At 37.0% G+C, this 72,089-nt stretch overlaps 1 protein-coding gene across 3 annotated transcripts; it reads right to left on the bottom strand.

Annotated features, from left to right (window-relative positions):
• Positions 1-28,906: 28,906 nt before the first annotated feature.
• On the bottom strand, positions 28,907-64,728 carry LOC149773580 (baculoviral IAP repeat-containing protein 7-A-like). Of its 3 annotated transcripts, XM_089946375.1 has the most exons (10): positions 64,613-64,728; positions 56,515-56,599; positions 54,827-54,958; positions 47,773-48,699; positions 47,088-47,273; positions 40,509-40,687; positions 32,744-32,813; positions 32,160-32,276; positions 31,189-31,308; positions 28,907-29,453 (listed from the first exon to the last, which is right to left on the bottom strand). In XM_089946375.1, exons 4-10 carry the CDS (start codon positions 48,290-48,292, stop codon positions 29,257-29,259), a joined length of 1,389 nt encoding a protein of 462 aa, XP_089802501.1. In that variant the 5' UTR covers positions 48,293-48,699; positions 54,827-54,958; positions 56,515-56,599; positions 64,613-64,728; the 3' UTR covers positions 28,907-29,256. The 3 variants fall into 3 exon arrangements, with proteins under 3 accessions (XP_089802501.1, XP_089802502.1, XP_089802503.1); XM_089946376.1 differs by lacking the exon at positions 64,613-64,728 and having other exon boundaries at positions 56,515-57,623; XM_089946377.1 differs by lacking the exons at positions 54,827-54,958; positions 56,515-56,599; positions 64,613-64,728 and having other exon boundaries at positions 47,773-51,659.
• Between the last annotated feature and the right edge of the window lie 7,361 nt (positions 64,729-72,089).

Here is a 72,089-nt window from a genome sequence, read left to right as displayed (position 1 = left end):
GTTCAGTTCTACCGGGGCACGAAATAACTTGCTAAAAGACTCGTTGTCGTAAACGATGGGTAATTCGTTTTTCTTGAGCATGGCCTTTCTCATGTCCATGTCTCCGCCCAACATGTCAAACAATTCAGGACAAAATAAAATGGACACGATTTTACTTCGTTCAAATTTCATCAAGAAGCGACGAGCTGTTTTGTGGTACTCCATGGTGACATTTTTGTTGGCATGCTCCAAAGCTTTCAGAAACACGACATTAAACCTGGAGGTTATGGTGCTGACCAAATGTTGACCACTAAAATAATAGCCTGAGGGAATGAACAAGTGATAGGTGGTGTACTTTTGTGTACGGGTTTTCTTGTCATATTTGACATTGCTATCCATCCACTGTTGCATTTGCTCGTCATGAACTTCCACATCAAAAAAATTTTGATTGGGAAGGACATTGAGGACTTGGGTCGGGTGAATCATTTCTACTAAAGCCACTTCCCAATGGGCTTCGTGATCTAACTGGATGGCCTGAGGTAATTTGGCCGTGTAACAGCACAACGTGTTCTTGGGAAACACCTCCATGGAACTGTCACTGGGTAAAGTTAAGTAAAATTGGTTTTGGTGACTCATAATTCCAGAGTTCTGTGGCTGTCCGAGGGGTTACTGGACGTCAGAGGCGTGTCTCCGTCTAAAATGGGGTTCTGGTTGTGATTGAAGTGGTGACTGGCACTGGCACTGGACACAAGGTTCCCGGGGTTCCCGTTCGAGGTGAATTTCAGGGAGGGATTAGGAAGCAGGTAACCGATGCAACTGCTCAATAAAATGGTCCACAATTGTTTGTCTCCTTGTTGCAAACTCAAATTGGCGATGGCTGCCCCGATGACACAATACACCACGAAGATTTGGCAGAAAAAGACGATTTGCGTTTTAGGCACACGTTCTCCACACCACACCCACAAGGGTTGTTTTTGTAAATCTTGCACAGAAGAACTAGGGGAAGGAGGAGTGGTCGACGTAGCTGCGTCTGCTGTGTGAAAAGGCATGATGGTCACTTCTTTTTATAGTCGATGACTTGCGAAGCGTCGATCCAAGAATCAAAACTGGGCGGATATCCTTTCCAACGTACTTTGACTTCTTTGACACGTCGTTTGCCCACTTTACGGGTTCTGCGTTCGAGAATGCTTTCGATGTCGTACACGTCGTCTTCTTTTTTGGTGACACGTTGTAACTCGGGCAAATAAAACGTTCCTTTGAGCACTTCTCCGTTCATGTCTTCCAATTTATAGACGGCAGGATGACGGCCATGCACTCGTCCAGTGACGCGAAACAATTCGGTCGTCCAGTTAGGTAAGTAACCTTTGTCGAAAGTGCGTTTGGTTTTGCCAATGCGCACCCAATCTCCTACGCCCAACTCTCCACTTTTCTTAGGGACAGCCCTCGTCGGGGACGTACCAAACAGGCGCTCAAACACCAACACTTCGTTCTCGGGAGTCACGTCTTGCGGGGCACGTCCGATGCTTCGATGGTAAGATTGGTTGTACGCTTGCACCAGGTGCGGTAAGATGTCGATGTACTTCAGAGTGTGGTGATGCGTAAAATATTTCCACATGCGTTCTTTCAAAGTGCGTTGAAAACGTTCCACGATGCTGGCTTTGGTTTCGAGATTCTCGGTGGTAAAAAAATGAATGTCACGTTTCTTTAATTCTTTTTGGAAAGCTTGGTTCAGAAATTCGGTACCTTTGTCCGTTTGCCATCGAAGAGGGTGACGACCGCTTTGTTTCAACACTCGTTGCAGGGCTCGCACTAACTCGCTGCTCGATTTGGAAGTCAAGGGCAAGACCCAGGCAAATTTGGAAAAGACGTTGATGACACAAAACAAATATTTGTAGCCACGATTGTAGCTGGCCAAATGAGAGACATCGGCTAAATCGGCTTGCCATTGATGATCGATGCCTTCCACTCGGGTGCGACTTCTGGCAAACTTGCGTCGAATGGGTTTGTGTAAAGTGTAGGTAGCTTGTTCTTGTAACCATCGTTGCACTTGAGGTAAACGGAGACTTTTCAGTCGACTTTTGGCAGCACGATACAATTTTTGAACTCCTGCGTAACCTGCAGGATGCGAGGGATCGTAGTAAATGCTGGCTAAGACTTTTTCCATTTTTTTTGTGTTGGTTGGTGTGTTAATAAGACACCCACTCTTGGAGGATGCTACTCTTTTTCTCTTGGGGTATTTTCTTGGATTGCAATGCTTTGCGTGTGCGGCCAGCAATAGGCGTCGAAGAGGAGAAGGATCTCTGAGCGGGGGATATCGGTTCTTGTATCACTTCTGTCTTCACTTTCTTTTTCTCTTGTGATGAAGAAGGGGTGGCCATCATCTTTTTAATCCATCCAATTCTGGAGGTAGGTGGTGTTGTTAACTTGCGTACTTTTTCTGGTGGAGTTTGAAACCCTTCCTCTTCTTCTCCTTTTTCTGTCTTGGTCACGGGTACTGGTGGTACTGGTACTGGTACTGGTGATGGTGCTGGACTTTTCATCAAGGTCTTAAAATCTTTCAGAGTGGGTAGAGCTGTTTCGTCTAAAGCTTTCTGGTGAAAGAGTTGCAGTCGTTGCAAGAGTTGACCGTACTTTTGCGATTTTTCTGTTTCGGACAAATCTTGGCGATCCATCAAGGACTGCAATTCGTGTTGTAACTGGGACATCTCGCTCAAATGGGGATTGGGAGGTAAATGCGGGGTGCGTTGTTCTTGCCACCGATGGTATTCCATCCATCGTTTGTAAGGCTAGTTTTCGTCCTTCCATGGGGTTGTCAGGGGTCGATTCTGAGATCTTGGGACTTCCGAAGGCCTTTTTATCTTGCTCCCACCAGTCCTCCCAACATGGTTCCCAAGACTCCTTTCAGTATGGGGCCTAACAAGAGAGGTAAAATACCTCCACGTTGCACTAACATCTTCTTTTTTTGACGAATGGGAATTTTCTTTCGAACCATTTGGCGAAGAACGTGACGATGTTTGCTTAAGCATTGTTTCTGGTGTTTGGACAAAGGGATCGTGCCTTTCAAAACGTTCAAACAACATTCGCACACGGTATCGATGACCTCTTTGGAGGCCGTTTGAATGAGTTTTTTCGTAGGGGTGGAGAAGCTTTGGACAGGACAGATAACATGTCCCCATGTTTGCCTAAACGTGGTGGCAGTCCTTTCCTTTTCTTTCCTTGGGGTTTTCTGGAGGGTGACATCTTTGAGTCTTCAGGAGCACCAAAAAACACTGATACCCGACTTGGTCACAGGCCTTTTTTATACTGGAACGCGTCGCCACTGATTGTCTTTACGTCGTATCAGTTTGAGGACAGGCATGACACGTCGTGCAGGGGTACGCAACGGACTAAATCGAGCCAGTTCTTGCTTGGACAAATCCAGTAAACTTTGTAACATGCCCGATCTTTCTTGAACTTTGATTTTGGGAGAAGGTACTTTGTGAGCAGCAGCCACTGCCACTAAATTGGAAGGTCCTGCCACTGGGGAAGTTCTTTTGGGGGTCATCAACGGAGAAGTTCTTGGTGTGATCAACGTCTCCAAGTACTCTTCAGTTCTGGGTGTCATTAACGGAGAAGTGGACAAACGTGAACCTGCCGGAGACGCAGTCACCGCTGTGGCAGGTCGTGGTTTGCGAGTGTAAGGTTGCGTCCTGGCCGAAGTGCCTCTCTTGCGACTAGTTTTCTGTGGACTTTTCTTTTTCTGGGGGCTTCTTTTCTTTTTCCGGGGTGGTGTCTGGTCAGAGGAGGGTCCTGCCACTGGAGAAGTTCTCCTTGGGGACCTGGTCTTTTTCTTCTTGGGGCTTCGTTGGACTTTTGTCTTGGGTATAACTTTGGGGGCATTAGGATCCCATCTTAAGAGTGAGCGAATGATGACCCCTCCTAGAGTACCGCTCCCTCCAGGTTTCAAAATGATTTGATTTTTGGTTTGAGTGTCGATGCGGGGATCGGCCAGTTGGACCAAAGCGACTTTGTTTCGATCGAAAAAGCGTTTGGTTTGATGAGGAATCTGAATGATTCCTTGGAGTAATTGACGTGCCGTCACCGTGAACCATCGTAAGACTTCTTTGAGACTAGCTTCTAAGACACGAGCTCGTGTTTGTGGATCTTTTTCTCGACTGATGCCATACAAGGCACGAATCAATTTGACGGGAAGATGCGACTGAAGGGACGTCATGTTCGCACTGAGAGTGAGACAGACGAAAAAGGGTCTGAGGTTTTTATAGATTTTTTTATGGGGAGTGAAATGAAGTCGAGGACGGAGACGTGTACAGGACAGGCCCTCCGTCTTGGCACCAGTGGTGAAACAAGTGGGTACGAAATCGCAAATCCTCGGGAGTCGTAGGTTTCAAATCGACGAGTAAATAGGCGTGTGGCGTTTGAGTGGCATCGTCGTACGCCTGAGTCAGCCAAGGCGTTCCTAACTGTTTGGCTAAGACTTGCACTTGCGATTTATCTCGAGGGCTTTTAAACAAGACCACGTAATGCGCATTGAGACTGATGGTGCGATGGGCTTTACTTTGTTGAAACAAATTTTGGGTGATGTAAACGACACTGGCATTACGGTGATGCCCTTTGCGCGTGAACCACAGTTTAATTTCTTCTTCGTCTTCTCCTAACATGTCGTCGAAAATGACCAAATGGGTTAGACGGGAGTCAGCGACGATGCCGTCGTCTTCTTTACGAATGCCTTCCACAAACACGATGGAATCGCCTTGACTTTCTCGCAAGAGGCTGTACGCCGATTGCCACTCTTTGTAACACCACACGATTCGTTGAGGGGGTCGATCGATCAAATGATGTTTATGTTCGATCAAACGTTTGACGAATTCGGTTTTGCCTGAACCGCTAGGTCCAGCAATGAGCATGTTAAAGGGATGGCGAAGATACAAAGCCTCCCAACTGGCACGATCTAAGTGTTCGTCGATGACTTTGACAGCAGAGGAAGAGGGAGCAGAGACAGCAGAGGTAGCCATGGTGTGAGAAATGTCACTTGTGACACGAAAAACAAACAAGACAAGAGTTTATATACTTTTTCAGAACACGTGTATTGAATTTTTTTTTTCAAACATGAATACGAAAGACAAAAATGCATAAAAGCCAAAGGCTTAAGTACAAGAATAAAAGGCACATGATAACCATGAACGTGGAATAAACACAAGTGTCTGTACAACATGTTTTGGGTAAAGTTCTAACCAGTTCTATAGTAGGGGTAAGGTCACACAAGTGTCCTCCCGAAAGGGTCTTTCAGGCCTGTCCACGACAGTCCTGTCCTGGGTGACGGGTTCTTCTGGCACCGTCACTAACACAGGTTGAAAAGTAACTTTTTTCCTTGAATAACTCTCGTGCATACTGGGCCACCTCTTGTGTCCAAGCCTCAAAACCCTGGTCTCGGTGATGTCCAACATTTGACTCCTAACCAATCTGGTTTCTTCTTCGTCAACGACATGGTAAGTTACTTCAATGAACAATGAACTATCGATCTTGCCTAGGGTTCCTTTTCATATACAGACCAATACCGACGTGACCGTACGGTAAGGTGAAGTGATTGGGAAGTCGCACTCGCTTCTGGTATACAATTTGATAGACTTTTTCCAAGGGTCGACTGACGATGTGGTGAGTGGGTAAACGTACAATCTTGTTCGGTTGATAGGTGGTCACTTTAAAGTTTCCATCCTCTCCCGATTGCAAGGCTTCTTTCAATACCCCAAAGTTGACCACTCGACTGGTACGATAATTCAGAGTCAGTCCTTTCACTTTGCACGTCGTGTGCACTTCTCCTTGTTTGTCACGGTATTCGTAGCCGTAATTTTTGGGACCGCCACTGACGAAACTTAGAATCTTGTCGTCGGTATGCTCGTCTGTCCAGGCTCCTAAACGGTCTCCTTCGATGTCAGGGTGATGTTGAATCGGGTGATGGATGTAAATGCAACTGTCCGTGTCAAAGTACAGGACGCGTTCTTCTAACAGTTCTAAAGCTTCGTACAATTTTAAGCGAGCATGAGCTGTCACGTAAGCCGCAATGATGACATTTCCAAATGGGTCGTCTTGTACAAAGTCCAGATCTTCTTCGTAATTGACCAAGATCAAATCCTCTCGAACGACGTCCACGTGTTTCATGTATTTGGTTTTGTCGTGAATCATCTGGAAGTAGCGGGAAGGTTCTGTCAAATATTCCGTCTTGGGTAAACACGGTCGTTGTGCCATTTTACCCCACAAGCAATTTAACATCACTTTGGCAAACGATCGCCTGCCTTCGTTTTTTTCGATGTGGTCTAAAGAGATGCCTTCTTGTGCGTAGTATTTCTCTTTGAATTGTATTTGGTCTTCGGGAGTGTGACACCAGGAAGGATAGCCGCTGGCTTCTTGTTTCAGTTTCAAAAAGGCATCCACGTAGTCGGCGAAAATGCCTTTCTGAGTAGGGTCACCCTTGTGGTACTGTTGTGTCTTGGGAAAGTGGCAAATTTCGTACACTTCTAACAGTTGGTATCCCATGTCCAGAGCTTTGAACAATTCCACGCTGACCCAGGTTCCCGTCAAGGCACGTTGTTCCTGGCTGTGATGGCAAGGTTGGTCCTGGTTGCACGTTTCGGCACAAGTACGGTACAATGGAAACATCAGTTTGCCTTGACAATGGTGAGGTAAGACGGGATGGTATAGGTTCGTGGGAGGCAAAACTTTACACTTGATCAAGCCTTCGTATTGTCGAATGTTTTTCAGGTCGATGTGTTCCGTGAACAATTGCGGGTGCCCTACAGGAAAGCGACAATATTTGCACACGTAGGGATACAGCGAACACACGTCCAAGTATTTGATTTCTTCTCCTTTCTCTTCGTCGGCTTGGTACAGCAAACAGGTGGCATTGGTCCTTCCTCCGTACAAACTATCCCTCGGGTTCAGCGGGTCCATGAACTGGTAACTTTCCACGAGGCGTTTAAACTCGGGATCGGTTTTCAAACGGTGATCGTACTCGTGTTCCCACATTTCCACCACTTGGTATCCTTGCTGTTCTAAATTTAGGCGTCGCTGACAAGTGTCCTGGTACAAGTCTTCCATGGTTCGTTGCAAAAACTGATTTTTAGTGTCACGGTTAGGGTAACAGACGGGACATCCGTGAAATAAGCAACCGTTAAACTCGTACACGATCTTGGGGTTTTCTAAGTCCCAGCCATCTACCGAATACGTTCCGATGGTCTTTTCGCCTCCTCCGTTGCGGGCATGCTGAATCCATTTGTCTTCCTTGTCGCACAAGTAATGTAACCAACGTAGGGCTTTGACCGAGTATTGACGCTTGACATAGTGGGTCGTTTGAGGACTGATGACAGCCACGGTGTTTTCAGGCATGAATCGTTGGCGGTACACTAAGGAACACGCTTTGGCAATGGTGCAAGCTTCTTTCAAAGGATCGACCCCTCCGTGTTCCATGAACAGTTCTCGAAATTTTCCACAGCAACGCCGTAAAATGTCCACGTCGGAACGACAATACTTTAACATTTCTTCCTGAAAGTCGAAAGGGTCCGAGGCGTGAGCTTGATGCCAAGCGTAGAAAGCTTCTCGTTGTTCGGTACGCATGTTGTCGGGGTCGTAATAGTGAGCCTCAGGCAAATGGGGTAGAACAGCATGTTGATTGGCTTCCGTATTGAAAAAGTGTGGAAAGTACCCTTTAGCCATTTCTGTCATTCCAAACGTTTTAGGCATTCGGCTCAAAGGCATGGCCAAGTAACTCATCGAATCTTTAAACTGTACTTGTCCCACTTGCATGAAAATGATTTTGGCTCCGTTCAAAATCACTTTAGGACGTTCGGTGCCATGTTCCGTATAGTACCTCAAAAGAAACTGTCCATCGTATCCGGAGAAATTGTGAGCCATCACCGTGGCATGACGATGACAATCTCCGTAACGTTCGATGTCCTCTTGGCTCCACGTCTTGTCGATGGGGTCTAAGACCCATCGGGCAAAATCGGCTAACGTGTTTGGTCCCCGATAGATTTTTTCACGCCCTCCAGGAATCTTGCTGCAGTGAGGGCAATGACTGAAGATAGGTTCTTGAATGCACTTCTCGCACGCTCGATGAGCCACGCAGAAATTAGGGATGTGAATGCCAGTCTCTTGATTGCATTCGAAATCGAAAAAGATGAAATTGCCTTTCTTCTTGTGACCGTCCTCTTTCTCTGGTGGGGGTTGGAATTTTTGCACGTAGCATTCGTGTTCCAAGTCCACGATATGGTGACAAATGTGACATTTTTTCTTTCCTCGACATACGTGTGCCTTGGCATTGTTGGTAAGTATGCCTTGTCCACACGTAGGGCACAATCTCAAGAGTTGACAAGCACATTTCTGCTGTAAACCTTGCGTCTTCAGATGTTGCTGGTAACAGGCAGGGCTGACAAACGTACGCAGACAAGTTGAACAAGGCACTGGTTCTTCGCTCAGACAGGGTGGAGAGGCCAAACATCCTGGGCATTTCAATCCACAATGCTTGTGTTGCTCTCGATTGTTATAACCATAATCACATTTCTCACATTAATAACCGTATCCCAGGAATCCAGTGATACTGGTAATGGTATCGAAATGGTCATCGTGATGATAGACATGAATGTATTTTCCGTCTTGGCCTCGAAACAACAGAGACCCACGCATTTCTTGAGGGTGCACTTTCAAAGTGTATCGTGGAGTTAGGGCATCTTGCAATTTTTGCATCTCAGGAATGCCACAGGGTGTGTCTTTGGACAGGCCAGCTTGTTGCAACAGGAGTTCTGCTTCGTTTCGTTGTTTGGTTCGGTTCGATTTTCGAATGTTCTCCCAGGTTCTTTTCCATTCTACCGTGTCGTTCTTGTTGGCATAGGTTCGTCCCACCACGATGGCACAGGCTAAGCACATCTGGTCTTGAGGGTTGTTAATTCGGACGAGACTCTTTTTGGTGTTGCGAAGGTCGTCCACCAATAACATCTTTTTGCGTCCAGTCCCTTGAGGAAGAGAGACGTGAGCCATTTTCAGTGTGGCTTTACCATCGGTGATGTCAAACTGGTCATTAGATTGTTGTACGTGTTGAATCTTGTCCATGACTTTGGAAGGGGTTAGTTCTGCGGGTCTGCTAAACTCGATCCAAACAGGGGATTTCAAACCGTCGTGATCTATGGATAGTGTCAAGCGATCGTCTTCTTTGGGTTGACATTGTCGCTTGAGTGAGGTGAGCAAAGAATCCCACATCTCGGTGATAAACCCTTCTGCTTTCTCCAAGGGTACGTCGGCCTTGAAATCTTTAAACTTCACCGTGTAGGTGTAAGCCGTGGTTCTAAATTTTCTAGAGGAGCGCTTTTCCGTCTCTCGAATGGAATAGTACTTTTCAGGGTTGACTAAGGGTGGTGAACTTGGTTTAGAGGGTTCGGATTCTGGTTCACTCATGTCCTCTTCAAAATCACTGGCATGAATTTGTGCCAAGATTTCAGCCCTGGTACGAGGCGATAGATCACGTTTCTGCCTCTTACTTTCTTCTTCTTCTTTCTTCTCGAATGAATGGGATCGTTTCATCTTGAGTGCAAAACGTCAAATAACTCAAGTTTAAACACCACAGACTAATTTATAGTCTTGGCAAACCAGCGTATATAAAAAGGGTGTGTGTCTTGTCCTTTCACTATTCATTTCACTCTCAAGCCGAGCACAACGATGGAAGAGACTAACCAGATGGAACGTTTCGTCAGAGCTTTGCGAGGGGTCATTAGAAAATTCTCTTCAGACCAGCCGACGGACTACTCTCCTTCCTTTCGAGATAAAAGTCAAGATACTTGCTATATCTGTCAGAAGAAAGGGCATTGGTCTTCAGAGTGTCCAGACCGTCAAAAAAGAACAAAAACAGGGACTAAAAGAGACAAAAGTCAAGATACCTGTTATTATTGTAAAGAAAAAGGACATTGGTCTCCAGATTGCCCAAAAAAGAAACAAGAGGAGTCAGAAGAAAAGAAGGATTCTTCAGAAGAAGAGAGGGATTCTTCGGAAGAAGAGAGGGATTCTTCAGAGGAAGAAGAGGAAGAAAGAAGACAATTCTATTTAAAAGAAGCAAAGAAACAGGAGAAGAAAAGAAGAAGGGAAGAAAATGAGGTAAAAACGGTGAAGAAATTAAAAAAACAGAGAGACTAAACAAGGAGAAAGAAGAAGTCAATGAACTTTTAATTAAAGTGTTCTGTGGTGAATTGTGAATTGGATTGTAAAAAAATGGATAAAAGAATACATGAATGATATAAGGTAAGTGTCTTTGAGTTTTGATTTTAAAATAAGAAGCTACACTCACGCACTCATACACAGACACGTACTATAAGGGTAAAATGGGTGGGGTTTATTTTTGAGTTATTGGCAAATTGAAATTGTATTTCTTTTCGAGAAATGTGGGTGGCCCTGAAAAGGGCCTTTTTATTTTGGTGTAGGGATGAGTTTAACCAATCAACTTTAACTGCCTTAAGCCTTTGCCACGGCCAATGCCTACTTCTGATGATTGGGTTGAAATCACTAAGGGTGGTACGACAGGCTTAGTCACAGGGTTGGCGTGTTTAGCTCGGGAAGGTCGTATTCTCTTCGGACGTGATAAAGAAGTCTGATACATTTGTTTCAGACTTCTTAACTCCGCTAAAATGTCCAACAGTACCGTAGCCGTTTGATTTTCACCCTCTTGTTTCTTTGCTGCTACTTCTTCTTGCTGTTGTTGCTGTTGTTTTTTTCTTACCTCTTCTTGTTGATGTTGCTGTTGCTGTAGGAGAAAAGCTTGTTCCGCTTCCTTTTGTCGTTGCATAAATTTCTCCAATTCTTCTTTCTGTCTCTGTCTAAAATTCTCCACTTGCGGTAATGAAGAAGGTAACGAAGGTTCTGGAACAAATTCTTGCGAGGTAAGAAAATCCACAAAATCCCAGTGTACCTCTTCTGAAAGTAAGTCCGGGTTCCCTTGGGCAGTCTCCCCTGCTGGTGCACCCCAATGGATCGTTTTCTGAGTTTCCGTCATGTTGAATCACTGTCGCATAGATTGACTGCACACAAGCGCTAACGAATCTATATAGACCACGTGACGTCACAGACTGCTCTCTTCGGATTGGATGCGAGCTGACTGAATTTTGTAACGCGTGTTCGGATTGGTGAATGAATTCAATCCGTTTCAATCCTTCCTGTACCTATAAATAAGCACAGTTCACTGCATTGATTCACCTATTCTCGTCGCTTCAAGATGTGGACCACAGTTGAGTCATCCACCCTTGTGTCTTCCATGATGTTTAGGACGGACATGCTCATGTATGTCAGGTCAAAGTGGACTGTTGTTGATAGGACAGATACTAGTCAATGGATGAGGAGAGTTTACATAGAAAGACAAGGATGTCTCAAGAGGGTACTTGTGTATGGACCGGTAGTTAGAAGGAGTTTAAGAAGAAGAAGAAGAAGATGTGACAGATGCCATCTATGTTAATATTAATATTAACATAAACCCAAAGGCCCTTTTCAGGGCCAGCCATATTTCTCGAAAAGAGATAGCCTTTCCATTGCCTACCCCTTTTCTAAATTTAAATTTAAATTTAAATTTAAAAAAAACTTTAAAAAAAAAAAAAAAAAAACCATATTCAATTCCCCTTGTCCCTAGACAAACCCAAACTCTATTCCCATGTTAATTTCCCTTGTCCCTAGACAGACCCAAACTCAATGTTAAATTCCCATTGTCCCTAAAGTGACCCACGATTTTTCTCCATGTTAAATTTCCATTGTCCCTAAAGTGTCCCAGGGGTCTTTTTAATGCTAAGTCCCATTGTCCCTAATGTATCCCACTTAACTACTCATACTTACTTTACCGGGGTGCTTTCACCACACTGTTTTCACACGCACACAAAATGCATGTCATAATAAAGAATGACCCCTTCCCAATCATTCCATGATAAAAAGTCAGTCCCTGTCATGAATATTTCATACAGAAACGCACAGCCAAACAGCACCTCTTAATTTTGATAGAACTACTTTGGCTCCACACCCAACCGGAAACATTTATTGTGGTCTGACCCCATCTAAATACTGTGAAGTTACTATGACAGGTATACATAAAATATATATCCATAACTGTAATCATTAAAAAATAATATCCTAAAAATCATCACATCATAACTTTATGTCTGGAAGTTTGAAAAAGGGCCAATCTATGAAAAAGTCATCTGCAGCCCTACTAAAATAACTAGAATTGTAAATCTATCGAGTGCTATCGTAATGTTATAAAATGGTCGTCGTGACGTAATGGTAGGCACTAATGATAAATAGATAGAGGTGTCTGTATTCATATAATAATTTGACATTAATTTTATGTATCACGACCTAAATTCCATCAGGTGCTCAGCAAATGCATAAGGTAACTTCAGTGCCTTTCCCATAATATGTCTGACACCACAGTCTCATTTAAAATCAATCCACCATTTTACGGCAACGATATATCTGGACAAGTAAAACCGAACGTATCGACGGCGAGAAATAATCCCTATTTTTGTTAACTTTAAATTTATAGTTTACTACAAAATATGATTGTCTCTTCATCGGACAAAAGGGTGTACAAATAGTTTTTATTATATCCAAATTGTCAACACATTCAACATGTTCATTTGCTTTATTCATAACATTTAGAACCTTCATGCAAAAATATTTATAAAAAAAATAATAATAATAGAACACTATATTAATATTTTTATTGACTATATTCCAAAAAACAAATTGTCACCCAAACTAATAAAAAAATATAAAACTAGTATAACCGTATTCAATTTTAAATGAGGCACTACCTAAATTAGTTGACTTATTCGTAATGTGCAAATTTGTATCTTGTGCATGGAATATAGATGTTGTGACTCGTACTTTATTACATTTTGAATGGATACCATGAAACTAATACAGTGAAATCCCTCTATATTGGACACTTTTCCCACTTTTTTGTAATGACCCCAGAACCAAAACGATGCCAACACTACGGGCTTTAGAACCATCATGTACATATACAAAGTCAATCATCAATATACAGCTTCTGGGATGCAGTATTTTGATGCGTCACTTTTGTGAATATATTACTGTGCATACTACACGTAATCCTGTAAATCATTTGTTTCATACAGACGTGTACAATTAATTAATCATGTATATCTTCATAAAAGTACTTATGGTCTCTAATTATTAATCAATATCAGAAAGAACACAAGAAGAGAAAAAGAAATAGAAATAGGAAATAGAAACAGACGAGAGCATACATATGTGTACAAAAGGAGTACATATACTTCTTTTTCATGAGGATCAAAATATGACAAAATATAGCCACGTGCTTTTATCACAAGCCGAAAGACCGTTTGAATAAGATTATTCAATAATTGTTGTTTATCAACCGTTTGCTATCAAACTTTACCCATTCATAATGTCATTACGCATTATATTTTTGAACATTGAAAATATGACAAATCACATTTCCTTGTATGATATCGATATTTATTTTAATTCGCTCACAAAATCAATAAATTACTACAACGTCAGTGTGAGTTTTTTCTTTGATTTCGAGTATTAGATTTTTCTTGAGGAAAGAGAATTTGCTGAATCACTTGCTTTTGACCCATTGCAGCATGTCCTTTAAAAATGCACGTGATAACTGACAATCCTAGAACAGATTATTTTTCACTTTGTAACGTACGCAGAAAACAAAGATCATTTGTGATAAGTTTGATTGTTTTATGTTAAATATTTGTTGCCACGGTTCTATGTAAAGTCTTAAGTTGCATCCATTTATGGCCGAGTGATCTAAAGCGCTCACCGTTCCGGATCACTGCCATCTCACCTCTGTCTGCGTGGGTTCTACTCCAAGACTAGGCTAGCGTGGGTACGTGGGTACTTGGGAAAGCATGCCAGTAGCTTCTCGTGGGTCGGTGGTTCTTCCCTGGGTTTTCCAGGGTTCTTCCTCCACCAGGTATACTGGCCGCCATGTATAGCCTATCTTGCGCTGAAAAATGGCGTTAAACCCTAGAACAACAACAACAACGACTTAGTACAGCGTCTAATCTTTAGAAGCTCTAAGAGCTTTACAATATTAGATAACACAAATATAATCAAGGAAGTAAACATCATTAAGTCTTTAAGTCTGCTCTTGCAGTCATAATATATTAGTTTTAAGGGCACTCTTGAATTGAGATCACAGTGTATTTGTGTCTATGATCTATGAGCAATTCGTTCTACGTTGCTGGTCCATGGTACGCAAAAGAACGTTGTCCGTATGACTTCGTTTTAACAGTGGAAACAATGATATTGCGAGTGTCAGAAGAGGAGCTTAAGTTTCTAGATGGGATCGACGCATGGGTCAGGTCAAATTGGTATATTGGACTTGAGCCAGTCCACGAAATGTAGCAAGGTGAACAGGTTTTGTGTTTGACTCTGGATCGAACCGGTTGTCAGTGAAGGTTACAGAAGTTGCGGGAGGTGTGCTCAGTTCTTCTATTTTAAAGATGATCCGAGTAGCCGTGTTTTGAACTTTTTGAAGATTCTTTTGTAGATACTGAGATGAGCCAGACAGAAGTGAATTACAATAGTCCAGTCTTGAAAGTACTGAAGAACGCACAAGTGTTTTAGTGGCATCAACTGAAAGAAAATTGCGAATGGAGCCGATGCGACTCAAATCTAGATATGCAGCCTTACATATGCAGTTCATTACATGTTGGTATACTGTGAACATACTGTCAAGAATGGCACATAGGTTTCGTACTGACTGTGCAAATTTAATGTTGGCATTGCCAATACTTATTGTTTGAGATGAAGGATATGAATGAGAAAGTCTTTGCGTGGTAATCAGGATGGCTTCAGTTTTATAATCATTCATCTGCAGCTTGTTACATGTCATCCATGACTTCACATCGGAAATGTAGCCTCAACTTCAGCTGGGCAGCTAGATTTGTATATTTGAGAGTCATCAATGTACAACTGGTTAGATACCGGATGTTGATCTATAATACTTGAGAGTGGCTGAGTGTAATTTGCAAACAGGTCCTGAAGGTCGACGGAAAAGGTTTCTGGAAGTGGTGTACATTTATTCCTTGACTTTAGTTTGTTTGAATCTCATTGAGCGCTATAACTTTCAGTGATCTTTGCACTGAAGTAGGCTGATTTTGCTGCATCAACTATGTTTGTAACATTCTTCTTAGCAGCTTCATAGATCTGCTTAAGAATAGTGAACCTGGTTGAAAGCCAAATCCCCTCGGCCTTACCGTGTTTTCGTTTAGCAGTGTGAAGCTGGTCCCTTACACAACTATACCATGAAGAACACTTTGAGTTGATACTCTGCACTTGATTGATGGGGTATGTTTGCCAAGCAATAAGCGCAAACACGTGATAAGTTGTACTACTGTAGGAGGCAGCAAAGTTGTTAGGTTTGCTACCATCCTAAAATATGACTGACATCACACAATTTGTTGTATGGCCGCGTCTTTCTTTCCGACTTTTATATAGTCAGCTGTCTTTTCTTCATACCAGGACACATATGTTTCCCTATTGCGAATCTTTCACCGGCAACCTGGCTGCTTTGTCTTTTGAAATATTGTATCATCTTTCTATATATGTGTAGCCATTTTCGACTGATTACGTGATCAAAATCGTGTCTCTTCCAAATCAAATAAATCATCAACATCGCCGTTTGTACATGTACTTTGGACAAAGATTTGGTATTATTTTAAAAGTTTTTCTGCATTGTTTTTGTCCCACGTTGTGGACCATTTTGAAAGCAGGTCGGGAAGTGAAGACATTGTCTATAGATTAACATTAGAAACCATGTGAAATATTTGCACGCTAGATATTTGAAGAAACTCTCGATTAGCAAATATTGCAGAATGAAAAGTTAGCCAGGGATAACAAGAGTCTAGCGATAGTGATAGACGAGTTAATTGAGATTGTAAGTGACCTGGAGCAAAAAGTGAAACGACAGAATGTAGAATAGAACACGAGGAAGCCCAGCCAAGGAGGGAGAATTTAATTATCCGTAGCCTCGAAGAATCCGATTGTGAAAGATGGCAGGACACCATAGACAAAAGCATGTGATATATTTCAGAGAAACTGAAGATTGATAATTCGGATATCTCTGTAGGAATGGCGCATATACGTCACGGCAATATATCACCTGGACCTGCGAACATTGAGTTTATCAAGTACAATGATGACTTGTGTTGAGAACGTACAAAAGAGAAATTTAATAAAAAATAGATAGGAGAATACGAATACGGAGAAACGTAAATCGAATGAAAACACAATTAGGTAATATTGCAGGAAATGATAAGTAGCATAAAGAGCAACCAAGGGTCCGTATTAATGAGAACTATCCGGCACGAGTAAAGAAAATGAAGAACCTTTTGAAATCATCAATCAGGAAGAAAAGCCTATTTGCAGTATGACAAACCATGCGTCAGTGGATGCGTCGGGACACGTCTGATCGTAGTATCTAATGATGTACAATATGTTGATGACACTACTATTGGTCATTCCACTTGCACTGAAAACGGAAACACGTATCACTCTATTATTAATGGAAATAGTTTCAAGAGAGTTCTAACATTTTATTGTATGAAATATATCGGGATTAAGATAAAAGTTTAGTAGATATGCCGACTGTCTCGATAGAGAGGATATTCATAATATCATATGTAAGTATGATGTCGTTGGGTTTGTAGAAACATGGGCTTATAGTACAACAAAATTTGTGGTAAATGATTACAAACACTTCCTTTAATTGGAGAAAGAGCAGACCAATGCAGCACAGAACTTGTGAGGTTTAATTATTTGTGCCAGAAATATGTTGTCCGATTTACTAAATGTTGAATATGTTGACACGGAGAGTAGTTCCAAAAATGTAATATGGCTAAAATTTGTCGCATCAAACACTAACCTTGTCTTTCATATAATATTTGGCCTAATATATGCCACACCTGAGAATCTTCAGTGCATTTCGCTGAAAATGGTATAGTTACAATACTTCAACGGTTAGTTTATTTTTGACAGGTACCTCAATGAATATACAAGTTCTTAGTCAAATGTCACTGAATTAGACGACCCATTTAAATTACCTTACAATTTTGACTTCATCTAGGATGTGTCGTTGCCCGATATAAGTAATTTGGATAATTGGAATGTTAATGGAAAGGAGCTAAAGTTATCGAACTTTAGCGAATTGACTGGTCTTAGAATCGCGAATGGCCGTTTTCGACAACTTTAAATGTACCACCCAAAATATGATTGACTATTTCCTGTCAGATTGTCCTTTTGTGAAATATTTATCTGAGTTTGATATATTAAATACTAAACACAGCTGAATCATTTCACGTACCACTTTCACACGAGATTAGCATCATGCATAGCACTGATCCTAATACGCACAATATAATTATGGAATTCACCCCAAAACTCTGAAAATGTCGGCTTTATCAATCTCAGAGTCGTTGAAAGAAATAATTAACTGTAGTATCACTTCCAATAAATTCCCGGAGTCATTGAAGTTAGCAAAAGTATTCGCAATTTATAAGGGAAATGCAAAAAATGACCCATCCAACTATCGACCCATATCTGTTCTATCCGTACTTTCAAAAATTATGGAAAAACATGTCAGCAAGCATATTTTCAGATATCTTGACAAGTACCAACTCCTCCATAGATCACAATCAGGTTTTCGAAAGAATCATTCATGTCAGACTACAATGACAAAACTTATAGACCAATGGCTACTAGCAGTAGAATCAGGTGAACTTACTGATGCAATCTTCATTGATTTTTTAAAAAAAGCATTCGATTTGGTTGACCATTCGGTGCTCATTAAAAAACGTTCAGCCTACAAGTTTTCTCCAAACTCAGTTGCCTGGTTCACGTCGTATCTCACAAACAGACACCAGGTTGTTTGCACGGGTAAACATATATCCGAACCAAGTCATATCTTAAGTGGTGTTCGTCAAGGATCTATATTAGGGACTGTTCTTTTTCTACTATTTATCAATGACTTAGCCTTGTATCCAGCGCACGCTAACACAGATCTTTTCGCTGACGATTCGACATTGCATTTATCTGATAAATCTCTAGACTTCATAAAAAATAAACTTTAAATCGACCTCAACAATATATCAATTTGGTGTCATCAAAACAAAATGCATATTAACATCTCTAAAACGAAATGTATGACAATTGGAACAAGGCAGCGTCCATCTGCTAACATGGATTTACTTCTAACTCAAAATGGCTTAGACGTATCTATTGTCAAAAATCAAAACTTCTTGGTATCTACATTGATCAACACCTCAGCTGGAATGCGCATATCGATCACTTATGTGCAGTGGTAGTCAAAAGAATAACTATATTAAAATTGCTTTCAAAATTTCTACCTCCACAATCACTTGAAATTTATTTTTAGGGTTATATACTACCACTGATAGATTACGGCTGTACCATATGGGGAAACACATCAAATTATAATCTGTCCAGAATTGATAGACTCCAGAAAAAAGCAGCCCGAATAATACTGAAACTTCCTGTTATGACTCCCTCAAATGTTTTGTTTTCACGTCTGAAATGGCTACCTATACAAAAACGTATTCTTTATTTTAAAGGAATAATGACATACAAGTCTTTAAACGGTCTTTCTCCAGATTATATCTCTAACATATTTGAACTAAGATCGTCGAATACTGAGCGTAATCTCCGATCGACGACTAACAACGATCTCCAGATTCCTTGGTCGAAAACCAATCATTACAAAAGCTCATTTTCTGTAATCAGCACCTACTGTATGGAATTCTTTACCAGTGAGGATACGTAATTCAACTTTCCTTGCTTCTTTTAAAATATCATTAAAGAAATTCCTTCTAGACCAGCTGGAATGACATATAAAAAGCTCTGAATATAAAACTTTAAAATCATATCCATAATTGATATATATTTGTATGTTTCCCAATATAGTCACACATAGGCATTCATGTCAAATATGTACGAATGAGTGTGCGACGATACATGGTTATGTGCATGATCTTCTATTTTTTATTTTTTTTTATTACAAAAACTGAGGACCACATGGCAGATGGGTCAGCCATGACCAAATGTGTTATCCTCGTTAAAGATGGTTTATTATTATTATTATTATTATTATACTGATAAATCAGAGCCGTTGACAAAGTTAATATTGAACCAAGGAAAGCAAACTGCATGTCAGGAACCTTTGGGTGATCATAACATTTGTTTTAAACATCTGATTTTGATAAAGATATAAAACCGTTGATCCAGGCTCTTCACAATATGGCTGAAACGTTAATAAAAGTTAGAAAACACAGCATAACACATCCACTCCAAGATATCCATGCTTTTTGATACATTGTGTAAAAATGCAAACAGAATTGCAGTTGGAGCATTACGAAAGTTTAGAATAGTTCAATCTCGAGAATACCTAAAAAAATATTACCAACAAGCGTTTATATCATATAGGAGCAACGACTGTACAAATAAGTTACACATTTAACTTTTAAACGCAATTAAAATATGTTCACAAAGATATTTTGGAATTTATTACATTGCGAAACAGGCATTATTTTGGCCCCTATAAAATTTCAAACGAGGTATGGTTTCATCATTTGTCAGATGTTTTTAATCCAGTATTACAAACATTGATATTTAAATTTGATACTTCTCAAAATCTTCAAGACGAAAAATTAAAAAATGAAATACAAGAGGATTAAGCAGGCTATTCATTGCTTAATGTCTGGGAATGCAGCAGGTATTCATGGTATAGCTTCTGAAATTTTTAAAGCAGACAATTGCTATCTTGCACCTCATTTCGCGTCCTTATGTTCTGGTGTACAACCGTAATTATACCAATTAAAAAAAACTGGACAAAGATAGCCCAAATAAGAATAGAGGGATTAGACTGATACACGTGCCATCCTAAACCGGCTTGAATTACTGTCTAGCGAGTACAGTCCTATCGTCCAGTATTAGTTTCGTGTATGGTAATCGCAAGGATGCTGAAAGAACGAACTGACCTTGACCAGATTCAGGCGAGACTTCTCCCACGATACAAAAGAAAATAATTTTAAACAGGGGCGGACGGGTCCAGGAATAAAATGAATTTTCTTTTTATATCAGACTGTGTAAGGGGGGGGGGGGAGGGGTACGACTCATTGATCAACAGCGCTGTTAACTTTATATATTAGTTCTTGTTATTTATGTCAAAAGTGTCAGTGACGCAGATGGTTAAACAGATGACATTAGAGAAAAACATTGCGGATTCGAGTCACGCTCGCGGAAAAAATAGAGAATATTTGCTAGAAACGCGTGAATAACGTATATATTTCATCGAGTGGATGAAAAACTCAGTATTTCCACGAGTGAAAATACTAGAGTTTTTCACCCACGAGTTAGCAATTTATGACACAGTGAATTAGAAGATTTCTTACGGTAATGTTAGCTGTTTACCGTACATGTTCTGCTGTGCTATGTATACCTGCGCACAAAATTAGTTCCAAATCAGATTGATAAAAATTAAATATTTCCAGAATAACAAACTGCAAGTTTCTAGGATAACAGACAAGGATTATTAATAATGACAATGACATGTACATACGGAGAAAGTAGTTCACTTACAGAAAATCAAAGGGAGGTAAGTATGTTCTGACTAAAAAAAGTAGTTCCTGTAGTGAAAAAATAGTTACTACAGTGAAATATCAATATTATTTTAATTAGAAAATCAAGTAATTCACTGCTTGGCATAAAATAAAAAATATTAATTATGGCAACAGATGAACTTGAATAGTTGTAATATAACTGAATATCAACTTTGACTTGTGTATTGATTGGCATTAACTACACCACTAGACACGCATAATTTCCTTAGGAAGTAGTGATGTTTGTTTGTTTGTTTGAAGCATCCTCTAAGCCTTCTAAAATGTCGTTTGGCACCTAGTGGTTCATTTGGGAGTGACTTCACTGAGTATAATTAGCACTGAACGGTTACATGTCGGATGGCCGTCAAAACAATATATATACATCTTAGTATTGGCATGTGTGTCTGTAAATTCAAGGTACAGCATTAATTTAGCATCTGAGCACTACTATCTCCTTTTGTAAAACCATTAAAAAATAAATAAATCACATATAAACATGAAAGCCGGTGATCTGGGTTCGCTGTTCAATGAAATAACTAAATTCGAGGACAATTACACCTTGATTCATCCACTGTTAATCGTATCCAAAATCGATAACGAATTCATCAAGATATCCCATTTAGCCAGTGGAGGATGTTACAAGTTGTCGAGAGAACTTAAACTCGTCAAGGAACTTGCAAGGGCTATGTCACAGATTAATATAGATCTGGAGGAGTTAGTCCCGCTTGCTTGTGTCGTTGGCGATATCTGAGCTAAAGTGACAGACAATGGGAATGACAAGACATAAATTGTCGACGACTAAGTCCCTGAAGAAACCTGTCATTGAAAGTAATTTGGCACGCTAGTGTAGCTAAAAACAATAAATGAAGCAAGTTTTTGTTTGCTGGGGTGTTTTATTTATTTATTTTTTTATTATTTTTTTTACATTTTAACGTTGTCAATTTCCACACAATAGGCTTTACATTCTTCGGCTCTCAGCTCATCGTCGTCAATGAATTCTGAAAACAATTTTATGATCCTGTACAGACTCCTGCAGCTGTCTTTATCGCGATGTGTCTTTGAATTTTCGTGTTCAGCTTCGGTGACAGTATTTTATACAGGCGGGAACTGCACCCGCGATTAACAATATAGAAATGATAACTACTCTGACTGAGGCACCATCTACTGTCAACGTGGTTGCTATTCAAGTCCCAACATGGCAGCATTTGTATCTGGCAAGTATTAGTTAACGCTTCTCAATTTTCCCTCACAGTTTCTTCTGGGCCTCGATGATTTTATCATGCCGATACTGCTGTGGATCGTTCATTATAAAACGTCAATGAGTTCAGTACTGTAGGAGTGGCTTGCCTCCACTAAATTTGCATCAGTTGGTATTTATCTAAAACAATGCAAGCTAACACAAGACCTATCGTGCAACTCATCATGCCCATGTTCACTATTGCAGCAGCGGGATTAATGTTTTTATATGTACCGGAATTTAAAGCTGATACTTCAACAGTAAACTCTATGTCTTTGTATAATGAAAAGCGATAGGTACCACTGGCAAATTCATACGAAAAATCCCATATCGGTAAACCTCTCTGCCTGCCCACCTACCACCCGTTCTCTTTTTTTCATGTATTACATCCAGAATAAACCAGCGAGGGAGTCGCAAAACAAAGTCCAGGTGTATCGCTCACTCAGTTGCTTTAAGTATTGTATTGCAGTATTTCGTATATCGAGAATATCTTTTTGCTACATGATCAAGATCACGAAGTCATCAATGACTCTAGAGTCTCTTTGCGCATTTCTGCGTAACTGAGTAAATGGTCGTACATGTTCATCAAATTCGGTATTACTAACAGCTGCCATGTCAATATATTTTGTGTAGCTACAACCGTTTCTCCTAATGGGTCGTGTACAGCAACTACCCTGTTGCCTCTCATATTGGGATCTCCATTCATAGACACTTTTCCCGAGATAGACTTTTTCGATACCCCAGAACCCCTGATGATACGATCCTCCACCATTTGAACAAGATTGTCAGCGACTGCATCTGGGGTGAACCTCCTGATTATATCAGTCACCAAAACTTTGCTGGTTTATAGTTTTCCAAATTTATCTTGAAATAACATAACTCATCCTTGTTGACCATGGCCGTGTTTACTAACGCCAATAAATCATTTCTTGTAAATTTGTATATGTCGACAAATGCAGTTTGTCTGACGCCCCATCCACGAATGTTTGATCGTCCATAAATATCAGTTGTCGTTATTTCAATTACGCTCTCAATTACCTGCGCAGCTGCGTTGCTATCGTGAGCACTGAAGCTCTCCGCCGTATATTTGTTTAATGTGGTCACAGGATTGGTCGAGTTTATCAAGGTAACCAGTGCCGCTATAGCTTCTGATACGCATATTGGACGGTGTTATTGTTCGTGTTGGCAACGTTGATGACCACAGTAGAGCTTTCAATCGCTGAACATACCTGATCAATTTTTGTGTGGGCGCCAGCCCGTATGATTCAAAATATATGATTGCACGTGGACTAATATAGTATGGCTGTACGACATGATATATCAGTTGCCAGTGTGATCAAATGTTTCTACAAGCAGTTCGCAAAGAACACATTTTTCACGAAGGCATCAAACGATCTTCATTAGTCAGCTAGCGGCTTCTGGCATCAGTATTTTGTCTGACAATATCATAGCGACAGATCTGTAGTCGTCAATGCATGTATCTGTCTTATCCATATGAGCGTGAATGTGCTTGTCTACGACGGATTGTCTGAATAAATCCAGAAGCTCCAACAAGAAGTAATAAACTGGGTAAAACTTTATGAAATCCTTTTGAGATATCTGGAGTCCCATGTATACATTCTGGTCGCGTCCCATAAACAACATAAGTGCGCGATATGTACGTGTAACCCGATTCTTATAAAATTCCGGCCGGATTTCTTCAGATGGTTCTTGGAGAATATTTAACCGCAGGGAAACTTCGCTGATACCAAGTCGGTCAAACCTCATGGAGTTTTTTTCTTATTGCTTGTTCAAACGATTAATATCCTGAAAAGCCAGAAATACATGTCGAGGTGGAGAAACACCCTGTTCTTGTTTGATTTGCCACGTAAAGTGTGCATACACTGCACTTTGGAGTGTATCTGTCGTCATTGTCAGCCAACTCAGTGTAGAGTGATCACTGCCCTGCATAAAACATAGTCTCTGTTCTTCAGTGAGCGACGGTGTCAGCGTGGGCATCTACGGATACAATTTTGTCAGCGTACCTTTTCATCTAGCCCTCTAGTTACGGCGTCATTTGCGCCACTGGCGTGTCAGATGGCATCACTGCGTCGTACGAGTACAACTGTATGTATCACCCAAAAGTAAGCTATCAAACCTTTCTACAAAAGCCAAAGATGTGTGGTAATAGAATTGCCCAATTGATATGACCTTGGCTGTTAATTTTGACTAGCTGAAGATCCGAAGCTGAATGTTGGATGAGCGTCCTGCAGAATAGCAAAGGCATCACTAGGTCGCGCTATCATTCTAGCTAGTTGTTGATCAGCAGTTGTTTTGTGGAGTTTGATCTTTGAGACATGGTCTATAATCTGTATAATCCGTGACGTATTGGCAAACACCATTGAGGGACCTGTACTGCAATAATAATGGTCTGAGTATCTTGCGAGTTCAAGTACTGCCGCTGCCGCGCCAACGTCCATGCATGCTTCGATCTCTTTTCCGTCAGTGATGTATCTTGTGCTGTTAAATAACGACTTCACAAAACCAGACTGTTCTCCCGATCCGTATGGATTGCGATCAGGTTTCACAAGGATTCCTTTGACCTCAATGAACGCTGCCGGGGACAGGAAATACCGGCTTGTATCCTAAACCTGTAATTGAATTCGACAACGATCATCTGACACACGAGCATCATAAAAATAATTATGATAATCACAAACAGACTCGTCCTTGAACACTGGTTCGTTCATGTCGAATGCAGGATTTAATAGGCATTTGAACATGGTGTATAAGGTACTTCGACACTTCATTACACGATAAACATTGCCCCTGTCCCGAAACCTTCGAAGTGTCCCTCCACCCCGCAACAAGGTTAGCGAATGTATTTTCGGCGAGCGAGCAGCGGGTAAATCACTTGAGACGAGTCCAGCAAGATTATCTAGTCATTGTGTAATGGCATCATTGATAATTTTTTTGTGTCTGAAGGGAGTGTTTTTGTGTTGGCATCAGCAAGCTTACCTCGCGTGGTGTGAGCGTGGCAAGCTCGCTTGCCAGTCACGGGGGAATCAAAGGTTGCCGACCTATTAGTTTGGCAATTTGTTTTGTCCCTTATTCATAAAAGCATCTGATTCCACAATGGAGGTTTTATTTATGGGTTAAAAAAAAATTGTCGGCCGCCATTTTTGGGGCATTATTTTGACCTGGTTTGGCCGTCATTTTCTCTGTTCACCTCTTCTTGCAATGTTCTTCATATTGTGACTAAAAATCAAATAAATATATTCACATTTTATAGTGCATAAAAAAAACATCACGATGTGTCATATATTCATTTTAAAATGCGTTGGTCATTCCAACAGTTCCATGTATTTTTTTTATGTAATGTTTTCACACACCCCTCTGTCTGCCATTTTCTCTGTTCACCCCTCTTGCTGCTCTTGGTGTCATGGCTGTGACATATTTTCAGTCCCCATCATGTTTCATAAATGTTAATGAATCTATTTTGATAAATGTTTTACATACGCAAAAAATGTATTGAAATTATATACCACACATGGAACTTATTTACTTCTGAATGAAGGCAGGCAACACCTTTTTCTTATAAAACATTGCATTATAGTGTTGACATGTGGTTGGTTGAACAAGATTATTTAAATTTTATTTTGTGATTTTGTATCTTTGAGGATTATTTACAAACGTGCAAATGTAGGTAGCAAAATATTGAAACCTGGAAAAGCCATAGTAAGATAAATCTTTCCCGAGTTTTTAACTAATAATTTCTAGTTTAGTTTCTCCAATGACAAAAATACAGTTTTAACGAATCCAGGTGCATGCTAGGAATGCTTGATTGAAACCATGCAATAATTTGTGTGTGTAAATTAAATAAACATCTAAGATAAAAATTAACTTTTTTGTATAATACTGTGCAAAGAGATGGACAGACACAACAAGTTTAATATCTCGGTATTGCATGTTATGATATAAGCATCATTTTCTGCTTTGGAGAATGTACAACACTCAGTCACTGGGCCTGCTTCTGTCTTACCTGAGACTGAACATTTATTTTTTTTTATGTTCATTTAAGTATGAACCAATAAGCGCTGTGCAAACTGAATGATCTGCATTTTTAATGTTGTGTAAATGAAAAACATATGACTTGGCAAAATATAAAGGTCAACAATAAAATAGTTGATATAAATGCTAAAGCAATCCGAGTTTGATGTGTTTGAAATCAGACAGATAGAAGAATGTGAGACATTACTCAAGTAATCAACATGCTGAAAAAGAAAAAACAAGTCAGAGCAGAAATTTGCCAGTAAAAAAATAACCTTGTTGAAGATGTTTTAGATAATATGGAATCAAAACAAAATATTGCATGAATACAATAAAGTATTACTTTATTCCAAGGCCAAATGGTCCTGTCCAATGGGCAAGAGTTATCTTTCCACTTCATATTAATAGCCAAATTCGCCCCCCACCCCCATCTGTACTATATGTAACCCACCCCACCCCTTCCCAGCTCATAGAACAGTACTATCCTAGTTATAGGTCCTAAAACTGGATAAATCCTCCTCCTTAACACTTTATACATGTATACCTAATGAATAGACATGGCATACCTTACATGTTAGGACTGTTCCATTTAAACACGCATGGTACCAAGGGAAGGCATTATTTTTTAAAAGTATATGCCAAGGTACTTTGATTTTAGAGTTCATATTAAAATGATAGGTAATTTTAAATTGCATCTGTCGGCAAGTATCCCACTTTAAAAGTCTTCTCTGGGTCCCGTGTATTTGGTAATGTAACAAAAGTTATGCAGCGACATGACTAATCATTTTAATGTGTAACAGGTGTACAGAAAAATACGGAGACAGTCTTATGTACACACATATCTGATTACAAATACTGATTTTAGCATGGAATCTGCTGGACAGCCTGTGTAATAAATTCTTATGCATGTACAGACACATACCTCAGACATTTGCAAATGTTACAAGAACAAAACATGATCATGTTCCCATGTGTACATCTTTATTTTATAATTAGGTACAAAAATATCAATTTTGTAATTTTAAAGGATTAAACTCCTGTTTATAACTGATTTCATCCAAGTCTATCAATGAAAAAATCGATTAAATGCCAATCTGTGAAAACAGAATATTAATCCAATGTTCTGTGTGACCTTTAATGTGTTGTCAGATCTGTGCAGACCTATTGTATGAAATTCTGTGTTAACATCAACAAATTCTTTCAATACATTAATAATTCACTAAAGCTTTGTTTCTTTAAAAAACATTGATCAAAATATTCAGTAAAATTTATGAAGTTCAGAGCAAAAATCTTTGTTGACTACATAACCATGTAGACAGTGCATTTATAGAAACTGAAACAGAAAGTTGGCAACTATCAGCCTTTAATATTACTGTATTTATAACCTACAAGGGTTATTCAAGTAATCGAGATTCCCTGATAAAATCATCTGTGCCATCTTACACCAATGAGTGGCACTGTAAAAATAATTATTTGCAAAGATGATTATGCCTGTCACTTCATATCAAACTAATTACCCAATACACCCCATACATCTACCACCCAGATGTATCAGCCTGCCTCCTTTTTTCCTGTACATGCGTTTGCTCATATGGGTGGGGGTGGGGGATCTTTCATGCAGTCGTGCAACCTTTTGTTTGTTAGCTAGAAAACTTGACCTCTTCCGTTTGCCAGACAAATACATTTAGTCTGTTGCCCCCTGCTCACCACGGGGAGGTGGAAGCAGGAATTTTGAGCAGGACAAAGTTTGTTTTGTTAAGTGATTTCATGGGAGCATTTTACTTGTGTGAAATCTTAGATCTGTCAGTTTAAATATTGATAATGCATATAAACTTATCATATAAAATATATTTTCAGTGAAGAAAGGGAGCTAGATCTGGTGCTAAGTCCTGTAAGTACCTGAAACAGATGAATCTACAGAAAGAACACAAAACATGTCCATTCGAACTTTGTTTGAAAAGGAAATTGGTACAAAATGGTGTGATCAATGTCAAGAGTTGTTTTGCTGTGTGTGTGTAGGTTAGATATAAAATGGATATAGTGGTGTATATTGAGTGAAAGGTTGATTTATTACAGCCACTTTCAGAAAAGATGGCTACAACATAATGGACTTTCCTAGATATACAATGGGTCAGTGTTTCTATTGTGTATGCTACTGTTGTGTCTATTTTTTCTTCTGCATGGGTTTTTGAACAGGGTGGATGGGTTAATTTTTTTATTATTTGCTTTTTGCTTGTTGTGATTTTACTTGGTTTTTTTTGTTGTTTCTTTTGTTATGTACATAATAATATACAAAGTCAACTGTATGCCACAACAGCATACATTATTTGTAACAAATTACAGTAAATTAGAAGATCTAATACTTAACTTATATGAAATTACACTTTGTAGAATAATTTTTTTTGTAGTAACTGACTACAAGGATTAGTATTATTAGCTTTTTGGTAGGAGGAGTGGTAACCATGGTAGAGAGGCAATTGTAAGCTAATAATGTCACGACACCTTTTCCAAATATGGCTATACAGCAGATGTATCTAATGTTTTTGTATTAGTATAAATTGTTTTACACCCTTTTTAAATTTGTAATTGACATCTGAAAAGAATAAGATGCTTTATAATCATTTTTTGAAAAATATAATTTAGTCATCTGTTTCAAGACTTTTGGAATAGCTTAAATATCTCTCTCTACCCTTTCTGACTCACACCATAATTTTGGTTTTGCTGAAATTTGTCTGAATTTTATTGGGGCATGGAGATGGGAGAAATTCTACTTGAGAAAGATTATGGGTTCATTCAGCCATTTAGTAATCTAAGCAAATGAAGATTCACAACATGAATAAATAGTAAGAAAGTGAGAGAACAGAAAGACATTGTTATCCATTTGAAAGCAACACATTTCAAGGTTGGGAAATTAACACTCGGTGCAATATGAAATACCCATATATAATAAAGAACATTACGTCAAATGTGTGGGAATACTAGAACATCAGTGTCCACTGTTTATTTACAAAAAAGAAAGCTTTACAAAAAAAGAAAGCCGGAAACTATCCATCTTTAATGTTGGTATATTTAACACCTAAAAGGTATTCCCTTCCTGCAGAACTTGGGTCTTGATTAGTAACAATAATTCTCGTCTCTGTTGAATGTCACAAAAAAAATATACTAATATTTCTCTTCTGCACCAAACCATGCTGGAAAGTGGAAAACCTTTAGTGGATCTACACCATCTTCATTGTAGCACTGAATATCCTTCTGTTTTTACCGAACGTATATCCATGTTAAAACAGAAAAAATAGCAATAACACAAGATATTCCAGATTATGACATGTACGTCCTAACTTTCTCCTTTATTTTTCTGAAGCAGCAAGTACATATCTGCAAGTCATGTGAGCATGATTCACAGACAACGTGATGAGTGCAGGGGAGGAACAAGATGTTTCGTTGTTTGGTTTTACACTCTGTACATTGTAACAACTCCTTCAAATGTTTGTTCTCAGACATCACCTGTTCAGTAGCTGCCAACAGAAGAAAAGAAGATAACAGAATGACTTAGAATAATCTTACTTTGCCTTTCTCATTTTAACGACATTTGCTGCTTAATGGATGATTTCTAAGGCACTGAAGTAAAGTGCTTAAATTTACATCTCTAGATTTTGATTAAACAAAATAAGATTGTGCATTTCTTTTCAATGCTTTCATCCAATAACATGTTTTTTCTTCCTGTCAGTGTACTACTGTTTGATCACCCTCAACTAAAGGTACAATATCATACATCAGAACAAAGCACGAGTTAGCTTGCTCTTCCATTAAAAGTCTAAAAACAAAGGATGTAAATAGGTGAATACATGAAAAAGGTCTTCAGAAAAGGGGCTGATTGTGAAAGCGCCAAAAGACAAGACTGTTCCTGGGGTAAGTTTTCTTTACAGTTAGATTGTTAAATGTATGACATGGAAATATTTAACAGGCAAGAGCTCCTGGAGGTTTCACCCCCTGGGCCCTTAAGCAGGTTATATCTGATAGACCCCTCACCTATTTGTTTAAGTTGCCCCTAAATGATAGTTCTGGATCTGTCCCTGATTAGATAGTTTAGCTTCAGTTACATGTTACAAAGACATTTCAGGAAAGAAATTAAATAATTTCTAAAATTCATAGTGGTTGGACAAAAGAATTCTGATATTATACTTTCTTTCATAACTTGTCATTTTGAGGAGACATTTTTGGCAAAGCACAAACTGATCAAATGTTCAGTAGTTCACAAGCAAGCACTTTAGAAGACTTACTACACAGGTGTCCTTGGTACATTTTACAGCATATGAATAAGGTATATTTGGCCATCCAAAGTTAAGCCATCATGATGTGCATGGGACTGTAATGCTAGCCTTAATTACCACACCAATTCACCCCACATAATGGACATGGTTACTATTATTAGACTGGGTAGTCTCTGTTTTTCCTGATTCTATGTTGTGGATAACCAGTTGAATTAGATGCCTATAACAATGATGATAACTAAGAACAAAACTTAAATATGACATTTAAAAAGGTAACAAAATGTACAGGCCAGAGTATGACCTTTAATTCAACTGGAGTTAGCTTAACAATCAGTTCTATCTATCCTGTACTTTTAACTTGTACTATTTTATAGGCAGTCAAGGTGCGTCTAAAAGACCATAATCTAAGTTAAAAGGTTTCTGCCTTTCCTCAATGTCGCAGAGAATGACAAGTTAAATTAATAAGGTACATCATAAAAAGCGAGATTGGGCCAATGGAAAGAATTGTGAAGGTCAAACAAAATATCAAAACTTTTGTACTCTGCTTGCACCCAATCTGGTGTTATTACCCCTTAATGTGAGATAAAATAAAAACATGATTATACATTATGTAACGAGTTTGAGATTGCTGTAAGGTAGACCTTCTTGCTTTTGTTACATGTTCTCATGCATCCTTATGAGAACCAATGACTGTTTTTTGTGGATCTTGGAACACAATGTTTCAATAAGGCCAAGTCATGTGTACATCATGTGACACTGAAAACTATGTGCTAACCAGGTGGCCATGGGTACTACACATGGTCGGTATATTTTATACTTGTTCATACCACCAATTGCAATCAAATGCCCTTGCAGAATTCCAGAACCATCACCAGTAAAAACACTATATGAATAATTCTGAACACAAAAGACATAAATGGGCACATTTATCTGGGGTTTCCTTCTGCACTGTCACAAATGCTGCTGTTTATGTACTTACCTGATGTGTTACCAACAGATGGTGGGCAGTTGGCAGACAGCTTGTAATTACTTAATTCGCTATGCATGTCCTTTTCCAGCATGATATCTACAATTTCCTGAACAGTAAAATCTTGTTTACCTGCATGAGAGAAAATGAAATCTTGGTCGAGTGATGATTCTTTCAGGAAGATCTCTTTGAACTCCATTGAACAGTTTTAGCAGTACTTAAGCTTTTTCACTATCATCAGCACTATTTAATAGTCACACAAAGAGGCTGCTTTTTCACATGATTGCAATGTGTGTGTGTGTGTGTGTGTGTTCAAAAGTCAAAACTCCCAAATACTTTCATAGCCTTCAATACATGTAATGTGGTCTACATGATAATGGTCATCTTGCCCAATACAAAATAAAACACAGAGTCATCAAAAATCTGTACCATAAATATACAAACTGTTATTTTTATTTAAGGAGATACTGGAGTCTTATTCTAAAACAAAATTGTTCTGCTATATTCATTTTTAGATCTGGCTAAATTCAATTATGCAGGTCAACCTCTGAAAAAAGGCTAAACAACTAGCTCTCCTATCCAGGCTTTGCCAATTGTCAATTTCACTTAAAGATTTCACCTCTGAACAGCCATTCACATATAAGGCAGAAATTATTCCATCCTGTAGTTGGCTGGTAAAGAATGCCTGCATTGTACATATCTGAAGTAATTTAAAAACATTTCCACAGGTCAAGTCATGATAAAAGAGGGCATTATGAGTAAGGTAAACAGAAAAAACTGGAACAACCAACCGACTTTACCTGATTGACATCAATCCCATGCACATGGGTCTGTTATTAAACTTAGGCTGCATTGAACCAAAGTGAGAAACTTTAAAATCATATTTTATTCATATTTTTGCATCATGTTTTATCTTATTATCAATTTGTGCTTCAATATTTGCAAATGAATGACATCCTTATAATACGTAAATTGTGTTTTACCTTTCTTGAAAATGTCATTTATCGCCATTGCAACATCTTTCTTTGAAAATCCCATTGTGATGACAGACTGTGCATCTTTACTTTCCAGGACACTTGGCTCTTTGATTTCATTTGTGACTGAAGCAAAGAATAAATATTTATTTGATTAAATGTAGCACTGAGAAAGTGGAGAAGAAAAAAAACCTGCTTACTCACATTGTGTCAAACAAAGAAACAGAGACTGAACCATTGGAAATGCATTAAGTCACAAAACTGTACACTTAAATGGTATTACCTTTCTGAAACAGTATGCACAGTAGATAGTCATTAGCAGCATTAGTAGCAGCAGTATAATAATAATAATAATAATAATAATAATAATAATAATAAAATCAATATACACATTTCTGACGGTCTGTACAAATTAAATGAATGCCAATACAAGCCAAATTTGACATCTTAACCATGTCAGACTGTGTTTCTTATCAGCCTTAATATGACTCAGTATGTATGTAGGTAAGCATGAAGATGTCTAAAAAACAGGTAGGTAATAGGTAGGTAAGTATAGTGTTTCCTATTTTGTTTTCACTCTGTTGTTCTCTTACCTGAGTCAGGATTTGTATTAGCATTTTTGACCCCTCCCCACGTTGCACCTCTATGCACAGTATAGTCATCCTGCAAAATATAAGGCAGAAAAATAATCAAACAAGTCTACAATATCAACTTTCAAAACTAGTGAATAAATAAAATCATGCTCAAAATCATTAATCTTGTATCCAGCCAAAGAAAGATATGGTCATGTTTAACGGTAAATGGTTGCCATCTCATGGACAGACAGTCAATGGATTTTTCTTGGGGGTGGGGGGGCTTTGTTTCTTTTTATAATGTTTTGTTTGTTTTCTTTTGCTTCAAGGGATGCACTTAAAAGATCGAAATCATACATCAAGTCCATGATGAAGAATTAGCCAGGTCAATTAAAGATGTATAAAGACCCTTTGCTCCATCACATAATTCTAAATATGTAGAAACACCCAAAAAAGAAGTACAAGTAGCTGCCTGTGCTTGCTCCAATCACCAGCTACCCAGCACATCACGGAAACATGACAAGGACAATAAGCACTTTCAAACAGCAAATATTTTTTAAAAAATACTATAAAAAGTGTACAGTACTGTAAACTAAATATTCTGGAAAGTAAATGTTTTAAAAGTGGAAAGTCTCCAGTTTCATGTCATGAATTGACTGGTTTTTACTCCATTATATAAGATTAACAGTTTTAAAACAACAAATACCATTACACGAACTAATTATTTACATCTCTGAAACTTTATTTCATTTTATTCTTTTGGTTTTCAGTGTGATGTAACACACACACACACACGTTATTATATGCAACACATACAACCTTTGCACTTTTCAAAATGTAATCAGGGGTTTTAAAGTCTATGCAGCAAGCATCAATGTTTATTTTACACTGTAAAAATGATGTCAGTGTATTTGCATTTAGGGACTTCCTACAATCTGTATGTATTCTTTTTCATTATAGAAAAAGACCTCTCACAGTCTGCATTGTTGTGTGGCAATGTAAGTAGTCGCTGAATAACTAATTTCAGATTTGTGAAGCGGATGCCACCATTACTAATTGTCTGGCTGATAATATCCAGCCAGCAGCTACAAAAGTTATTTTTCTGGAAATCGGCCATTAATACTGGCACACATTCATCAGGCAGCATGCAATAATCCTCAAACTCATCTTTAAGTGCTTCATGATCCAGGTGAGGAGCAACTCAAAAACGAATGTGTCGCTACTAGTATAAAAAAAATGATATGTGCAACGTATTTTTGAAAAATATATATCCCCCCATTAAGCCTTAGTTCTACAATGTAAGACCTCGACCTACTATTTATATTTTGGGTGTTGAGGTCTTATTGCCCAATGACAGCACTGTGTAGTGTGTTCGGAAGTCGATTAACTTCGGAACAATAAGTCAATATTTAGGAATATCTATTATACTTTGCATCCCATATTGGTGCTTTTCTACAAATTAAAGTTTTATTGTTTTAGTAAAACTTTACTTACACTGATGTCTTTTTCCTAATAAATTCAAATTCCCACACAAGCAAATAGACATGTTTTCAAGTTCCATTGGCTGGAATGCAATGGAAGTTGGGAATATCAAAATCGGTTAAAAGGATAATAAGAATCTTGAACAAAACAAAGCTATTTAAACAATTTCTTCAATATTAATATATTTTTATTTGTTTCATTAAAGAAGGATACTTCAACTTAACCTGATTTCTGCATTCCCAGCTTCCATTGTTTCCAAAGCATATTCAAGTTATCCCCATGTTGCTTGCACATAGCTAAAAAAAAGATTCTGGATCTTGCTTGATTTTTAAAGAAAAATGCATCCAGACTCCAGGAATAAAAAAAAGGTAAATATTAAACAAACAAAAGAAACCCACACATTTTTAAAAGAACAAAAAACGTACAAAATGATTGTACGGCCCTACACAGAAGAAAATGAAAAAATCCAAGTTGACAAGGATGAGTTCTTTATGCCCAATGCTTAGTAACGATTATTGTGACTAGTGACCAGTACCTAGTGATTGGTTACTAGTGACTAGCATCATGACCGGTGACTGGTATCTGGTGGTCTGTACCCATTGATAGTGATTGGGCAATGACTGGCCACCTGAAGTCAATGGTTATAGAGATTTGTGGAAATGAGAAACGATGCATTACCTTCTTGGGTATGAACAGTTAACTGCCTGACCATGTATAGCAAAATGTGTTAACCCTATCTGCAAGGGTAAGACTGTGTTTGCGCTTTGGATGGTGCTTCTTATGCAAAGCTTATAGCCCTTAATGTTAGATGATGTATTCTTCTTGGAAGACACTATCTTATCAGGGATGCTGCTGCTCCCTTCTCTTTTATTTGGGGGAGTGCAATAACAGAGGTTCCATTACACGGTAGATGCTGGTATTTACTGACAAAATTTGCCGTGTCGGTATTCATGTAGCAACAAATATTAAAACATGTTTTTTAAGTCCTAAATGTTAAGTGTCTCAACATCAAATTCTGTAAGAAGCTTACTTATTCTATTCATGCAGTTGTAGTCCCATATCCCTGCTGACTCTGATCAGTGATTGTCAGCAACAACAGAGCACAAAAAGGAGTCAGCTTATCACTTTAATGGGTTGCAAGGATTTGACAACTGATTCAAGATGAAGCATTCCTCTTTCTGTTTCATAATTGATCCAAGCAGTCACTTTCTGCTTCATTACATTTGTGTTGAAGAATCTTGAATATCAGGATATTTCTTTGCTATGCTGTTTATTTTTCTGTATACCATTGGTGTTTTTATTTCTCTTGTTCAAAACAAATTAATAAACACATGTTTGTTTGCTGGGGTACTGGCTTATTTGGATTTGCTGGTTTCTATTCATAGATGACTAAGTCATGTGATCTAGCCATGCTAAAGCTGAATGCTTTCACTCACAACAAGCCAATAAAAGTAAACATTTTATGCCGTGCATGGAAACACTTTAACTATTTACTTAATAACTGAGCTCAGAACTTGAGTTGTTAATTGTGTTTGGATTAAGTTGATGACTGACAGTGATGATATTGGAACAGGATTACAATATATTTTGTTCCAAAAAGCACTGCAAATTTTATCCTATCTTATCTTTAACTCAGTACATTTTCAGCTCATTGTCATTAAATGTAGCTAAAAGTACCCAATTCATTTTAAATACTTCATGTGAAATGAATTAGGCACTTTTAGCTAAATTTAATGTTGACCTGATAATTTACTGTGTTACAGATAAGATAAAATTTGTGATGCTGTGTGGAACAAACGATAGTGTTGTGGTGTTCACTTGTGATGCTGTTCATTATGAATGCAGCTCCTGTAAAAGGTCAGAAAATCAGTTTATAACATAATTTTTTTCCAGTATATGCAAGCGATAACCCAAGCATTCATGACACTTTAAATTTGGCTCATTGGAATTTACCGGTAAAATCTGGTCTTGTACTGACTTTTTCCATCCTTGCCAGTACCAGGTACCAGTAGTAGGGCAACTTTAGTGGAAACACTGAATGAATTCTCTGCAAAGTAGCTTTCACCTCTTCATGGGTGGTAACAGATGCAGTCGTTTCCAGTTATGGTAATACACTTTGATCTTAAAGACACAGAGAAAGAATAACACACTCTTTTACTCTTTGTATTATGAAAGATTATTTTTCTTATGCCCCAAATTACCCACATTCGACAATAAAATATTTGGGATGACCAAAATAACAATGAAGTTTAATAACAACAGCATCGGGTTCATTGTTATCCTTGCTGATGTATAATAATAACAGCATCAGGTTCATTGTTATCCTTACTGATGTATAACAACAGCATCAGGTTCATTGTTATCCTTACTGATGTATAAAAACAACAGCATCAGGTTCATTGTTATCCTTACTGATGTATAAAAACAACAGCATCAGGTTCATTGTTATCCTTAATGATGTATAATAACAACAGCATCAGGTTCATTGTTATCCTTAATGATGTATAATAACAACAGCATCAGGTTCATTGTTATCCTTACTGATGTATAAAAACAACAGCATCAGGTTCATTGTTATCCTTGCTGATGTATAAAAACAACAGCATCAGGTTCATTGTTATCCTTACTGATGTATAATAACAGCATCAGGTTGATTGTAATCCTTAATGATGTATAATAACAACATCAGGTTCATTGTTATCCTTACTGATGCATAATAACAATAGCATCAGCTTCATTGTTATCCTTACTGATGTATAATAACTGCATCAGGTTCATTGTTACCCTTACTGATGTATAATAGCAACAGCATCAGGTTCATTGTTATCCTTAGTGATGTATAATAACAGCATCAGTTTCATTGTTATCCTTACTGATGTATAATAACAACAGCATCAGGTTCATTGTAATCCTTACTGATGTATAACAACAACAGCACCAGCAGTGTATCCCCCAGGGGTGTAAAATTGAGGGTTAAAAAAAAATCCCTTGGTGTCAGAATTGGGGGTCAAATAAAAAATGTGGGGGTCAAAACTGTACTGACAAATTTTCATATGACTCGTACTTTGTTAGCTTGAAATAGGATATTGCAACTTGCACAACATACTCTCTCTCTTTCTATAAACATACAAATAAATCAATATGCACAATTAACAAACAAATGCATTGTCCATTCAAAGAATAATTTTATTAGTTCATTTTTCTTTAAAAGTCGTACTTTTAACAGTCTCCTCATAATCAATATGAAGCAATATTATATCCCAACACATTATATACAAACCAATACAAAAAGCCAAATAAATCTTTTAACAAAATGGCAGTCAAATTACTGCCTTTTATAAAATCTGTACTATCATCGGTTTCATTGTACTTCATCCTAGAACATAATTATCCAAATATCAAGGAAGATAATGTTTCATCTTCTTTCTAATAAGTTACACTTGAACTTTAAAATCTATCTTTTATTGCAGCAAAGTTAAAAACCAACAAAATCTGCAATGACCTGCTGTCTTTGTAATCCAAATAACGCATTTGTCTCTGCAAGTTTACTGATTTCTTTGTTGCAAAAGAATGTCTTGGGTTATAATCTGTTCTCCAGATATCTTGTGCGAACGAGGGCAGATTGTTTAAAATTCTAAAATCCTGTCAAGAAAGGATTATTCACTTTTGCTGTCTTCGCAGTCATGCGATCATAAGTCACACCGGTAATCCTAATGCATGAATACCGTATTCCAGTCAAGGGCATTATTTTCTCCATTTTTCAATAAAGTTAGATCCACAGTTACTCTTTTGTGTTCTGCTTCTTTCACTTTCTTCAAGAATGCTATTTAGTGCATTGCGTTTTAATCTGGAGATCACTTTCTAGTGCAACATGCATTGAGGTTAAACATCTAGATGACAGCTTGCTGAGCTAGATGGAAATCGCACAAGAGATCGCGAGATTAGGGGAAGCTGCTCTGTCATAACATTGCCTATGCCAGTCTGGTTCATTGTTTCGAATGTTCCCTGCATTGCACTCTGCTATACGAATAGAGGAGCGCAAGGCAAGTAACAAACAAAGCGGAGAACCAGTCAGTGCATATGCTCAAAGTATATACAATGCCATCCATTGTCCAATGCATTAGATGTTAAATAAATCCTAATCACATTATGAAAATCCTTTGCGTCAAAAAAACGCATGGCAACAAAATGTGTGTGTCAATTTTCTCCAGTGTGCGTCCCTGATGCACAAATGTGCGTAAAGGGAAACACTGGCATCAGGTTCATTGTTATCCTTACTATTTATTCGTAACTGAAAACATCTGAGTTTATTGTTATCTTTGTTTACTAAACAAACTGTAAACAGATTAACATCCTCTATAAACTATATTAATGCAACAAACACTGAAAAATGAATGGAGGAACATGTGTATTAAAGTTGCTAGGTGATTAATTAGATGTTCATAACTCATATTTCATTAAATAACAATAATGAAACTAATATATTAATCCCCATGTAAACACTAAAATTGAAAACATACAAATGGATAATTCTGACAACACATTAGAAATCTATATGTATTCCTACAATTAAATCCTAAACTCATGCCAAATAGGGAAGTATGTCGCTCATCATGTGAAAAGCACTAAAAAAAATATCACTGTACTATCAAAACAAACCTTTTGATAATTAAGGACTAAGAGATATTGTTTTATTAATAAAAAATTGTGAATATCAGGTCCAAACACAGAATAAACATCAGTGTGGTATTTTTCCTTTAAGCGATCATTTTCATTCCAAGTTGTGATTGATGATGTCATTTTCTATTCACATCTTGACTTATGATATCTGGAAAATAATGAGGATGGGCTGTTGTGCATGAGCATATGATGGCAAGTCAAACTGGGTCAATACACATTGTCTAAAAATTTCTAAAATAGGAGGATGGTACATCTGCATAGCTGCCAACCTTCCAGGCTCACAATTAGTGAAAACAGAGATAAAAAGTCATGAATTTGGACATGAATTAGTGAAAAATACCGTGACAATAACTCCATCCACTCTGACTGTCAATACTACACTATATCAAGGTCGCAATATAAAACTAAAACACTACATATATGCAGAAATAGTTATTTATCAAGACATGATACTGTGGCAGACTTGAACTTCCTCAACTGCATGATCGTAAATTTGTTTTCTAAACAGTTTAGATTTCGTGGCTACTGGTTGATCTTGGTGACTAAAATTGCTGACAAATTTTCTGCAGCTAAGGAGGCCCTAAAGTCTGTCTTATTTTTCCTCACTAGAGAAAATACTCTTTTGCTGTCACTCTTGCTGTGAGGAATGCACAGGAGCTGCAGCACTTTTGGTTCTTTCAAAGGAAAATTTGGAAGTGATTTTCGAGTCCGGGAACATTTGTTTAGCATGGTCTCCAGCTGATAAAGGTAGATTTTGTTCGACAAGAAAACTCACAAATAATGCTTCAGCATTGGTAGCTTGCAGGTCTTCCGCCGATGGCTTAAAATATTCCAGAGCTGAAATCTGCGAATTCTTCATTTTCCCGACTTCATGTTTTTTCCAACTGATGTGCTTCCTCACGTCGTCTCTGAGACCATGCCCAATACTACAATTTGTGGCAAACTGAGTGCAAAAAGCATGATGCATATCAATGTTTAATGGCAGAATGCACTGTCAGTTTTTGATATATTCCAAATTAAACTTCACTTTTTGAGCAATACATTTCTTTTTCCTTGGTGGTGAAGACATTTTCAAGATCTAACATGCGATGCTGAACAGTAACTCAAATCAGTGTTGGTGACGCATGCACGGAGCAAAATTCTGGTTAGGCCCCAATTTCTCTCAAATGCATTTGTAAAACTACTCTTATACATATAGATTAAAATAGGCTAAAATGCTTGCCAACGGGCCAACTGTACTAATCGGCTGTAGTTCTACTAATATCGTGAACAGCAGTATCAAACTGTTTCGGCAACTGTGAATATCACGACTAGCGCTTAACAGGAAATCGGTTATTTTATTAAAGATTTAAAATAATCAAGAAATGGAGAATTTGTAAACATTTGGCTTGCAGTGTGAATCCAAGAATCGCTGAAAAAGTCATGAAATTCATGCCGAATTTGTAAGGGTTGGCAGCTATGCATCTGGCATGAATGAAGTTTCCTGCTGCAAAACAGAGCCATGCTGAAAAGTAGTGACAGGTAACTAAAATATAATAAATGATTGATGGTTGCAAAACTACTCTTTATTTTGTCATTGACTGGAAGCTTTAATAATGATCCACCCAAATTAATGATGACTTACCTCCTCGTCTGATTCTTCTGTCGACATCCGCACTAAGTTGATAAATTCTTCACCCTTTACATGATGAACATATGCACATTGTGGAAACCACCGCGCATGCTCAACCCAAGGATCATCATCAGGGTCCCAGTTCTTCAAACCACCATCACAAGCAAAACACCGAACTACGTCTTGGAATCCTGAAGATTGGATGAACACAATAAATGCAAATATTTTTCAAGTACAAATACACGTGATAAAGAAAACAAATCTTCAAGTACTATATGAACTGATGCTTGTCAAACTATGGACACCAAAGACAGACTAAAAACATTCATTCTTTAATTCTATTTAGGTTGTCTGGACATTATTAAATGTTCATACAATTATGTGCAGAACTTAGCTGAAGCAAACAGCCATAAAGATTCAATACTGCAAAGGTTTCCATGACAATTGCTGAAATGCAAATATCTCATTTATTTTGTGCGGGGTTGCTTTTTTTTAAAAAAAACTCATTTCCTCTTTGTAACTGCTGAGTGTTTAAATCATCTGATGGCCATATTAAATGTGAAATCGGCCCCATTTTTGTTTAGAAACAACTAGACATCCAAAAATGTTTAATGTGAAAGCACCATATTCATATGAGAATCTATTCAGGAGAAATAGCGAGAAAAAGAATTTTAAGATCATATATTGGCCGTAATATCTGCACCATGTTCAAATAGAATGAACTAATCCACATAAGGTTTTCAGTGAAAATCCCATGTCAATACAACAAAATGTTCAAGATAAGTAGTGATAACAAGATTTTTTCAAGATGGCCACTTTGGTGGCTATACCTGAAACCAGATTGCCACCATTTCTTTGGAGGAAGGACCAACTAGACATCATAAGAAGTCATTAAGAGAAAACTTCATGTTGATATTACCATCCATTAAAGGAGTAAAAGCAACAATGAGTTTCAAAATGGCTGCCATGGCAACCATATGTCGAGACACGGGGGGGGGGGGGCACCATTTTCATTGACAACCAAGTAGATCTTGAGAATGTGCTTGCAAAGTCTAGTGGCAATCTTTCCATTATTTAGGAGAAGCTGTGATAATAAACTTGTGCTAATGAATGATGGACATAATGCCATAAGCTCTTCTGGTCCATAACCAGTACAGCTCAAATGGAATGACTTCAAGATATGTTTTAACATTGAGAGACAAAAAAAAAAGGCTTGGGTTATAACCAATGGACGTAGCAAAAACAGTAAAAATTGCCCCAATACCAGAGGCTTGAGAAAATCTTGATCCAATCAAAGCTCATAGTCACAAAGTCTGCAACATCCTTATTAACATAAAGGAAAATGCCAGGAAATTCGAACAAGAAGAAATAAAATGGTAGTTCCATTTCTCCTCGATGGGTACGAGATAATTATGGCCAAGTTTCATTTCTGTATATGGGTTTCCTTTGACTTCAGATGGGACCCAATTCTTGATTTTATACATCGTCTGGTATAGCTGTCGTAATCTGGTGCCTTAATAGGTGTAGCACTTACAGGCATTTAAACACATTTCTCACTGTTGAAGACCTGTTAAATAACAAATTAAGATTCTCCTTAAATAGTTTAGAATCATCAATGGAGTCCAGATTTCTATTAAAAGGCAGTCATCACCAACATACATGCTAACCCCCTGAGAGATGTAAGTGTAATTATTACTATTATTAAGTGGCAAAAAAGCATAATTTGGGTGTAACAAGTGTAATCTATATTACATTCTAGAATTATAGCACATATGAAAAAGATAAGTTTTACAAATAACCTAGTTCTGCAGCTGATCAAAATTCTTGCCACAAATGACAAAATTCATATGGATTAGAACCAGAATACAAACATAAAATATACTGAAAAAATATTTATATTCAGCACTCACTTCAACTAATCCACATGACCATGAACTGGAATTCTGCAACGATCATGGTCAGGTGCTCAGAGTGATGCATTACATTACTCTCAATGATCACGGTCAGGTGCTCAGAGTGATGCATTACATTACTCTCAATGATCACGGTCAGGTGCTCAGAGTGATGCATTACATTACTCTCAATGATCACGGTCAGGTGCTCAGAGTGATGCATTACATTACTCTCAATGATCACGATCAGGTGCTCAGAGTGATGCATTACATTACTCTCAATGATCACGGTCAGGTGCTCAGATTGATGCATTACATTACTCTCAATGATCACGATCAGGTGCTCAGAGTGATGCATTACATTACTCTCAATGATCACGGTCAGGTGCTCAGAGTGATGCATTACATTACTCTCAATGATCACGGTCAGGTGCTCAGAGTGATGCATTACATTACTCTCAATGATCACGGTCAGGTGCTCAGAGTGATGCATTACATTACTCTCAATGATCACGGTCAGGTGCTCAGAGTGATGCATTACATTACTCTCAATGATCACGATCAGGTGCTCAGAGTGATGCATTACATTACTCTCAATGATCACGGTCAGGTGCTCAGAGTGATGCATTACATTACTGTCAATGATCACGGTCAGGTGCTCAGAGTGATGCATTACATTACTCTCAATGATCACAGTCAGGTGCTCAGAGTGATGCATTACATTACTCTCAATGATCACGGTCAGGTTTTCAGAGTGATGCATTACATTACTCTCATATTCTTCTTTTCAAGTTGTAAAGCAGTGCTGATTTGTCACTTTTTCTTATCTGACATGTTTTGAAGTTTGAAAAGATCCATTTGCTCTAATATTTCCAACATATAACATCCACAACTCACACCATAAAGCATTTCACCTAACATATGGGGCCATTTTCCTTAAAAACATAGATGGTTCACTAACAAAATACATTATCAATAAAATTAATCTATTAGGCAAAGTTCACTTTTGAAGAAACCTGTCTCTTTTCTTCAAATTGAGTCATATACAGTTGATATAAACCGAAAATAAGAAAAATACTTTTACGCTAATCATACACAGCTGTCACTTTTTTAAGAATATTCACAAATTTATGAGTGGAATTAAAAGATGATAATAAAATGAAAAACAATCTTAACTGCTTTATTTTTTAATATAGCGAAAAAGATTAATCCAAATGCTGTCTCACAGAAAACAAAATTTGGTGAGAGAAAAAATGCATACTGATTATGCCAAATGCATAATGGTTGGCAAGTATGCATCAAACAGAATTACTGTAGATGTGCAGAGATGTTGCCAGGAATTTTCTTCAGAAGGGGAGGTCCCCCACACCTACCTTGGAGGGGGTGATCAGCAGCGAGATTGCCGAATGGGAGCTGAAGAGTGACAACATTATTATAAGATACATGCATACCTAATTTAAGAGCAGCATTGACAAAAAAAAGATACAAATTATCTGCACATCCAATTTATTTTCCTGCACTAGTAAATATTGTTCTCTGTTTCTTATCACTCTGCATCTTCTAAGCCTCTGAATATGGGAAATGGTCAATATGACCCCCCCCCCTTTTTATCTGAATACTCATCAGTTTATTCACTGACTCTGATGTTAAGACCAGTGTCAATTCTATTTTGTGAACTAAATCCTTTCTCTCAATTTGCTTTTGGCATTGGGAGAAGCACTGCAATTCAGGCCAATTTAAACAAATTAGTGATCTGGTCTTCATGATATTCGAACATATTTTTCCCTAATTTGATCATGCTGTCCCTAGGATATTTCCTGAGGCATACCCTACACCGATGCAATAAGGAGGTCCAAGACAAAGCATAATTAAAACAAGCTGTCACACATGGAAGACTCACCATCTACATGTATATGAGACACTCACCTTCAGCACTTAAATATGTAAAAAGAAGAATTTATAAAAACACAAATTTGAGCAGTCACTTTGTTTTGCAAAACCATGATAAATATGTGTCACCTCCATGCTGGAAATTTTGAAAGTAACTTTTACTCCAAACGAAGCGGAAGAAAATATGTTTATATTATAGTTCAAAGATCATAGCCACTGACCGAGAAGATCAACAAGACCACATCAATACCATACATACAAATCACTGTTGCAAAAAATGCCAACCACGACAGCTACTTTTTCAAATACTTTCTAAATGGAAAAAAAATTCCCTCATGGTACAAGCCAACATTCAGACATGATTTCAAAGAAAAGGTGCAGTTTTACTACATTAAGGTCACAGCCTGCAGATTTTATTTTGCCTTTTATGAATTTAAGACCACTTTAGAATTTCTTTTTTAAAGCCAACTATATTGATGCCAGAAAAGGAATGCGTTTAAATTGAGTGCAGGCTGATTTGGACCATGGCATATTCAGACCAGGCTTATTCATACCAAATCAGAGGCTGATTTGGACCAAAAGCCAAGCTGATTCAGACCATATTATTGACTGAATTGGACCACGTGAAATATTATTTTTTGTAAGTTTTATCTTAGACTTAAATGTGACATTCAGAATTATTTCAAATATGATATTTCCCAGGGTATGCTGAGCAGTTCAAAACTTCATTTGAAAAAACAAAACACCCAACTTAATTTCAAAAAATGCTGTAGATCTGTTTACCAATCAAATGAAATAATTTTTAAAACTATTTATCTTGCATTGCCAATTTAATAATGAAATATTTTTAAAGCAAGTCATTCACCTTTGAGCAAAAATGGAATAAGTTTACTTTATTTTATTGAAAAATAATACAATTATTATGCATTTGCCAATGCTAAATAAAATCATAAAATATGCAGTAACATTTTTTCATACATCTATATACTGCTCTGATAATGTAATGCTTTTCTTAGATTTATGCAGAATTTATTTTTATCCTGTATATTGTACTATAAAGTAATATTGCTAAACAACACATACGAAAACGTGAAACTCAGTTCCTGTCAAATTTATGATTCTGATCATTACTGTACCATATCTCAATATCATGGGTCTATATTATACTGGACTTGTGTACCTTGTATAAATTATAATAAAGAAAATGCCAACAGCAAAATTGCTGGTGTTATCTCCATTATAAGATGACTATATCTTTGTTTAAAGAGCTATATGGTAATTGTGTCCCCAGAATTTATAATTATACATTTATAAACACTGAACTGATTTATGCCACTATAATTATACATCACATTATCACTGTCTGTTTAACACTTTGATCAGTATACCATTCATTATTTTAATTGAAAACAATATGTATTAAAAGATTCATCTGCTTTTCTATTTTCAAAACCTGTTTGATTTTTTGATCTTTGATTACATGGAAATGTTATTATATTATGTATGTGTCGATAATATGAAATGTGTTCAGAAATCAAGCTTTTAGTAGATTTAATATATGCTTTAAATGAAATATTTGCATTCATTATTATTTGCTAACTTTTCAGACATTATAATGAAAATAAAATAAATTGGTTTACTGGTTCAAGATTTTACTCACAAGATAAAAAGTCAAAGATAACACTAATGAACATTTTAATGTTAGTCATCAATGACGCTACTCAAAATTTATTTGCTATATATAATGCAAAGAAAATATAATTTGCATGAGAAATTAATAAAAGATATGGGTCAATTATATACAATACTGTTTGAGTTGAACATCTTGGATCAATATATACACATTAATGTTTGATTGTGTATCAAGTCATGGGTCAATTATATACGTTACTGTTTGACTGTTAAAAGTTCACCTGATTTATGAAAGTTTCAGAATGTTTTTCAAAAATAATAATTAAAAGAACAAGTGTTTTTTATAACAAACACAGATAAATTATATTTTTGTTAAAAAAATCTAAAGAACATGGCTCATATCTATATTTGTTCTGATTTCTGTTAGAAATTTATGAAGAACAATATTTTGGTAAATATAAGTGCTGACAATCAAACTTTTAATACGTTCGTGAAAGCAGTAATAACTGGTATGGGTGCTACATTATTTTTTTAATAGTTCACTCCATCCGAATCAGTCTGTTATTTAGTTAGAATCTACCCATAATTTGGTCTAAATCAGCCACCATTCATCTAATCTGTATTGGACAATAGTGTGTGTGTGTGTGTGTGATTTGGAATTTTAATGTAGCTTTAACAATTTGTCAGTCATATCGCTATGACGTCTGCAGTGTGGCAGTTTATAGTAATGTCTAGCACTGGGGCATCATGCCACAGACACATTGCATGATATCCCACCCAGTCACATTATCCTGACACCAGGCCGACCAATCCTAACACTAACCTCTTAATGCTGAGTTCCTAGTGAGGCAGCTGTAAGTACCATTTTAATGTCTTTGGTATGACTCTGTTGGGGTTCAAACCCACGACCTCCTGCATCCAAGGCAAACACTCTAAGAACTAGGCCACAGAGCAATTGACAAGAGTGTACACGACACCTTTGTAGTACAGAGATACGTTTTAATTCTGAAACTACCATTATGGCAGGCATTACATGAATATATTCTGAATTCCCTATGAACTATTTTATTTCACAACCTATTTTATGTGCAGGTTAAGAATGGTAAGCGGAACCCATGAAGTTGCTAGCAGATTGTTAAAATATTTGGAGGTCAAACCAATTACATTTCATACACACCTGTGTAATAGAATCCTGCCATTGCTACTTCATTGGGTGTTTGTGCAATGTCCATGGGCCACCGTGAAAACGTGTCTAGGCGGACAATGAAATCAGCATACAATGGAGACCTGACATGTCCAAGAACTCTAAGTAAGTCATTGCTTCTGTTTTGTTGCTGAGAGACAGTCTGTAGTATGGTAGGTTCTGAATTAGGGACAAAATACAAGTTTTTATGCTGACCTTAATATCTACAAGTAAAATTATATGAATAAAAAAGAAATGTATTCATACAATGTGTATGGCTGATTTGTGATACTAATAACTGCAATTTTCATATCTTTTTCATTATCATTTTACGCATCAAGTTGAACACTGAGAAGAATAATGTTGTTTTAAAAGATATAATTTTTGTTAAACATTTATGCACCCATCTATTTATCTATTCAGCAATTTACAGATCTGTTAATATAACTGTTGTAATGACATCCACACTAAAGATTTACATGTGAATTAAATTTATAGTCCAAAATAGATTTCAGTAACTACTTGTACTTCAATTTTTGATTTGTACTGTTCAAATAATTTTTTCATTGTATAACACAAGGTAGAATTACAAACATATCAGATCTTCAACATTTAAAAAGAAGTTTGCAGTTAGCATCAGTACTTCATATCAATAATCATTTTTGGCCACAATATTTACCAGTAAAAGTTGTCTCCCTATGTTGTTGCTGGTATTGCTGATGCTGGGCAGAGGGATTACCCCCTAGCAGTCCTGGACGATATGGTCTCCTCTGCTGTACTTCCGCTGGTGGTGGCATCCTGGAGTCAGGGGATGAAGCTGAAGCATTGTGGGAACTTATTCCACCACACTGAAACTGTTCAGATCCATTGAAATCACTTACGCCAATACAAATTTCACTTCTCAAATCACCCACTTCTAATCCAGTGCTAGATCTGCCATCGTGACTAATGGATTGACCTTGGATTGATGTCTGTGAATATACTTCATAGTCCAGAGGGATAGAGTTGTTGCCAGAATTAATACTTGAAATATCATGCGAATGTGGTTCATCCAGAAGAGAAAGAGATTGTAAGCCATGTCTAATATCATTTTGGTCTATAATTTGATTTGGGTGTTGCACCATGCATGCTATAGACTCTTGCAAAGACATACCAGAGTCATTATGTATATTTACAGATCTCTGTGGGTTGGTGCCCATATTCCTCAAAGGTTTAAACAACTTCCAGATCAAGGGCACATAATGGACATTTTGAATTTTCTCATAAGTTGCAGTGAAGTATGTCTAATTTATAATTTAATCAAACTGCCCAATTTATATCACATGTAGCTAAAATTACAAACATATTCCAATTCATTAGATGTTTAAAAGAATCACCACTAGTAGGTTTATTAAACACACCTTTTAATGAAACTATCCAGCTGTCAAATAGACTTAAAATTACACAAAATATATTTTGCTTATTTGCATAAAGAAGATTCCCATGAAATATCTGTTTAAGTTTGTCATGAAAGGCAGTTGTTATTAAATCCTCTCCTTGAACACCATTGACAACAGACATGTAGAACTTGTACATACAAAAGACTACATTCTTCAAAGGAAAAAACCTGCAATTGGAGAACAGCATATAAAATGGCTTTCACAAATTAATTATACTTGTGTATGGAGATAGTCTGTAAATAGATGTTTATGTTTGAATGTATATATAAATGTGTTTTATTTTCACTCAGTCATTACTTAATTTCCTTCTGATGAACTGAACTTAACTTCATCTCTCTTTTTCCAAAAATGTCCCTGGCATTACAATCTCCTTAAGATCAATTATAACTTGTATAGACTGGCCATGGATAGTGAAATATATTTGAATATACACTGTATATATGATCTAACTGGATAATGCTGAATCTGTTATTAACTGTATATAATTATTTTATTTTTTTGTCTTTTCATTGGTGGATTGGGTACTGATGTAACACTGGTAAAAATACAAATTTCCATCCAACAAGCATACAAATGTGATGTGTTCATATGCTTTATTAATTACATTAATATCCTTAATAAGTAATTTAACAACAAAAAGATCATATATTATAGAAAATTAACATAGAAGCCCCTAATCATCTTTCATGATACAATATACAGAAACTAATTTAGTTGATTTTACAATCTATGACAAATATGTAACTGGTGCAGTTATATTTTTATTGTATGAATCTATTTTAAAAAGATGAACATTAGACACCTAATGGACCTTTCTTATGAAATTTGGAATGGGTATACTAAAACATAAAAAAATTAGCTTTAAACAAAAACAAACAAAAAACCTTCCTCAAGTATTGTGCTTCAGATATATAGAGATTTAGATAATAAAATGAAGCTTCACTGCACACAACTGATAGTATGATGCAGACACTGTACATTCCATAATGACTGTATGGTCAGCTAATATATACTTCAAAGCTCACTTAATTTATGTCTCTAGTACTAATATTAGTACACTGTACTTCCTTCTGCGTAGTACATGTATTACTTTGATCCTATCTCTATGAATGGGGCAGACTGGTGTCATTAATACACGGGTGTTTTCTCCAACACATCTGCATGTGTTCATCAAAATATATATGTACTATTACTGACTGAGCCTCATTAGTTTATTCCAGCTAAAATTCAAATTCACAATTTACCAAAAATTACTTTAAGTATCCTACAAACTATCGAAACATAATATCCAAAAGATTATGACACAGTTTTGAATATAGCATCTGGGTAACCATGACTCTCTGTCATAAAAAATTCCATGCCATGTAAATGCTCATGTTCTGTGAGAACAGAAGCAAACTGCTTGATAACATGGGCTGTAACTTTGTTGCTCCATTAACTACTATGGGATCATTTCGTAGTTTTGACCCATCCAATTATCAGTGGAAGATATGATCTGGTAGCTATTATGCATTTAGGAGTACTTATTGTAATTAAAAAAGACAGATGCTGCTTAATTGGTGGTTCAGGAAATTGTGTGCCTTCATCATAAATGCACTGAATAATTTGCATGCTTGTCTGAACCAAAATAAATGGATATATGCACAATAAATCTATCTTAGGTAGCTTGAAGGAATCATTCTGCGACATAGTATTCTCTTTCAATTGTGCAGCTGTCCACAATTTGTAGATACTCTGTATATTAAAGAGAAGTAAACAATAATTGATCTGGAAAGTCTGACAATAATTGGTATGTCTGATATTGCAGCTGTCAAGATGCTGTGGAGCATCTGGTGCTTGAGGTCTTGTTATTTCTATTAATGCTTTATCAAATTAATTTTTTACAGCTGTATTTTCATTGACTAATTTGAGGAACATCTTTTGCATAGGCCTAGCTATTTATTTAATAGATACGTGCTTAGATAACTCTAGACAGTTGATGGCTACATCCGGAGACAAGGATAGACCTTTACACCTTCAAAGCAACTATCTAAATGAAATGCAATAACCAACATTATTATATGATCATTTTTTTTTCTCTGTTAACTTTACGTTATCAGAATCGTTCAGTATTACCCGATACTGAACTCGCGTGCCAATATACATATAGCATTCACGTGTATAAAGGAACTACTTTCTATTGTAAACAAACAATGGACACAGACACCAGCACTTTCGATTTGTAAACAAATCATGTACACTCGCGTAAGAGGCGCTTTACGTTGTGGTTGTTTAAATTTGTTTCTGAATGAACTAAAACAGATATTTTGTGGACTGCCACACACCAGCTGCTTTGGCACATTCCGCATTTGTTGATACAATGTTTTGGATTTAGGCTAGCTACAGTATACAACAGATGCAAGAAAAGGTCCTTACAAACAACATACATGTGACAAGTCATATACTGTCTTCTTTAGCTGGTGATAAGAATGGCAAAAAAATATACTTAGTTTTACATCCTGAATTTCCTCAAAATTTACTTTCTTAGTTCTGCAAATAAGAATTACATGAGCCATGTTATAGGTTCTCAATCTTGATCACACATTTCAAAACTGTACTGTAATTTCAATGATTAGTGCAATTACATCCTCCTTACTGCACTCAAAATGAAATAAGCATTAAATTCCATAGTGTCATTTTGATAATTGCAATTGAAAGACTTATTTTTTCCACATTATGATTTCAAACTTTCAATGATAGAAACAGAAACACATCTGCTGATGTCAACATGCTTCTCCCTCGCTTCTTCAATCCCATGTATTTCAGGTGGAATTGCCACATATAAATCCAGTCCATAATCACGAAATTTTGTAGAATCGACAAAAATACAAAAATCAATTCATTCCAGATCAAATGGAAAAGTTGCTCAATGCACATTAATTCACAATACAACTCCAAATTTCAATTTTAACTAGACATGCCATTTTCTTTTGAAAGTTATGTCGAACGCATGACTAAGTTCAAGTTTATCTGGGTGGTGTTATGTACGCAGTAATAATGTTGTTGTTGTGTAATGATGAATATCCGCTTGTGTATTTAGTTTGGAATGCGACATACATTCAGTTACTTTGTTTCATGTAGTGTATTTTGTTAATATACTTAAGCATTAGGTAGAATAATGTTTTTTTAGCATATAATAAAAAGGTTACTGCATTTGTATGGGAAAACATGAACTCATTTTTTTGGATGGATATACTGCACTCCCAAGGTCGTGCAGTATTTCCATTCGAAAAACTTTTCCCATAGAAATGCAGTAACCTATAAATATGTATGAACTATATTGATGTTATAAATAAACTGATCATAGAAGCTACTTTATATCACAAGATTTTGTAAACAAGGTGGATATGGATATATTCTCAATACAAAAAATATATTGTCCTAATTTGCAAAGGAATGAGACCAAATGTTATCCCAACATATCTTACATGGTATGAGACCAATATTATGCCAACTTATTTTACATAGTACGAGACCAATATGATCCCAACTTATCTGACATGGGATGAGACCAATATAATCCCAACTTATCTTGCTGTCAGCATCACTTGAATATGTTGCTTAATGCATGAAGGATAAATATGTACAAACAACTAGAAATAATTTTAAAAAAAGATCTGAAACAATCAGGAGATGAAGACTACAAGCACACAAAGTAAATGGACACAGTGAACACTAAAAATTCATGAAAGTCACTTTGTTTCCAAAATGAAAAGTTGAATTTCTTTATTAAGTACACTTGTTATCAGTGGGTGAGAAATCAATACTACATTGTAATAATTTTAAAGCTGTAAGAGAAAAAATGTTGTGCTCGACCAAAACATTTGATTCTTTGCTGTTAATAAAAACAACATTTGAAGAGGGAACGAGTCAAGTTTTCAAAACGATAGACATATGAAGATGGAAGATGTCTTTTTTTAAAGGGCTGGCAGGAATTAAGTCAACTTTTAAACGATTATGGTGATAACAAAAGTTTAATCAAGATAATATTTAATTTTTGATCATCATTGTACAAATACAGGGAGACCATATCCACATTTCCACATATACCATCATTTTCTAACATAATATAAAAAGTGTCTGCACATGCATATATTTGTGGAAAATTTTAAAGTTATCATTTACGGAGAGGAGGATAATATGATGGAAGGAATAATTTTTGCCAAGGCCTAAATTGAACTGACCACTGGCCTTACCATTCAGACACTAACCCAACACTGCTATATAATCAACATATTCATTAGCAAACAATACCCATGCACATAAAGGTGTGTAATATATTCATTAGCAAACAATACCCATGCACATAAAGGTGTGTAATATATTCATTAGCAAACAATACCCATGCACATAAAGGTGTGTAATATATAATGGAACAGCATCTTCCTTCCAAGAACAGTCTAAAAGAAATGGAGGTGCTCACATATTGCACACCAAATGATGCTATCATATGAATGCTTCTCATTAATAATTCCATTGTACATTACGTAATAAACCTTGGGTATGTTTTAATTGCATGTACGTCTCCATCTGAAGCAATTAAATTTTACAGACTATTTGTTTGCTACAAAAGTCTGTGTTTCGGAAGGCATTTCTCTGCAAATGGAGAATTTCTAGGAAGTCAAAATGTATTCATGAGACTTTATGACAGCTTCGATTCTCATAAAATGGACCCCCCATTTCATAACACAGGGAATTCTCTGGATAATTTATTATACATGTTTAGTAATTTGGAATGGGAATAAGTGTATTAGGTTTTGGGTTGTTTTACACAACATGGCATTATCAAATATTATTCGGCTGGAAAATATTTTTACTTGTGAATCTTATAAATGTAAATCAAGAAAAAAACATGGAAATGTGAAATTACAGTTATGTGGCATGTGGTCAATAAATGATTAGAGAAATATAAATTGTAATTTTAGTGTGTTTAAAAAACTTTAAGACAGCTACTCTTGTCCTCAGGTCCTTGGAAACAGAAGAAGAAATGGACAACCAAGCCATGCTCACACGTGTTTGATTCACTCGGTAAGAGTCTCCTTGTGCATAACAGAGTAACAAAAATAAGTTATTGTAGTTGAGACATTTCTTGATGCTTAAAATGGTAAATGAATGTAGGATTTGACCAAGATCAATTTAATTTTTTCTCTAACAACGATGATAGGGTTAGTAAATGTCTTGAAACATTGTGTATGCACTATACAATATTTTCTATTTTAATTGTTGTGAAGAAAACAATATCACTTGACTATCTTTAACATTCTACCATTATGTTTAATTTATACTGTAAGCTTACATTTTGACCACGATCGTAAGTTGGAAACAAAATGCTTACATTGCTAACTTTTATCCATGACTGTAGGTTGTAAACAAGATCGTTTGAGTTCGCAACATTCTAGGCTCACTCTTGTTTGCAATTAGATTGGAATTTTCCATTGGATTGTTTACCATCTAGGTCAAGTGAAAACGTGTATAAATAGGGATTTGATAAACAAATTATTTATTTCTGTTCTATCTCAGTCTTTGAAAATCAAAGATCAGAGTTTGCAATTATGTTGTTGACATCAGATACAATTCGAGAATTTTTTAATATAAATATTCATTGAAATTACTAAAATGCTCACTGACTTTTAGATTAATACCTTAATTTAGATTTATGTGAACTCATTCAAAGAAATTATGGACTGCATCATTGTGTTTAATATCAAGTCATTCAAGCAATATTTTTGGACTTCTGGGTCATGCTATCAGGCGAAGTGCGTGACTAAGTTCCCTAAAAATTCTAAACTTCACCTTCTGTTATGAAAGCAAAACTGACTTCACCCTGTCATTTTTTAGACATATACTGAGTGACAGTAGTTTATAACTTCTGAGATGCTCCCTCACCCAAGCCAGGTAGTTATGACTGTTGTGTTGTTGCCCAAGGTCAAACCTATTGTGTGCGGTGTTGATACCAACTGCACTAACAAACAAACTGTTGCATATTAGCAAGCTTTTTAATAGCCGACTGATCATTAACCCTTCTCTGAGCAAGTTACCACTGCCAGATTTCCACAAGTTACAAATCGATGATGAAAACATTTCAACTTGTGTTTCAAAACTTAAGCATCAATATATAAAATGCAATTTGTGTTTTAAGAATAATATTGGTAAAAAGCACTATTTAATTGAAAAGAAATGAAGATCTTCACTGCTGTGTTGGTATTATTTCCTTTAGAAACAATATCATGTCAAAATTTTAGCAAAACAAAATACCTTTCTGAAACTCCAACTGCAAAATGGATGCAAAACTGAAGGGCTTTTTGAAGTCCTGATACCAAGAACTGTGTCGTTTCCGCCGTTTTGCAAGGTTTGTGTTGTTTCCTCCAGATAAGATACAGAGAGATTCTGGACATGATGCAAATAAAAAATAAATACAAATAAAGTTTCAAACAGATACAAAGAGATTCTGGACATGATGTAAATAAAAAATAAATACAAATAAAGTTTCAAACAGACTAATTTTATACATTCATTATTCATGTGTGTTCTCTTGCTTTGTTTAGATGCCGTATTTATGTAGAAGTACATAAAAGAACTGTACATAGATTGATAGGGTACAATATATATATATAACACATGCAAAGGGATAAAATATTCTGTATCTACCCCATGAAATAAATCACTCGTCCCATTTTAATATCCCAGTGAAGGTACCTAACACCCAAGTAAAATAGAAATATAGTCATTTCAAGGCTTTGTGAAGTAAAAGAAACTTTTAGACTAAATATGGCACTGTTTCACCATTTCGTCATTGTCAGTGAAGATAATAGTGTCATTTAATTTGCAAAACGTGCAAGAATGCATTGGTGTAATTTATTTTGAACCTTTTGAACAAGATAATTTAAAATGATTTTAGGAGAAAGCTGTATTTTTAATTCATAAAAAAATTTGCACCATGTCAATATCATTGTTATTCCTGTTATTATTTTTGTATTCATCCTGCAACAGTAAAATGTATATTCTTAGACTTCACACATGGAAAAAAGGTATGTGGTTCACATATGGTTTGAAACGACATCTCAATTTCTGTCAATCAACAATTAAATATAATGGAACGAAAGGGCAAAATTGGTTTTCCATTTGATACAAACTAATATTCATTCATATTCATTTTATTTTTCATTTTGTTTTCTAAATAATAGTTGTGGAGGGTATATGTCTTTTTAATCAGAATAGGGTCATACCTAAGAACAATCCCTAAGCTCTAATCTAGTCAAGTACAGTTGGAACAGACCTTTCAGGCAGTTCAATCAACCTTACTAAGCAGTCCATTAAGTCATTACCTACAACCAATTAGAGGGCTACAGACTGACATCTGATGTGATTAGTTTACACAGTGTCACATAATGGCAAACCACCTTAAGGGCTGTATAATGCGATTGGGCTTCAAAGGATGGGTTGTGCGGTATAGCCAAATATCGTTTATAGGTAAGTGGAAAATGTTACATCATTTACTTAACAATCTGTCAGTGAATAATAAGGTACAATATGCTTTATGGAGGATACATTTAGAAGGCCTAAATTAGTCAATTTTAATATTGTATTTTATGCACTTTAGATCACAGCATATAGATTGGACTATCTACTGCATTATAATTACTGTGCTGCATAAAGACAAAACAAGAACAACATTTTCCACATATATGAGGCCATACACCCACTGCATATGGCAAACATTGTGATGCCATGTAATGGCAACTGCCATACTGGTCTTCTTCCAGTCAGTACAGTCCCACGACCGAGTCTTATATTAGATGCATATCTGCAACCCAGTGGCCATCAAATTTTCTATTTTGAGTACAGTTGTCATTGGTACTGTTAATAGTGAAAACAATTCTTTAAATCATGCTAAATACATATTAAAAATGACATATTTCTTTGTTTACATTATCATTTTTTACCTCTCTCCTTTCACCACAAGTAGTTCTGTAAATATTAATCCACCGATTGTTATATCTTCTGGTATTTTCAGTCTTTTCTGAATACCTGTGTAAAGATAAAGAAAATTCCTTCATTTTAGCTTAATATTCTAAATATACCCTATATTTTTATACATACTGGGGATAAAGTGATTTTGCTTATAGGTACGACTACTATTGTAGTTGTAGGATGTGTTTCTGCTTGTGTGTGATAAGGCACTTCCCGCAAGCTAAGATTGTGGTTCAGCAGAAGAAAATCAGAACTTTTAAGAAAATTAATAACTGATCAGATGAGATGTCTGAGTAGTTGCATACATTAGAAGGTAGTCCCTTTAGCTCTGCAATTGTCACTAATCATAAATGTTAAAGAAAGCACAAAACGCTTAGTTACTGTGAATATGACATGTATATCTGTAAACATCCTTGCACTTTTCTGTGGCATGTCCAATAAACCATGCGTAGGGAAGGAGGACATTTATATGATTGGTTATACATGTATACCTCTTAGTTTTGTTTCAGTAATATTTGCTGTATCTATGATAAATAGCCATTGATATTGTTTTGTGTTTGTCAGCTGAGCACTGGGTAACTTTTTATTGTCATACAGTGTTGTCATTCTGTGGGGTGCTTTAGAAAGCAGGACATAAAGGAGATTTAATGTACCTGGTGTTCTACATAGGCCATGAATTCAAACACTGACCTTCTTTCATGGCAAAGGTGATGTGCAATAAATAATATTGAAACAAGCATGTTATTTATCTTTATATGTCACTTTATGGTAATTAGATGAAGTGGCAAGTGCCCAACAATAATTTATGTGGTGTAGTCTGGTTGGGCTTGGTAAATGTCATTCCCTGCATATGTCAGGTACCTTCAACAGCATATTTGTTGCCATAATGTGGCCATTTCAGAGGAAAGAAACCATGGTAACATCAGAACAGATGATGGGTAAGTCACCATAGCACTCTCATTTCTTCTGGATCATGGAATGAAACCTATGCTCACAAGATGTGAAGTCTATGTGTTACCGCTATATCATTCAGAAAGAACAATACTTTCATATACATTGCTATTGGAGACTTCTGTCATTTGCAAGTGAATATAGTCTGACTAAGTAACAGAGTTTCCCTGGATACAATGGCCAGTGTTATTAGCTTCTCAACATCTTCATGCATAGATATGCATTTATGATAACAAGATCACAACTGCAATAGTTTCTAAATTATGAACTGGACCATATCCCAGGGAATGGATGGGATACAGATATAAGGTAAATGTCAGTAACTTGTTTAAATTGGTCTTATCAGGGTTGCTATCTCTATACCAGGTTTAAAAGTGGTAATCTCAATTATTTACATGTTGTGGCTTAATCCTCAGTGGGTAGGATTGAAGGTAGTGTACAGTGTTGCACATTATAATGTGTGTATTCATTGTAATTGATGGCTCATTGCCAAACATAGACAGCTCATTGTCAACAATCATAAAGCCTTTGGTTGCATACATATCCTTTCTTGTATTTCTTACTCACTAGTAAATATGTTGCATATCCTCACAATCCTCAAAAACTCCTCCAAAAAATTAATATAACTGTCAAATATGTCTGATTTTGAAGAAGTAAATTTTTATATCATTTCTTATAGTTGGTAAAATAGCTCCAACAAGCTGATTTTTCTTAATATGTAATGAAATTCTGATGCTATATAAAATTTGTCTACCATCTGCTTTCATAATCCAGGCCCTTTTCTTTTCCTTATGTATTTCAGTGTCAGTCAATATCCTGTGACATCATATTCATCACATATATTCTGTGTGGTTTGGGGTTTTAACTTACTTTTTTTTTTACAAAAGAAACAAAAAGGTAAAATATCAGACCACATAACTCTTATATTTTGTACATACTGCCTTGAACACATTACAAAGATATCAAGAAAGTGGTTAGAGATTTAATCTCAAGACCCACTGTATGGAAAACTAAATTACCAATTCTGGTCCTGAAGATTTAACCTGATAGATTGAAGTTATACAGATACATACCTAGATAGATATAAAGACACGTGAACAGAGAATATGAAAATATTGCAGACTATTTATTTTGGGGATCATCAAAATTGTCTCATTACCGGTATTATTACTACTAAAATACATGTTCAAATATGTCATTGTCTTCAATGCAAAATTCTGCTTATGACCAGTATATGTCTCCCTACCTATTTTTAGGAACTGTTATCAAGACTGTTCTCAACTGGAAAAAAATCCATTTTGTTTGCAAATTTTACGTATTTAAAAAAAACACCTATGTTCACTTTCTCAAAGTTGTATACAAACCCTCCTTTGTGCCACTAAATGTATTATTATTCATAAGTATCAGGATACTAAATGTATTATTATTCATAAGTATCAGGGATACTAAATGTATTATTATTCATAAGTATCAGGGACACTAAATGTATTATTCGTAAGTATCAGGGATACTAAATGTATTATTCATAAGTATCAGGGATACTAAATGTATTATTCATAAGTATCAGGGATACTAAATGTATTATTATTCATAAGTATCAGGGATACTAAATGTATTATTCATAAGTATCAGGGATACTAAATGTATTATTCATAAGTATTAGGGATATTTCTTTTCAAGTGCATGCAGAATCTGTACTACACTATGTGTATAAAAGGTATGGATTTTTTTTAATTAGTCTTTGTTCTTTTATACACTCACTGCTAGGTGTTACTGGATACTTAACTGAAGGAAATAGGAATCACTGTCACTAAAATGTATAGTCATTTCTTCATAATCAGAATACCATACCCTCACCCACATGTACTGAACTGTGCATTATCAATAGCCCTTAACATCTCCTTATCTCATTAAAAAGACTCAACAAACCAACAGAACCAAAACCTGGTCTGACACAGGACCATGTGTTGGAATGAAATTTATAAAAATTAAATTAGTTGCATCAAAGCAATATAAGTTCATGACGTTCACATGCTGGTTTTCATTACCTTTTTATTAGTGAGGAAACCAATAACAGAATTTTTATGATGGTGAAGGCAATGCAAAAACTTAGTTACTGTAACATGCTCTTATTATATCTTGCTTGGACTAATCAGGACCAAGGACTGGGCAGGACAACTTACAGGGTTCATACTGAATTCTGAATGATAAATTCAAAGACCACAAACATAGATTTCCAAGATCTATTTTCGCTAACATTTTGTATACAAGTTATGTTATATGATAAAACAATGAATACAAAATACTATTTGGGGCCCCGAATGGCTGAGTGGTCTAAAGCGCTCTCCGTTGCGGATCATTGCCATCTCACCTCTGTCTGCGTGGGTTTGAGTCTCGGATTCGGCCAATGTGGGTATGTGAGAAAGCTTGCCAGTAGCTTCTCGTGGGTCGGTGGTTCTTTCTGGGGTTTTCCCGGGTTCTTCCTCCACCATTAATACTGGCCGCCATGTATAGCCTATCTTGTGCTCAAAAATGGCGTCAAACCCTACAACAACTACAATACTATTTAATGATGAAATTAAACTAAATGGGTCATCAAAAGAAAGAAACCAGGAAAACTTGACTACATCCGAATCAAACAATCATGGACAATTTTATCTGTGATTATGGAAATTAATAAAAATGTCTGGGTTTATTTCAATTTTCAAAGACTTTTAAAGATCTCAGAGTAATCTGCTAGAATTTCCTAAACTTTCAAGGCCTTGAAAATTCTACCTCATTTTTCCCAAAGTGTCAAAGTCCTTCAAAGACTGTATGAACCCCGACTTGAACAAAATTCTGGGGGCCCACAGTGGTCAGGGAACCCAGTGCCATGAGATGAAACTTTTTTTTCAGTAATTTCATAGGGGCCTACGGGAGAATTTTTCATAAGGCCCACAATTTTTCCTGACTGCAGCCCTGGGAATAATGAATCTGATGTAAAACTATACAAAATGAAATTTTTCATTTAAATATTTTAATACAAGCAAAAAAAATTTTTATTTCAAAATTATATAAAAAAAAATCATTTAAAATTCACTACATCTATAAATAAGATAATTTTATCGAAAAATTTGAAAGAAAACAAAGCAACAAATTAATATTTTTCTTTGATATTTTTTGTCATCATTACCTATACATGTTTTACTGCAGCCAATATGCCTTTGAAATAAATAAATTATATTACAGATGACATATTACTAGGGGCCCCGAGTGGCCGAGTGGTCTAAAGCGCTCTCCGTCACGGATCACTGCCATCTCACCTCTGTCTGCGTAGGTTCGAGTCTCGGGCTCGGCCAGTGTGGATATGTGAGAAAGCTTGCCGGTAGCTTCTCGTGGGTTGGTGGTTCTTTCCGGGGTTTTCCTGGGTTCTTCCTCCACCATTAATACTGGCCGCCATGTATAGCCTATCTTGTGCTGAAAAATGGCGTTAAACCCTATAACAACAACAACAACATATTACTAATACTGGAACATCATAAACGATTTATTTATATACCTTGGCCTACCTGCCGCATTCCCATCTTACATCACGTGACATTTATTACATGGGCACAAACCAAGCACGTAACCCAGAAAAAGACAAATTTTGACAAGCTTTGCAAAATTGTAGCTGCTAAACAATTCTGAGAGCTTTTAAATGTTTTTCAACTAAGAATAAATTAAGCAGTTATAGTTGAACAATTTCTATGGTGATTTTAATAGTTTCACGCAACATTATATTGAAAGTTTTATAATTCACATTAACCTTAAAATGCATGCAACGATTATAACCGGCTGATATGCATGCTTTGGGATTTTGCTTTACATAATAACAAATAATTCCATGCAACACATTATCACGCAAAACAAGACATATTTTGATCTAATGTTAATTTCCAAAAGTTGCATAGAGTTATTCCCCTCACTTGAGCAACACTGTTCAGGACTTGCGGCATTAATTCAGTTCCCAAGCTATGCACGATATTAAAAATTAAATAACTTTAAATTTCTGTGTGTTCAATGATCAAACCAATATTTATCAGTATAGCTGAAACATGGATATCAGCCTCTGCATTTTCTGGACCTACAAGTGTTTGAAACATGTACTTTCAACTCCACACCAAAAAGTCAAATGATAATTTCAATAATGAGTGTTCCAAACTATTAAAAAACTGAAATTCCATAAATAAAAACATTTTTTTTTCCGGTTAAAACTAGAATAAGCTCTCAAAAGATTCTTTTTACTAAAATCTAATTTTCATTATCAACCAATCCTGGCCTGGTGTCAAACCCATACGTACTCTATTCCAGACGGGATCCATTTTTCCATATCATTAGTACCCGGTGTCCTAACAGCTAACTATCGAATTAGCCATAACTTTGAAAAATGGTACCATAGCTTCACATTTAATGAGAATTAATGTTGTCCGGGTTTCTGCCACAAAGTTAGAAAAAGATTTAAGACCTTTTCCAGACCAAGAAATAAAAATCTCCATACCTAACCATGTAACCAGTTTACTAACCTAACCGGTAATGAGAGCAACAGGGGATGAAATTTTCAGAATTTTAGAATAAATAAAAATGGAATGCTTCCTGAATAATTTGAGTGTGCTGAATCTAACACTGAACTCACCTTCATGATATCTTTTCCGATAAATTCTCAGGAAGCATTGAAACACATACACTGTTCACCATTTTTAATATTTTTCTTGGTCACTTGCAAAATCTTGATCTCACGTTATTTCAAGCTGACATTTGCATATTTCTTACATATGGGTATATAGAAATGTTGGGTGAACATTCAGCTATAAGAATAGATAGACTTTTCCTGTGTTCCAGGTACTTCAGAAGCCTTTCTGTGCATTTTCATAAAGTGGCCCCCAGCCATGTTTGTATGAAATACTGTATTCTTTAGTCATATACATGTTGAGATTACATGTTGCCCTTAACATTTAATGTTTTATGCATAATCTGTGTGTAGAGAATTCAGAATTAAACTCATCTTTATGATATTGTTTCAAAAACATTCACACCATGTATCCAAACACATGTACCATCCATTGTAATATTGGTCTTTGGACACTTTTTGCAAATTCTTCACCTCAAGGTTATTTCAAGCTGAAATTTGCACATTTCTTACATTAGGTAATATAGGAATATTTTGTGAACATTCAGCTTTAATAATAAATTTACTTTTTAATTGTTTCTGGTATTTCTTAACGTTTTTCTGTGCCTTGTTTAAGTGACCTCCCACACACATTTTTTCATAAAATATCCTAATGATGAGTCATACAAAAGTTGAAATTATATCTTACTCTTAAAACAGTACATAATCATTACAATGTTTTTGTACACATATATGTTGATCTGATGTCACAATTTCATAACAGAAACTGCCACTTCAGGATTAAATTATTATAAGATAGTTTTGGTCAACATTTATATCTTTAAAAGTATTGACATAGAATAAACAAACTGAAAAATAACTTACACTGAATACTTCCACAATTATGCAAAAAAATGACAAAATTTTACAACTTGTTTTGATCTGACCCAATTGCAGACAGGTGGCTAACACATAATTGGCATTTTGTATTGACTATTAAGTACAACCACAGGGGCTCGTTACAAAGAACATTTATAATGTTACAGGTTAGAACCCCCATCCCTTGATTCAAGGACGGACACTTCAAATTTTCTCCGTAACGAGCCCTGTGAGTACAGAACGAGACTAAATTTGATTAAGTACGGGCTGGCGTTTTTGGGAGTGCACGACATCCATGGCTGGCTTGCCGAGTTCCTTGCCCTCTTGCCTCTCTCGGACATTGTATGACGGCGGCGATGTGTAACAATTTCCACCCGCCTAAAGCTAGGTGCCCCGATGTAACGTAATCGCAACGGACACCTAGTTCAGTCAATAACGGACTGAAATCAACTCTGTTAACACGAGAAAAGGTGCTCGACGCGAGCTTGATGTTGAGGGGAAAAGAATATATATTATGATAGAGAGGGTCCTATGTCAGAACGGGCCATAGGGGTAATCTAAGGTATTTGTGTCACTCTATGATTTTTTTCCTTTATATTTTTTCTTCTTCTCAACATCAAGCTCGCGTCGAGCACCTGTGCGGGAATAAACCCGTCGCACATGCCCCTTTTGGGCGCACGCGACGTAAATCCGATTAATCGATCAATTGATCTTCTAAAATCGGTTGAGTGAGACCAACTGAACCACATTTCCGGTCACATGCTCCAAAAATAATCCCAAAATATCATTCGATTGATTCATTTGTTTGGAAATTCCCAAGAAATTTTATTTCTATAAATAGAACATTATTAGGCTGGGATTCCTATTCAGTGACGTATTATGCACCGTCATGAAATATGGTTTCCTAGCTGTTTAAATTTGAAAGTCGAAGGACAATAATAGTTTTTATCCTGGTCGCCTTTAAATTTGAAACATGACCTGCATTCGGTTGACAAATGCGCAGTGTACATAAAATTAACCACACACACATACCCTACCCTTTAAGTTGTGGTTTTATTATCTTGGAAAATAAATTACCGAATCGTCTTTTAAAAAAATCACGGAGGTATTATCTTTTAACAATAAGTATCTTCCTCGTATTTTTTTCATTATCCGTATGATCATCACAATTACCATCCTCATCTTCTTGAAAATAATAATCATTCAGATTATGAAATATTTGGATAAAATTACTCCCGATTAGAAAAATTCCCTGTACTTCACTGGTCTGTGTAACACATGTTCACACAAACAGATTCTAAGGCATTGTGTAAAACTATACTTTTATGACACGAGTCAGTACCCATGAAAATGACCAAGTGAAATTGTCAACATTTTAATAGCAAATGTAGCTGGTGCTTGTTACTCTGCATATATGCTTCTTTATTTCTTGGGGGGTTTTTTTGTTTTGTTTTTATAACTATTCTTATTATTTTCCAGATTATTCGAAAATCGGGCTAACAGTTAGTCATACAATGTAAGACATAGCACGTGTTGTTTTTGTTTAATAGCCAACAGACAGAATAGAGAAAATATTTGAATGTTATACTACAAAATTCCTGCATGGTACTTACCTGAGTGACTTGGTACTTCCTACTCTTCGTAGTCAATTCTTTATGTACCTATATCAACCCTCCATACTGAGTCGATAGTTGAATCAGTCTGACAGACTTCGTGTCGTGTCATTACCTTTACGTCCTAGCAACATAAATGTAATTTTGCGCATGCGCATTTCGTATAGGGCAGACAAACAAAGGGCAATTATTACTCACCGTACTAATTTAGTTCCCATAGTAAACCTATATATATATATATATATATATATATATATATATATATATATATATATATATATATATATATATATATATATATATGGCTTATACATAAAAAAATTTGGATTTTTTTGCATTATATATATATATATATATATATATATATATATATATATATATATATATATATATATATATATATATACGGCTTATACATAAAAAAATTAGGAATCTTTTGCATTATATATATATATATATATATATATATATATATATATATATATATATATATGGCTTATACATAAAAAATTAGGAATCTTTTGCATTATATATATATATATATATAGGGCTTATACATTAAAAAATTAGGAATCTTTTGCATTATATATATATATATATATATATATATATATATATATATATATATATATATATATATATATATATATACCATCTAATGTATAGGTTTCTCCCCTATGATGCATCCATCCATACTCTAAGAGCGCAGGAGAAATCATTGCCTAAAAATTAATGCACCTTCACCATTATGGTCATCCGTCGTTGCAAAGTTGTAGCTATCACGCAATTCCTTGAATGTGCGATGTTTCCTCTGTTTTCCCGCCATTGTGGAACCAACTTCTTTGTCTGAAGTTACACTTCCCCTTTGATTTTCGTCTCGTTTCTGACACTTCTTTCCACACATACAAATATGATCATGTTTAGAAGTGGACAGAGCAGCTGAAAACCTGACTGTCCGGTACGAAACCGGTCAAACCAGGGCTGGATCAGGCCTAGTGTTGGCGGGAGGGTTTCAGAATTTCAAAATGGCCCAGACTGTACAAGAAAGGGCATGAAAGCAAAAGTCTTTGTGTCTATCTACTCAAAGTGTACATAATACTCAATAAGCGTGTGCAAGAATAAAATAATAATCAAATTATCAAATAACAAGTAACTGCACGTTTGTGTGTGTGCGGTATTTTTTTTTTATCTTAACCTGGAGGAGGCAGGACCCCAACCCCAATTCGGCCCTGGAAATGAACCCTCTGCTTTATTTGATTTTAATGTCATCGCTTTTTCGATCTGAGCTTAATAATGGGGTAAAGAAATAAGTTATCGGTAGTTCCGTATCTAACGCTAACAGATCATAATACAAGAACACAAACGCGTACCCAAACTACAAGGCTATACCCAGAGAATCTTTAAAAACAGAACCATGGGGCAGAAAGGGGGTGGACTAGCAATTTTGTTTTATAGATACACTAATCTACTATGAAATAATAGAAGTACATGTACCCCCTAACCTAAACATCAATAATAGCATGAATTCCGATATTCAGTCTTAATAAAGCAGTGGTGTTTTTATAAGGAGAATAGTGAACATGTTTTCCTATTCCCATTCCTGTTCTTTTTTATGCACAGTATGCATAAGTATTTAATGTTGTAGTTAGATTTAATTTTAGAGGAATCATTTATTTAAATTATTTATGGGAATTACAAAGTCCTCATATGAATCGTTTGACAAAACAATATTTTTGGATGATTGTGAATTCGTTCCATGTTCTTGAAAATATCAATGAGGTAATCAAGACTGTTGGCTATTCGTACATCATCACATTCAAGACCTTCAATTCACTCTGTGTACTTTTCAAAACACAGTTAGCTCCACTTGGTCATTTTCACTTCCTGAACTTCAGAGGTAAATTGAAGAAAAGAAAGAGACCGGATAACTCTTTCTAAATTTTATATATTTCGTCATTCATAGTAGTGAAGGGGGATATTATAGGGTCTATGGGATTTATCATTAAAAACACCCTTGGGAACATATAGGGTCTATGTAAATTTAACATGGAGAAAAATCGTGGGAACATATAGGGTCTATGGGAATTAACATGGCCAAAAATCGTGGGAACATATAGGGTCTATGGGAATTAACATGGCCAAAAAACCTTGGGACAATATAGGGTCTTTGTATATTTAACATGGCCAAAAACCCTTGGGACTGTATAGGGTCTATGTAAAATTGAAACAGGGAGGGTCTCTATTTTTTTTAAAAAAATAAAAAAACAAAATAAAAAAAGGGGTAGGCAATGGAAAGACTATCTCTTTTCGAGAAATATGGCTGGCCCTGAAAAGGGCCTTTGGGTTTATGTTAATGTATTCATTAACATAAATGGCACCGCATTGGTCTTCTTCTTGTCCTTAGGCTGCGTCTTACTGTTGGTCCGTACATCAGCACTCTTTTCAGGCATCCTTGTCTTTCGACGTAGATCCTACGTATCCACAGGTTGGTGTTTGTCCTGTGGACAACGGTCCACTTCGATCGGACATACATGAGCAAGTCTGTCCGAAACATCATGGAAGACACAAGGGTGGATGACTCAACTGTAGTCCACATCTTGAAGCGACGAGAACAGGTGAATCAATGCATTGAACGGCGCTTATTTATAGGTACAGGAAGGATTGAAACGGATTGAGTTCATTCACCAATCCGAACACGCGTTACAAAATTCAGTCAGCCCTCATCCAATCCGAAGAGAGCAGTCTGTAACGTCACTTAGTCAATATAGATTCGCTAGCGCTTGTGTGCAGTCAATCTATGCGACAGTGATTCAACATGACGGAAACTCAGAAAACGATCCATTGGGGTGCACCAGCAGGGGAGACTGCCCAAGGGAACCCGGACTTACTTTCAGAAGAGGTGAATTGGGATTTTGTGGATTTTCTCTCCTCGCAAGAATTTGTTCCGGAACCTTCGTTACCTTCTTCATTACCGCAAGTGGAGAATTTTAGACAGAGACAGAAAGAAGAATTGGAGAAATTTATACAACGACAAAAGGAAGCGGAACAGGCTTTTCTCCTACAGCAACAGCAACAAGAAGAAGAGGTAAGAAAAAAACAACAGCAGCAACAGCAAGAAGAAGTAGCAGCAAAGAAACAAGAGGGTGAAACTCAAACGGTCACGGTACTGTTGGACATTTTAGCGGAGTTAAGAAGTCTGAAACAAATGTATCAGACTTCTTTATCACGACCGAAGAGAATACGACCTTCCCGAGCTAAACACGTCAACCCTGTGACTAAGCCTACCGTACCACCCTTAGTGATTTCAACCCAATCATTATCATCATCAACATTACGCAGTCCAGAAGTAGGCCTTGGCCGTGGCAAAGGCATAAGGCAGTTAAAGTTGATTGCTTAAACTCACCCCTACACCATAAAGAAAAAAGGCCCTTTTCAGGGCCACCCACATTTCTCGAAAAGAAATACAATTTCAATTTGCCAATAACTCAAAATAACTCACCCATTTTACCCTTATAGTACGTGTGTTTGTATGAGTGCGTGAGTGTAGTTTCTTATTTTAAAATCACAACTCAAAGACACTTACCTTATATCATTCATTTATTCTTTTCTCCATTTTTTTACAATCCAATTCACAATTCATAACACAACACTTTAATAAAAAGTTCATTGACTTCTTCTTTCTCCTTGTTTAGTCTCTCTGTTTTTTAAATTTCTTCACCGTCTTTTCCTCATTTTCTTCCCTTCTTCTTTTCTTCTTCTCCTGTTTCTTTGCCTCTTGTAAATAGAATTGTCTTTTTTCTTCCTCTTCTCCCTCTGAAGAATCCCTCTCTTCTTCCGAAGAATCCCTCTCTTCTTCTGAAGAATACCTCTTTTCTTCTGACTCCTCTTGTTTCTTTTTTGGGCAATCTGGAGACCAATGTTCTTTTTCTTTACAATAATAACAGGTATCTTGACTTTTGTCTTTTTTAGTCCCTGTTTTTGTTCTTTTTTGACGGTCTGGACACTCTGAAGACCAATGCCCTTTCTTCTGACAGATATAGCAAGTATCTTGACTTTTATCTCGAAAGGAAGGAGAGTAGTCCGTAGGCTGGTCTGAAGAGAATTTTCTAATGACCCCTCGCAAAGCTCTGACGAAACGTTCCATCTGGTTAGTCTCTTCCATCGTTGTGCTCGGCTTGAGAGTGAAATGAATAGTGAAAGGACAAGACACACACCCTTTTATATACGCTGGTCTGTTATGACTATAAAGTAGCTCATGGTGTTTGAACTTGAGTCATTTGACTTTTTGTTTTCAAGATGAAACGATCCCATTCATTCGAGAAGAAAGAAGAAGAAAGTAAGAGGCAGAAACGTGATCTATCGCCTCGTACCAGGGCTGAAATCTTGGCACAAATTCATGCCAGTGATTTTGAAGAGGACATGAGTGAACCAGAATTTGAAACCTCTAAACCAAGTTCACCACCCTTAGTCAACCCTGAAAAATACTATTCCATTCGAGAGACGGAAAAGCGCTCCTCTAGAAAATTTAGAACCACGGCTTACAAATACACGGTGAAGTTTAAAGATTTCAAGTCCGAAGTACCGTTAGAGAAAGCAGAAGGGTTCATCACCAGAGTGTGGGATTCTTTGCTCACTGCACTCAAGCGACAATGTCAACCCAAAGAAGACGATCGCTTGAGACTTTCCATACAACACGACGGTTTGAAATCCCCTGTTTGGATCGAGTTTAGCACCCCTGCAGAATTGACCGCTTCCAAAGTCATGGACAAGATTCAACACGTGCAACAATCTAATGACCAGTTTGACATCACCGATGGAAAAGCCACATTGGACATGACCCACGTCTCTCCTCCTCAAGGGACCGGACGCAAAAAGATGTTATTGGTGAACGACCTTCGCAGCATTAAGCGTAGCCTTGTCCAAATTCACAATCCTCATGACCAGATGTGTTTAGCCCGTGCCATCGTGGTCGGACGAACCTATGCCAACAAGAACGACACGGTAGAATGGAAAAGAGACTGGGAGAACATTCGACAATCGGACCGAGCCAAACAACGAAGTGAAGCAGAACTCCTGTTACGACAAGCTGGCATGTCCAAAGACAAACCCTGTGGCATTCCTGAGATGCAAAAATTGCAAGATGCCCTAGCTCCACGATACACCTTGAAAGTGTACCCTCAAGAAGTGCGCGGGTCTCTGTTGTTTCGAGGGCAAGATTTTAAGGACGGAAAATACATTCACGTTTATCATCACGATGACCATTTCGATACCATTACCAGTATCACCGGATTCCTGGGATACGGTTATTACTGTGAGAAATGTGACCATGGTTATAATAATCGAGAGCAACACAAGCATTGTGGATCGAAATGCTCAGGATGTTTGGCCTCTTCACCCTGTCTGAGCGAAGAACCAGTGCCTTGTTCCACTTGTCTGCGCACGTTTGTCAGCCCCACCTGTTACCAACAACATCTGAAAACGCAAGGTTCACAGAAGAAATGTGCTTGTCAACTCCTGAGATTGTGCCCTACGTGTGAACAAGTCATACGTACCAATAATACCAAGGCACACATATGTTCAGGAAAGAAAAAATGTCACATTTGTCACCACATCGTGGACTTGGAACACCAATGTTACGTGCAAAAATACCAACCCCCGCCAGAGAATAAGGACGGTCACAAGAAGAAAGGCAATTTCATCTTTTTCGATTTCGAATGCATGCAAGAGACTGGCATTCACATTCCTAATTTCTGCGTGGCTCATCGAGCGTGCGAGAAGTGCATTCAAGAACCTATCTTCAGTCATTGCCCTCACTGCAGCAAGATTCCTGGAGGGCGTGAAAAAATCTTTCGGGGGCCAAACACGTTAGCCGATTTTGCCCAATGGGTCTTAGACCCCATCGAAAAGACGTGGAGCCAAGAGGACATCGAACTTTACGGAGATTGTCATCGTCATGCCACGGTGATGGCTCACAATTTCTCCGGATACGATGGACAGTTTCTTTTGAGGTACTATACGGAACAAGGCACCGAACGTCCTAAAGTGACTTTGAACGGAGCCAAAATCATTTTCATGCAAGTGGGACAAGTACAGTTTAAAGATTCGATGAGCTATTTGGCCATGCCTTTGAGTCGAATGCCTAAAACGTTTGGAATGACAGAAATGGCTAAAGGGTACTTTCCACACTTTTTCAATACGGAAGCCAATCAACACGCCGTTCTACCCCATTTGCCCGAGGCTCACTATTACGACCCCGACAACATGCGTACCGAACAACGAGAAGCTTTCCACGCTTGGTACCAGGCTCACGCCTCGGACCCTTTCGACTTTCAGGAAGAAATGTTAAAGTATTGTCGTTCCGACGTGGACATTTTACGGCGTTGCTGTGGAAAATTTCGAGAACTGTTCATGGAACACGGAGGGGTCGATCCTTTGAAAGAAGCTTGCACCATTGCCAAAGCGTGTTCCCTAGTGTATCGACAACGATTCATGCCTCAAAACACCGTGGCTGTCATCAGCCCTCAAACGACCCACTTTGTCAAACGTCAATACTCGGTCAAAGCCCTACGTTGGTTACATTACTTGTGCGACAAGGAAGACAAATGGATTCAGCATGCCCGCAACGGAGGAGGCGAAAAGACCATCGGAACGTATTCGGTCGATGGCTGGGACTTAGAAAACCCCAAGATCGTGTACGAGTTTAACGGTTGCTTATTTCACGGATGTCCCGTTTGTTACCCTGACCGTGGCACTAAAAATCAGTTTTTGCAACGAACCATGGAAGACTTGTACCAGGACACTTGTCAGCGGCGCCTAAAGTTAGAACAGCAAGGATACCAAGTGGTGGAAATGTGGGAACACGAGTACGATCACCGTATGAAAACCGATCCCGAGTTTAAACACCTCGTGGAAAGTTACCAGTTCATGGACCCGCTGAACCCGAGGGATAGTTTGTACGGAGGAAGGACCAATGCCACCTGTTTGCTGTACCAAGCCGACGAAGAGAAAGGAGAAGAAATCAAATACTTGGACGTGTGTTCGCTGTATCCCTACGTGTGCAAATATTGTCGCTTTCCTGTAGGGCACCCGCAATTGCTGACGGAACACATCGACCTGAAAAACATTCAACAATACGAAGGCTTGATCAAGTGCAAAGTTTTGCCTCCCACGAACCTATACCATCCCGTCTTACCTCACCATTGTCAAGGCAAACTGATGTTTCCCTTGTGCCGTACTTGTGCCGAAACGTGCAACCAAGATCAGCCTTGTCAGCACAGCCAGGAAGAACGGGCCTTGACGGGAACCTGGGTCAGCGTAGAATTGTTCAAAGCTTTGGACATGGGATACCAACTGTTAGAAGTGTACGAAATTTGCCACTTTCCCAAGACACAACAATACCGCAAGGGTGACCCTACTCAGAAAGGCATTTTCGCAGATTACGTGGATGCCTTTTTGAAACTGAAGCAAGAAGTCAGCG

Source organism: Sinohyriopsis cumingii, unplaced genomic scaffold (assembly GCF_028554795.1).
Source record: "Sinohyriopsis cumingii isolate HCF-2022 unplaced genomic scaffold, ASM2855479v2 utg000624l, whole genome shotgun sequence".
In the NCBI taxonomy this organism is placed as follows: domain Eukaryota; kingdom Metazoa; phylum Mollusca; class Bivalvia; order Unionida; family Unionidae; genus Sinohyriopsis; species Sinohyriopsis cumingii.
The sequence above is the reverse complement of the archived record's forward strand: the minus strand, read 5'-3'. Positions and strand labels throughout refer to the sequence as shown.

Bases quoted from the DNA above. Each gene is read 5' to 3' on its own strand.
- LOC149773580 (XM_089946375.1), bottom strand. From the start codon at position 48,292: ATGGGCACCAACCCACAGAGATCTGTAAATATACATAATGACTCTGGT. The intron at 47,274-47,772 runs GTAAATATTGTG...TCCCTAATTCAG, and splicing joins TAGGGAGACAACTTTTACTG to AACCTACCATACTACAGACT. The intron at 32,814-40,508 runs GTAAGTCATCAT...TATATTTTGCAG, and splicing joins CAGAAGAATCAGACGAGGAG to GATGACTATACTGTGCATAG.